The sequence below is a fragment of the Bos taurus genome, chromosome 6 (genome assembly GCF_002263795.3).
Source record: "Bos taurus isolate L1 Dominette 01449 registration number 42190680 breed Hereford chromosome 6, ARS-UCD2.0, whole genome shotgun sequence".
Lineage (NCBI taxonomy): Eukaryota > Metazoa > Chordata > Mammalia > Artiodactyla > Bovidae > Bos > Bos taurus.
In genome coordinates this window covers 37723132-37795220 of record NC_037333.1, presented here as the reverse complement: position 1 = coordinate 37795220, position 72089 = coordinate 37723132, and the positions used below count along the sequence as shown (strand labels likewise).

Here is a 72089-nt window from a genome sequence, read left to right as displayed (position 1 = left end):
AAACAGAAGAAGTTATAACAGAGGGAAACGCCTTGGAAGCTACAGGCAATAGATTAAAACCCTTTGGTTACTACAGACTACATAGGAAGGGGCCTATAGATCTTGAGAAATATAAGTCGGACCAAGGAACTAGCCAAAAATGAACTGAACCCACAATACTCACAACAAAACCAAAGAAAGTCCTAGATATATTTTTACTATTTTTACGATCATTCTTTCTTTTTTTTTTAATTTAAAAAAAAAATTTAAGTCCTCTATTGTTCCTTTAATTTTCACTTTTATAACCTATTACTTTGCAAAAAAAAAAAAAGACCCTATTTTTTCTTCTTCAGCAAACTTCATATATATATATTTTATAATTTTTTGACCTTGTTTTTTTTTTTTCTTCTTTTCTTTAACATTGTATTTTTGAAATTCCAAACTCTACTCTAGATTTTTAATTTTAGCTTTTTGGAATATGTTATCAATTTTGTACCTATAGTTTTTTTTATAATTTCTGTGACTTTTTTTTTTCTCTCTGTTTCTTTCTCTTCTTCTTTTATATAACATTGTATATCTGAAATTCCAAACTCTACTCTAGATTTTTAATTTATGCTTTTTGGTATTTGATATCAATTTTGTACCTGTATTTTCTTTATAATTTTTGCGACATTGTTTTTGTTTGTTTGTTTTCTCTCTTTATTTTTCTTCTTCTTTTCTTTTAACATTGTATTTTTGAAATTCCAAACTCTACTCTAGATTTTTAATTTTTGCTTTTTGGTATTAGTTATCAATTTTGTACCTGTATTTTCTTTATAATTTTCGCAACCTTGTTTGTTTTTGTTTGTTCATTTTTTCTCTTTCTTTTCCTTCTTCTTTTCTTTAACATCGTATTTTTGAAATTCCAAACTCTACTCTAGATTTTTAATTTTTGCTTTTATGTATTTGTTACCAATTTTGTACCTTTAAGAACCCAATCTTCAGGACCCATTTTTCACTAGGGAGTGAGATTACTGGCTTGACTGCTCTCTCTCCCTTTGGACTCTCCTTTTTCTCCACCAGGTCGCCTGTGTCTCCTCCCTAACCCCTCTCTACTCTACCCAACTCTGTGAATCTCTGTGTGTTCCAGACGGTGGAGAACACTTAGGGAACTGATTACTGGCTGGATCTGTCTCCCTCCTTTTCATTCCCCCCTTTTATACTTCTGGCCACCTCTGTCACCTTCCTCCTTCTTCTCTTTTCTGTATAACTCCGTGAACATCTCTGAGTGGTCCAGTTGTGGAGTACACATAAGGAAGTGACTACTGGCTAGCCCACTCTCTCCACTATTGATTCCACCTCATCTCATTTGGGTCACTTCTAACTCCCTCCTCCCTCTTCTCTTCTCCATGTAACGCTGTGAACCTCTCTGAGTGACCCTCACAGTAGAGAAACTTTTCATCTTTAACGTAGATGTTTTATCAATGGTGCTGTATAGAAGGAGAAGTTTTGAAACTACTGTAAAAATAAGGCCGATAACTGGAAGCAGGAGGCTTAAGTCCAAACCCTGACTCCAGGGAACTCCTGACTCCAAGGAACATTAGTTGACAGGAGCTCATCAAATGCCTCCATACCTACACTGAAACCAAGCACCACACAAGGGCCAACAAGTTCCAGGGCAAGACATACCAAGAAAATTCTCCAGCAACAAAGGAACACAGCCCTGAGCTTCAAGATACAGGCTGCCCAAAGTCACCCCAAAACCACAGACATCTCATAACTCATTACTGGACATTTCATTGCACTCCAGAGAGAAGAAATACAGCTCCACGCACCAGAACACCGACACAAGCTTCCCTAACCAGGAAACCTTGACAAGCCACCTGTACAAACCCACACACAGCGAGGAAATGCCACAATAAAGAGAACTCCACAAACTCCCAGAATACAGAAAGGACACCCCAAAATCAGCAATTTAAACAAGATGAAGAGACAGAGGAATACCCAGCAGATAAAGGAACAGGATAAATGCCGACCAAACCAAACAAAAGAGGAAGAGATAGGGAATCTACCTGATAAAGAATTCCGAATAATGATAGCGAAATTGATCCAAAATCTTGAAATTAAAATGGAATCACAGATAAATAGCCTGGAGACAAGGATTGAGAAGATGCAAGAAAGGTTTAACAAGGACCTAGAAGAAATAAAAAAGAGTCAATATATAATGAATAATGCAATAAATGAAATTAAAAACACTCTGGAGGCAACAAATAGTAGAATAACAGAGGCAGAAGATAGGATTAGTGAATTAGAAGATAGAATGGTAGAAATAGATGAATCAGAGAGGATAAAAGAAAAATGAATTAAAAGAAATGAGGACAATCTCAGAGACCTCCAGGACAATATTAAACGCTACAACATTCGAATCATAGGGGTTCCAGAAGAAGACAAAAAGAAAGACCATGAGAAAATACTTGAGGAGATAATAGTTGAAAACTTCCCTAAAATGGGGAAGGAAATAATCACCCAAGTCCAAGAAACCCAGAGAGTCCCAAACAGGATAAACCCAAGGCAAAACACCCCAAGACACATATTAATCAAATTAACAAAGATCCAACACAAAGAACAAATATTAAAAGCAGCAAGGGAAAAACAACAAATAACACACAAGGGAATTCCCATAAGGATAACAGCTGATCTTTCAATAGAAACTCTTCAAGCCAGGAGGGAATGGCAAGACATACTTAAAATGATGAAAGAAAATAACCTACAGCACAGATTATTGTACCCAGCAAGGATCTCATTCAAGTATGAAGGAGAAATCAAAAGCTTTTCAGACAAGCAAAAGCTGAGAGAATTCTGCACCACCAAACCAGCTCTCCAACAAATACTAAAGGATATTCTCTAGACAGGAAACACAAAAACGGTGTATAAATTTGAACCCAAAACAATAAAGTAAATGGCAACGGGATCATACTTATCAGTAATTACCTTAAACGTAAATGGGTTGAATGCCCCAACCAAAAGACAAAGACTAGCTGAATGGATACAAAAACAAGACCCCTACATATGTTGTCTACAAGAAACCCACCTCAAAACAGGGGACACATAGAGACTGAAAGTGAAGGGCTGGAAAAAGATTTTCCATGCAAATAGGGACCAAAAGAAAGCAGGAGTAGCAATACTCATATCAGATAAAATAGACTTTAAAACAAAGGCTGTGAAAAGAGACAAAGAAGGTCACTACATAATGATCAAAGGATCAATCCAAGAAGAAGATATAACAATTGTAAATATATATGCACCCAACACGGGAGCATCGCAGTATGTAAGACAAATGCTAACAAGTATGAAAGGAGAAATTAACAATAACACAATAATAGTGGGAGACTTTAATACCCTACTCACACCTATGGATAGATCAACTAAACACAAAATTAACAAGGAAACACAAACTTTAAACGATACAATAGACCAGTTAGACCTAATTGATATCTATAGGACATTTCATCCCCAAACAATGAATTTCACCTTTTTCTCAAGCACACATGGAACCTTCTCCAGGATAGATCACATCCTGGGCCATAAAGCTAGCCTTGGTAAATTCAAAAAAACAGAAATCATTCCAAGCATCTTTTCTGACCACAATGCACTAAGATTAGATCTCAATTACAGGAGAAAAAATATTAAAAATTCCAACATATGGAGGCTGAACAACATGCTGCTGAATAACCAACAAATCACAGAAGAAATCAAAAAAGAAATCAAGATTTGCATAGAAACAAATGAAAATTAAAACACAACAACCCACAACTGCTTTTACTGTGGGACACGGTAAAAGCAGTCCTAAGGGGAAAGTTCATAGCAATACAAGCACACCTCAAGAAACAAGAAAAAAGTCAAATAAATAACCTAACTCTACACCTAAAGCAACTAGAAAAGGAAGAAATGAAGAACCCCAGGGTTAGTAGAAGGAAAGAAATCTTAAAAATTAGAGCAGAAATAAATGCAAAAGAAACAAAAGAGACCATAGCAAAAATCAACAAAGCCAAAAGCTGGCTCTTTGAAAGGATAAATAAAATTGACAAACCATTAGCCAGACTCATCAAGAAACAAAGGGAGAAAAATCAAATCAATAAAATTAGAAATGAAAATGGAGAGATCACAACAGACAACACAGAAATACAAAGGATCATAAGAGACTACTATCAACAATTATATGCCAATAAAATGGACAACGTGGAAGAAATGGACAAATTCTTAGAAAAGTACAACTTTCCAAAACTGGACCAGGAAGAAATAGAAAATCTTAACAGACCCATCACAAACATGGAAATTGAAACTAATCAAAAATCTTCCAACAAACAAAAGCCCAGGTCCAGACGGCTTCACAGCTGAATTCTACCAAAAATTTAGAGAAGAGCTAACACCTGTCCTACTCAAACTCTTCCAGAAAATTGCAGAGGAAGGTAAACTTCCAAACTCATTCTATGAGGCCACCATCACCCTAATACCAAAGCCTGACAAAGATCCCACAAAAAAAGAAAACTACAGGCCAATATCACTGATGAACATAGATGCAAAAATCCTTAACAAAATTCTAGCAATCAGAATACAACAACACATTAAAAAGATCATACACCATGACCAAGTGGGCTTTATCCCAGGGATGCAAGGATTCTTCAATATCCGCAAATCAATCAATGTAATACACCACATTAACAAATTGAAAAATAAAAACCATATGATTATCTCAATAGATGCAGAGAAAGCCTTTGACAAAATTCAACACCCATTTATGATAAAAACTCTCCAGAAAGCAGGAATAGAAGGAACATACCTCAACATAATAAAAGCTATATATGACAAACCCACAGCAAACATTATCCTCAATGGTGAAAAATTGAAAGCATTTCCTCTAAAGTCAGGAACAAGACAAGGGTGCCCACTTTCACCATTACTATTCAACATAGTTTTGGAAGTTTTGGCCACAGCAATCAGAGCAGAAAAAGAAATAAAAGGAATCCAAATTGGAAAAGAAGAAGTAAAACTCTCACTATTTGCAGATGACATGATCCTCTACATAGAAAACCCTAAAGACTCCACCAGAAAATTACTAGAAATAATCAATGACTGTAGTAAAGTTGCAGGATATAAAATCAACACACAGAAATCCCTTGCATTCCTATACACTAACAATGAGAAAACAGAAAGAGAAATTAAGGAAACAATTCCATTCACCATTGCAACGGAAAGAATAAAATACTTAGGAATATATCTACCTAAAGAAACTAAAGACCTATATATAGAAAACTATAAAACACTGGTGAAAGAAATCAAAGAGGACACTAATAGATGGAGAAATATACCATGTTCATGGATTGGAAGAATCAATATAGTGAAAATGAGTATACTACCCAAAGCAATTTATAGATTCAATGCAATCCCTATCAAGCTACCAACGGTATTCTTCACAGAGCTAGAACAAATAATTTCACAATTTGTATGGAAATACAAAAAACCTCGAATAGCCAAAGCGATCTTGAGAAAGAAGAATGGTACTGGAGGAATCAACCTACCTGACTTCAGGCTCTACTACAAAGCCACAGTTATCAAGACAGTATGGTACTGGCACAAAGACAGAAATATAGATCAATGGAACAAAATAGAAAGCGCAGAGATAAATCCACACACATATGGACACCTTATCTTTGACAAAGGAGGCAAGAATATACAATGGATTAAAGACAATCTCTTTAACAAGTGGTGCTAGGAAATCTGGTCAACCACTTGTAAAAGAATGAAACTAGAACACTTTCTTACACCATATACAAAAATAAACTCAAAATGGATTAAAGATCTAAACGTAAGACCAGAAACGATAAAACTCCTAGAGGAGAACATAGGCAAAACACTCTCTGACATACATCACAGCAGGATCCTCTATGACCCACCTCCCAGAATATTGGAAATAAAAGCAAAAATAAACAAATGGGACCTAATTAACCTTAAAAGCTTCTGCACATCAAAGGAAACTATTAGCAAGATGAAAAGACAGCCTTCAGAATGGGAGAAAATAATAGCAAATGAAGCAACTGACAAGCAACTAATCTCAAAAATATACAGGCAACTCCTACAGCTCAACTCCAGAAAAATAAATGACCCAATCAAAAAATGGGCCAAAGAACTAAATAGACATTTCTCCAAAGAAGACATACAGATGGCTAACAAACACATGAAAAGATGCTCAACATCACTCATTATCAGAGAAATGCAAATCAAAACCACTATGAGGTACCATTTCACACCAGTCAGAATGGCTGCGATCCAAAAGTCTACAAATAATAAATGCTGGAGAGGGTGTGGAGAAAAGGGAACCCTTTTACACTGTTGGTGGGAATGCAAACTAGTACGGCTACTATGGAGAACAGTGTGGAGATTCCTTAAAAAACTGGAAATAGAACTGCCTTATGATCCAGCAATCCCACTGCTGGGCATACACACTGAGGAAACCAGAAGGGAAAGAGACACGTGTACCCCAATGTTCATCGCAGCACTGTTTATAATAGCCAGGACATGGAAGCAACCTAGATGTCCATCAGCAGATGAATGGATAAGAAAGCCGTGGTACATTTACACAATGGAGTATTACTCAGCCATTAAAAAGAATACATTTGAATCAGTTCTAATGAGGTGGATGAAACTGGAGCCTATTATACAGAGTGAAGTAAGCCAGAAGGAAAAACACCAATACAGTATACTAACGCATATATATGGAATTTAGAAAGATGGTAACAATAACCCGGTGTATGAGACAGCAAAAGAGACACTGATGTATAGAACAGTCTTATGGACTCTGTGGGAGAGGGAGAGGGTGGGAAGATTTGGGAGAATGACATTGAAACATGTAAAATATCATGTAAGAAACGAGTTGCCAGTCCAGGTTCGATGCACGATACTGGATGCTTGGGGCTAGTGCACTGAGACGATCCAGAGGGATGGTATGGGGAGGGAGGAGGGAGGAGGGTTCAGGATGGGGAACACATGTATACCTGTGGCGGATTCATTTTGATATTTGGCAAAAATAATACAATTATGTAAAGTTTTAAAATAAAAGAAAATTTTTAAAAAAAGTTAGAATACATTTTTCAATTAAGTCAAATGAAAGGCTCATCATGATGTAGTTCTCTATAAAAAATTTTAGGAGAGAAATTATTGGACCAATTTATTGTGGACTATTTCATACAGATGAAGGAACAGATATAAAATACATGTTAATATATAAAATATAATTATAAAAATTATCAGGGTATCTACAATCCTGTTTAAGAGTTAGAATGCTGCCAACAGCTTTTAGGCTGACTCTGTGCTCTTCCCCAATACAACTGCTATAGAAATCCTAATTCCTATAATACCCCTCCAAAAATAACTATCTCAACCTTATCCTTTTAAATCTCTTTCACAAAAGTGTACATCCCCAATCATATATTGTTACCTTTGCTCTGTTTGAACTGTAAATGGAACCATTCTGTTTGTACTCTTCATTGTCTTGCCTGCCTTGCTAAACACTGTGTTTGTGAATTTCATCAGATTCATGTCTGTAGACATGAACTTTGCTGTCTGTCCACCCTTAGCTGCTTGTTATGTGGGCTTCAACATAAGGCACCTCACAATGCAGCTTGCATCACCAAAGCCAGCAATACTCAGCATCTGCTAACATGGAAGTCAGAATTTTATGTTCACAAGAGTGACATCCTATCACTTTTGCCATATTCTATTGAAGCAGGTCCTGCTCACACTCCAGGGAAGGGAACTTTGGGGGCCACCATAGAATCTGCACCATATTCATCTTGAAGTAAATAATCCTAAATCGCTTTCTGAAGTTGTATCAATTTATATTCCTACCTACCATAACTAAAAGTGTCTGGCCTTTAATATTCTCATCAATAATTACTGTCACACATTTTTTATTGTCAACTCTTAGATTTAAAATATAAAATATGTCATCTAGTTTTGTTTTTAATTTGCATTTCTCTGATTACCAGTGAGTTTTACACATATTTAAGAGTTGTTCTTGTTTCCTGTTTTGTGAAATTACACATTCAGTCTCTTGCTTTTTGTTTTCTCTCTCTTTTTTTTTTTTTAGTACAAAGTGAACATATTTATTTAGGTGGAGAAAAGAAATCAAAACAAATTATAAATTTAAAAAAGAAATCTCAACAAACTGTAAATTAAAAAAAGAAATCACAACAAACTATAAACCTTACAAAAGCTACAAAACTAACATATTTTGATTGATTAATTGGCTACACCTCTAATAACACTTCCCCTACAACTGACTACCTGTTTGTTCAGCCTATCCTTTACTGTGGTTCTTGATCTTTTTCTTTTAATGTTGTCTTACCTTTACTCATTCTTCCCCAGCTAGGGCCCTGACCTTGGTGTGGCAGATATGCCTTGATGGGAAGTATAACCACTCCTTGGAGGTCAAATATTCTTTGATGGAGTCCCTGTTCTTCAGCTTTCTCTCCCCTCCCATTACAAGAGATACAATCCTTTTCAAAGTTTCCCAAAGAGGTCCTCAGTCTTTCACATTTGACTTTTAATTGCCTGTTACTCATTTTCTGTCTTTCATTATCTTTTTCTAGAACTTCAATGAACATAGAAATAGCCATCCAATCCCACTGTCTTTTTACTAATGATTTCCATCACAGTTTGCTGCTGCTGCTGCTGCTGCTAAGTCACTTCAGTCGTGTCCGACTCTGTGCAACCCCATAGACGGCAGCCCACCAGGCTCCCCCATCCCTGGGATTCTCCAGGCAAGAACACTGGAGTGGGTTGCCATTTCCATCACAGTTTACAAAAGGCTAAAACTTCACACTAGTTAGGACACTGCCTTCTAGAAAATATCCTGGATCACCAGCAATGAAAGTTTTCATGACTGGACCATAACTTCTGCCAGGGGCTTGCTGTGTTCTTCTTGCCACCAAGTGATGGGATCCTCACTGCCCAATGGGCAGTGAATGAAACAACTGCAAAGCTCCATCTTATTGTCAGTTTTTTGGTCCACTCCTGGTACTAAACGCTAAAGTTTACATTCTTCCAGAAGCTGATTCTGAGATAGAGTTTAGCATTCAGGATGTTTATTAGGAAGTGTTCTTGGGATTAACAACTATGGAAGAGAGGGAGAGGGAACAGAGCAGGGAGATGGTTTGCAGTACAAGCTAGAGAACATCAGTAGACTCCATGAGGAGCTCTGAGGCTAACACGACCCATTAAAATTGTCCCATTGGACCAAAACAACTGGCCTTCTACTCCTTAATCAGATTTTGTATGTGAGCTGTCCCAGGATAAGTGTGTGGCCTTGGGCTACGTGGCTGTAGCTGAAGTTACTTCCAGCAGCTGGGGCAATAAGGTATGGGTGGCACAAGGCTTTGAGATATCTGATAAAACCGGACTTTCATCTGATAAGCTTGATCAAAAACTAAACATAAAGCAGACAAAAAACAGATATTAAGAAAGAAAATGGGGTGAAACTAGAGACAAAACATTCCAAAACTAGAATATCATGAACAAATCTAGGCCAATATATTTGAAAACTATCACATACCAAAAATGATTCAAGAAGAAACAGAAATACTAAATAAACCTCTATTTTTAAGAAGGTAAGTTAATAGTTTAATATCTATGCCCCCTCCCCTCAATTATTATGCTTAGACAAGGTAGTTTTATATCAGTGAAGTAATTCTAAAGTTTAAAGAAACTCAAGGAGAAAGATTTCCCTGGAGTCCAGTGGTTAAAACTCCAGACTTCCAATACTGGGAGCATGGGTTTGATTCCTGTTTGGGTGCAGCCAAAACAAAACAAAAAAAACCCCACTTCAAAGATGAGAAAAGAGAGAACATTCTCCAGCACATTTTTAAATTTTGAAATAATGTTTCATATGATCCTAACTAAGCAAATATTAATTATATATACCTAACAATAGAATATTATCTATTACATATTATGCTTATATTGATATATATTAATATGTAATTTGTTTATATATAACCTATACTGTGTATAATTGTATTACACACATATATGTATACATACTCATGACATGAATTACAAAAACCAAATATCCATAAATTAACAATACTTGTCTAAGAGTGGTAAAATGGTGGGTAACTCATTTTGTGCTCATGCTTTTTGGTATATTATTAATTTCTAAATGAATGGGTACTATTTCAATCAGAGAAATTTATTATTTTGGTGAAATTAAGATACATATATATATCTACTCACTACAGACCCTTAACAGATTCAAAGTCTCATGAATATTTTGCTAAAAGCATTTGTTTTTCACACAGATAATCAAATGGACACATTAACTATTTAGATCTAGATTTGCTAAGTTGTGCTGTCTACAATAGGAAAGCAAAATTCCTTCAGCATATTATCTCTTCCTTCTAACTAAAGCAGGAATTGGAACACCTAGTTCTAGCTCTAGTCCTGGTGCCCTGACTTCAGTTCTGGTACTAACTAGCTGTGTTATTTTAGAGACATCACTAGTTTTCAGTTTTCACATCTATAAAAGGAAAAAATTAGATTATAGGGTCCCAACGTTCTTTCCAGCTCTAATATCCTGTTATTATCTAAATGCCTTCACTGGGCACACCGACTGCCCTTATAGAAGGTCTAAACACAAATCTTCCATTTGAACAGAGATACTGTGTCTCCTATAAGTCAGAGCTGACATGTATATATACTTAATCATTCAATGTCATCTTCTAATTCCAGGAAAAACAGTTTCCCTGAATATGAATTATAAAGCCCAAATATGCACAAGGTAACAATGGTTATCTATGAGTGGTTAAAAATTTTTAACTCCCTACACAAAATGCAAGGCTCCACCATAAATACAGTATGAACTATAAGAACATATAATACCTTTTCTCAAAAAATATTGCAGCTTAGTAAATACTGACAAGTATGCAAATACCCATAATGAAAATTATAGAACAATAGAGAACAAAAAAATACACAGCATTCCTTTGACATTTGAGGTTTGGAGTTCAATTTTAACTATTCAAAAGCAAAGCTGAAATCCTGTGTGCTATAGTTTGCCAAGATATTTTTATTGGGGAATTATCCAGAACACAGATATGGAACCTCTTTCACAAAATTACCTAAGCCAAACTAGCATTCTGGAAGCTTGTTTTAACAGATGTCAGTTGCCAGTATAATACAGCACATGTTACATGTTCAATAAATTTTATGGTCAAATTAAATAAAATATATTCCTTTTCATGTATTTTAATTACTCCCTATGTAACAATGGATTTATATTTTTGAATTATATTTTAACATCAGGGTGAATTGCCCCATGCTTTTTCTGGAATATAATATGAAGCTGCTGGTTTCACAGCTGATATCTTTGGGAAATAACAAAATTCACTGTGTATTCATTTACAAATGTTACATAGATATAATGGCTGATGTTTATTAAGTGATTATTATGTTCCAAACATGGTAATAGTAAATGTAAAAGCACAAGTTCTGAGTCAAACTTCCTTGGCTTCAATCCCGTTCAACCTATTTGTAACTACATGTTATTTGCTTTTCCAATACTTGGGTCATGTGAAATATGTGAATTAAAATAGTGCCAATTTCACAGAGTTGCAATGAGAATTAAATAATTAAATATAGGTAGAGTTTAAAACCGGAGAAGGCAACGGCAACCCACTCCAGTACTCCTGCCTGGAAAATCCCATGGACGGAGGAGCCTGGTAGGCTGCAGTCCATGGGGTCGCTAAGAGTCGGGCAGGACTGAGCTATTTCACTTTCACTTTTCACTTTCATGCATTGGAGAAGGAAATGGCAACCCACTCCAGTGTTCTTGCCTGGAGAATCCCAGGGACAGAGGAGCCTGTTGGGCTGCCGTCTATGGGGTCGCACAGAGTCGGACACGACCGAAGCGACTTAGCAGCAGCAGCAGCAGAGTTTAAAACAGTGCTCGGTCTGTAGTTTCTGCTCAATAATGGTAGTTATCACTATTAGTATTACTATCATTATCCACATGAGAGATTTACTATTACAATACCCATATACAGATAAGAAACTTAGACACAGAAAGGTAATCATAGGGAGAGTCAATGATGAAACTGAGGTTCAATGTGTATGTGTGTGTGTGTATGTGCACATGTGTGTGCACACTCAGAGGTTTCAATACAGATAGTTTAATTCCAGGAGATGTAATCTTAATTATACAACCAACAAATATTTATTAAGTACCCCAACATGCTCCAGGCTTTGGTCTAGGTACTGTGTATACAATGAGAAACAAAACCAGCAGGATCTCTGCTCTAACGGTACTTACATTCTACCAGGAAACAAGACAGAAGGAGTAAACAAAAAAATACATAAGCAAGATAATTTTAAGTAGTCATACTTAATCTCAAACATGATACCAAAATAGGGTAAGAAGATAGTAAACAAGGTCATTGGGATGGAGGACAGGGAAGACTTCTTTACAGAGATGACATTTGGGCTGAGATCTGAGTGACATGAGATGATCTGGAGGAAAAACTTTTCAGGCAAAAGAAAGGGCATGTACAAAGGCTTTCAGGAGTGAACCAATTTGGACAGATCAGGAAGCAAAAAGAATGTAAGTGAAATTGGACAATAATGAACAAAGGGGAAAGCAGTATCAGAGGAAGTGATGAGTGACTGGGTCAGAAATGATTGGATAGGTGGTTGGATGCGTGAAAAAAAAAAAAAGAAAGAACCCAGACCAATATAGTTATTTATTTCTTGAATAGCAATTAAATGTGTACTATAGGTCTGACATGGTTCTAAGCACTGGAGACACAAGAGTTAACAAATTAAAAATTTTTTAAACAGACATAATTCCTTTTCCTGATGGAACTCTGTATTAGTGAAGAGCAGATAATAAACTCGTTAAATAAAGGATGTTAGAAAATAAAGCACAAAAGAAGGATGGTGAGGTAAGAGGTGCACTTTTAAGTAGGGTAATCAGGAAAGGACTCTCTGATAAGGCAATTGCTCACAAAGCTGTGAAGGTAATAAAAGAGACTCATGCAGGGCAGAAGAGGATCTAAGGCCAGAGAAGAGTAAGTGCAAAGGCCCTGGAGTGGGAATATGCCTGGTGTATTTGAGAAGCTACAAAGATGCCCGTAGGACCAGGGCCAATGAGGCAGGTAAGAGAAACAATGGATGATTAGATCCTATAAGGGCCAGGAAGGTAAATATCTTAAGGACTTTGGCTATTACTCTGAATAAAAAGAGAAGTCATCTAAGGGTTTTGAACAAAGAAATCCATATTGAGATATCCCTGAAGCAAAGCAAGGGTACAAACAGGCAGACCTGTTAGGACTTTATTGTGTTAATCTAAAAGGAAAGGCCAAATTGAAATCTTGACTGTGTTGTTGTCCAGTGGGCAGCATAGATACTTGTCCAGTGGGCAAGAGGGCACATCTCTGCAACAATCCAGTGACATAAGCTAGGGCAAAAGCAACATCCTCTGGCAGGATCAGTCTTTACCCACGTCCACTTCCTCCTACAGTGTGGTCTCCTGTTTCTCTGCTTCCCCAGGCTCTGATCTGTAGCTCCTCTCCAGCTTCAGATCACAGCACCTTCCAGTGACCTCCAAGTAATTAAATCTGGCTGCCACTCAAGATCCCACCTCGCAGATGATGAACTAAGCAACACTCCATCAATGCTTTCGAGGACTAAACCTGCACACATTCTGGTTTCCCCTCTGCCCAGCTGGCCTTGAGTCAGCATAACAATAGGAAGAAAATCTCTTAACTTCCAAACAACACATCTAAAACTAGATTTTAGAACAAAGCCTGGATATCATCTCAGAGCTGACTGAACAATAAGAAAATTTCTCCAGATGATAATCTTAGCTTCTGCCTCCCTCCCCTCCACCCGCACCCACCCCCCATATTACCTGGAAGCACAGCCAGGGTCTACTATGGCAGCCTGCCCATCTGCTCAGCAGAACTGCCTGAACAGAAAATAAATCCTCTGCTCATATGGTTGACAAGCTGGATGACTAATTGCAAAGAAGACCAGTAATTTATTGGAACAGAAATTGAGGTCATTTAGGCAGGATTTAAATACCTTTTTCCTAGCCAATTTTTCAAATTGACTTAAAGAAATGTTGCTCTCTAACAAGTTGGAAGTGTGTCAATGCCCTAATGTGACTTCACTTCATTCTTTTAGTCAGCTCTCTGCTCTCCCTCCATTTCTCCATACATTAATTCATATTTATGCTACATATTACACAGCATTTTTGTACTTATATTAACATCTCTTCATAATATCCTATTGAAAGGGAAAATAACTCAATCAAAAAGACCAAAATTCAAAGTTAAAGGGGACAAAGTCCCAGTTCTCATGGAATAGCCATGCCCTTGGGTCAATCACCTCTCTGCCCTGGACTGCACTATCTGTAGAACTGGGTAACATCAGTTCTGCACTTTCCAGGATTGTTATGAGGTCAAGTGAGATACAAAGATCACATTCATGTGGATATAAAAATTATAAACCCCTATAAGAGTTAGTTATTACGTTGTTATTGTTCAGTCACTAAGTTTGTCCAACTCTCTGCCATCCCATGGACTGCAGCATGCCAGGCTTCCGTGTCCTTCACTGTCTCCCTGAGTTTGCTCAAAATCCTCTTCATTGTGTCCATGATACCATCCAACCATTTCATCTTATCTCACCCCCTTCTTCTCCCACCCTCAATCTTTCTCAGCATCAGGGTCTTTTCTGATAAGTTGGCTCTTTGAATCAGGTGGCCAAAGCACTGGAGCTTTAGCATCAGTCCTTCCAATGAATAGTTAGGGTTGATTTCCTTTAGGATTGACTGGTTTGATCACCTTGCTGTCTTAAGGATTCTCAAGAGTTTTCTCCAGCACCACAGTTCAAAAGCATTAATTTTTCAGCACTCAGCCTTCTTTATGGTCCAACTTCTCATAACCATACATGACTACTGGAAAAACCATAGCCTTGACTATATGGACCTTTGTCAGCAAAGTGATATCTCTGTTTTTTAATATGCTGTTTAGGTTGGTCATAGCTTTCCTTCCAAGGAGCAAGAGTCTTTTTTAATTTCATGACTGCAGTCACCATACACAGTGTTTTTGGAGTGCAAGAAAAGAAAATCTGTCACTGTTTCCACTTTTTCTCCATCTATTTGACATGAAGTGATGGGACTGGATGCCATGATCTTGGTTTTTTGAATGTTGAGTTTTAAGTCAGCTTTTTCACTCTCCTCTTTCACCCTCATCAAGAGGCTCTTTAGTTCCTCTTCACTTTCTGCTATTCGAGTGGTGCCATCTGCATATCTGAGGTTGATATTTCTCCTGGTAAACTTGATGCCAGTTTGTGATTCATCCAGCCTGGCATTTCACATGACATACTGTGCATAGAAGTTAAATAAGCAGGGTGACAATACACAGTTATTATATTACAGAAGAGGACAAATATATATTTACTTATCCAAGGATTACAAACAGGAAGTCATTGCATAAAATCAACTAAACACTTGAAATATTTCTCTTTATTCTGGGGTAAATACTTCTTAAATCCCTAGTCTGCTCTCCTCCTTCTTTGCTCTTCTGTTGCGAGGAGGGGAAGAAAACCTTTCTGAGCTTAAATTTCTCATCTGTAATAGGCAAAGAGACACAGTAATTATTAATTCCAACACTAGGATAAGTGATAAATACAAAGAAAAAGGAAAGATGCTTGGTGGTCAGCGATGTTTTCCCTGATGATATGACTTTTAACGAAGTTGTGAAAGAAATGCTGACTGGTTGCAGAGGAGGTGTGGGAGAAGCAGGAAACAGCTTGGTACCCACCCACCCACAGGCTAAGAGAACCTAGGCAGGTCTAGTACTCTCCTGGAAAGAACAGGCTGGAGAGGCAGAAGGGGCTGGATTACGCAGGGGCTCATAGACTGTGTTAAGGATTTGAAACTTTATCCCAACGTCAATGGGAGGTCTGCATATACTACCAGAGGAATTTTCCCGAGGCATGGCTGATCCTGTCCCTCTTCTGAGTAGGCACTTCCTGTGATTATACCCTCAGAACAAATTCCAAACCCCTTATCCATGTGGTCAAGTTCCTTCATGATCAGGAACTGATCTATACTTTCAGACGTTTCGCCCAATCTTCTCCACATGTCTCTTATGCTAGTCAAATGTAGACGTTCTGGGGCCTCAGACACTACCCCACAAAGTCTTTCTTTGGTTCTTAACCATTTCCCCTGCATGAGATACCCTCCTATCTCTTTCTGTTCTTCTGCCTCTGGCAAGGACTTGCTCTTATTTTGTTACCTTGTTCTAAGTCCACCATCTCCAAGAAGCCTTCCAAAATCCTCCCAAACAAATAAGGTCTCTTAGAGCTCCAAACTTGCCCACAACCCCAGTACCTCTCCTGGTATGCTTATGAAGCACTGCCTCCTGTTCTAGTTATTTGGATATTTTTCTTCTCTCCTGCGCTGGATTCATAAGCAATCTGGGCGTATGGGCCATGCCCCAATCATCTCTGTGTTCCATATGCCTCATCCATAGCAGAGGTGAATGAATGTTAAATGAAGGCACACTAAATAAAAGCAAAAAAGTAAACTTATTGCTAAGTCCAAAGTACTGCACTTTAGCTCTTAATATGATAGTCATTACCATTATCTCTATAAAAGTAAAATAGCAATTGAGGAATCATTCTTTATTTACAGCTAATTTTCAAAATATAATGTATCTAATAAGAGTTCCACATATTTTTGCTATCACACAAAATATCACTTACAATATGTTAGGGATCTATCAAGCCCTTCTACAAACTAAGAAATTTTCTCTGGAAAACAGAGGGTGTTTTCAACAGTTCTTGGTGAGTTATTTAAGGAAATCTAAAGTACAAACAATCAAAGTTAAATCACATAAAATCTACCCATAAGCATTTGTTTTTCTCCCTGCAGTTGAGATATCTAATCAGTTACCATTAGTTTTTTTTTCTTTCTTTTTTGAACTTTCAGAGAGGTTAATCTTTCAAATCTTAATGTGTACACGCATTAAAGGCTTATCTCTGGTTAAAACAAATCATTTCTTTTTCTTGGTTTCATGTATTGTTTGGAACAGAGAGGACTTAAGTAATTACCTAATTTGAGCCACATTTTATGAGACTCTAGCCTTTCCAGAGACTTCAGCATCAACAGCATGTGGACATTTTTACTGGGGGAAAGACCCTGCAGGTCTTTTGTGAAGATAAAACATTCTCTGTTTAATTACTTGTAAGTGGCATGTAGGATCTTTTTTAAGATAAAGAATAAGCTTAAAATTCTAGCCAAAAAAAAAAGTATCTTATTAAGTCTGAAGGTATATGCAGAATTTGGTAAAATAACAGTACCAAAGAAATCCAAGTTTATACAGGGACAATATAGTGACACAGGGTGTTCCCCTGTCTTCATGCCTGTGATGAGTCCTCCCAATCAGGCAAGAGTAGAGTTGCTTATAAGAAATTAAGGATCAGGAAGGGGGGCAGTGTATGATACAGCACAGAGTGGGAGGGGGTGAGCAGAAAAAAATAATGTGCCCATAGCACTGACAAAAGTTATCAACCTGATCCTCAAGTCTTAACGCCAGCCAACCCATCATGTTCAACACCACCAACGACATACATGCCAAGGATAAAGTGCCAAAAAGCCAATTGTTTAATTATTTGGTGGAAGCAGGAGAAACTTATTTTAATTAAATTATATGAAGAAATGTATTTACCACCACAGCCAAAGCAGCCATCGCCAGGGAGAAATGGAGCTGAGGCAGGAAACATTTCTCATTTTTGTGTAATTCTTGTTCTCTTTCCACCTTTTAAACTTGTTTGGAAGGTAAAAATTGGGAAACTTCTAAGGATGTATATTTAAGGGTTTGAAATTTAGATAATAACATAGGACTCTGATCCCAATAAACGGCATTAAGTGTGCCTTTTTAGTTTTAGAATTTTGAAGTCTCTAGACTTTAAGTCATCACTATTATATATGAATCTGAGAAGACAGATCATGATAAACATACACATATATGTATACACAATTAAACACACACAGCTTATTGTCTATCTTGACAAGAGGGGAAATATTATATTTTGCTTATTTATTCAACATGTTTGCCCCTTTTTAGGTTAGTACCTCTGGCAGCTCCGCAACTGCTGCCCCTTTATCCAACCCTGCTTCTACCCCCTGCTGACCTTCCCACTCAAGATAGCAGAGCTTCTTCTGTAGGGCTATGTCCTCTGGGGTCAGGCTTGGTGATGCATCAGCATTGTATGGGTTCTTCAGACAGTGGCCAGTCAAGCACATTGGGGGAGTGGTCAAACTGACCACACCAACAAGTGATGGGGTGACCTCAACCCTGAAGATGTTGTGCAGGGAAAGCTTGCATTCTGACTAGTCAGAAAGGTCTTGGCTTGAATCACAAATATCCCATGCTGTGTGTGCAATCCTGAGAAAGTACATGATCACTCAGAGCCTCAGATGTTGATAAGCCAACTAACCAAACCTAGCCCTAGCCCTAATCACAGGAAGGGATGTAGCTGGGTTTTGCCTTGAGATAGCAAATGTGTCCATGGGTCTGATCTGGAGTTCTGGCACCTGTGCTATTGGTAAATAGCAAATCGAACTCCATAAACAATCTTTTTCTGGATGACGATTTTGCTTTCACATTATTTTCTCTAGTCTCTTTTCATTTTAGCCTTAACAACTGGCATGTCAACATACATAAAACAGTTAAAAACGTAATGGTTTCAGAAAAGTTTGCTTCCCCACCCGGTGAAATAAGTATGTCATGAAATTGTGGGGGATTAAGTGAAATGACATGTAATTCTCCTAAATGCTGCATGATGTGTCCCAAGTTCTGAAGATGACTTAAATAAAAACAAAAAAAAACATGGTTAAAGATAATATAAGGGCAAAATAATATAGTAAAGACATCATTTAAAAAGATCACTATTTGCATACATAAGCAACAGTATTTTCTATTTCATTTATTTATTCAAGAAATCTTTGTTGATTTCTTGCTATGACCACATATGCACAAGGCAGTTTGGCTGCCAAGATAAACAGGACATGAAGTTTACCTTCTGGAGAAGAAGACATGGAAAGCAATGATTATAATGCATATATAATGACCAATCAGTCATGGAGATAGATTCAGAGTGCTGTACCACACAGAATAAAAGGTCTCAGCTGGAGGGAGTGGAGTGAGGAGCAATTTCCATCAAGAGGAAACATCTGGGTGAAGACTTGAACCATGGGTAGAACAAAATAAGAAAGTGTACTTGACAAGCACTGCTTGTAACTGCTTTGTATTGATAATTAAAAGAAAGCAGAATGATTTCATGAACTTCATCTAAAAATCAGCATCGCAACTTTATAGTCCAACACAGTCTATATTCAAACATATTTTAACAATAGTAATAATTAAAATTTTATTGAACTTTTATTATGTATTTAGCACCATATAATGCCTCATATGTATCGCCTCACCTTACCCTCACATTAATACTATGAAGTAAGCAATATTGCTATTTTCATTCTATAGATGGGAAAGCAAAGTTGTAAAGAGGCTATGTAATCTCCTAAAATCATGCAACTAATTAGTAGAACCAGGATTCAAACCTCATCTGACAGCAAAATGCAGTCTCTCCTATGAACAAATGTACACATAAAAATATACAGAGATGACATGTGTGTTTTTAAAGCATTCCATTGCAGCTGAAGAGTTGTTTTTCAAAACCCTGAACATAGGTGCTTAAAAGCAGCCTGTAGATTATTCTCGGGCAGAACATATTTGATATTGATCAAATTATTAATTTAAGGTATTACTGTTAGAATCCTCTCTGGTTTCATCCCAGGCTTTTCCTTAACTACCCAACACCGGAATACAACTGGCTCCAGCATTCCGGACAGACCTGCAGAGGTTATAGAAAGGCTAAAATGTAGGAGCATCAACTTACTTCCTTAATTACTGAACAAAGTACAAGTGGTCACTGTGGGAAAATAAAATGCCTCCCTTTATTAACTAGACAAATACAATAGAAAAGTTATGGTTTCTAAGCAGTGTTTATCTTGCAGTAACTCCTGAGCAAATTTATTCCTACTAGATTGGAATGGATAATTGCACTTGAGGTAAGATGATAATATTAAAAAAAGACAAATTAAAAATACTAGTAATTAAATATTGCCTATAAAATGGAGCTAAGGCAAATTAGACATGGTAAACAATAAAAGGAACTAATACTAAGTTGTCCAACTACAGCAGAGATTTTCCTTTGTGTGATTCTCAGTTGTAGAATGTATTGTTTTCGTTTAACAAGCTTGGTCTACATGACCAGCATTACTATAATTTTACCTTCTCTACGTGTGCATTATTAAACACAAGGCCCTGACTGATCATTGTCTTAACTTTGTTTATATCCTACTTATTGTTTCTTGGCAATTTCACCAATTGGGAGTTGTGGTTAGGGGTATGACAAAGGATTACTTCAGCTATAGCCAATTTTTATGAGACCCCTTTTATTGTGCATATCCCATCACCACTCATATACATGCACTCCATGTTTGAGAAATCACAAAAACGGAAGAGATAATTAATTTAGAGCTTTCAAATGGAATAATTCCAGTTAAGAGCAATCTTTCTTCTGTTTTCTCTTTCAATTCTTGTTGACATTTATGTTCCATACTAAAATTTAGAGGCAGATGCATGTGACATCACAAAGCCAGTCTGTTTTTGTTCTTTCTCATGCATGCTTCTTGCAGTTCGGAGGATGCAAGTAGAATCAACAGCAATCAAAAATTAACCCACTCTGGCCCACAGACATTTGCACTGCAGAGGTTAAGCATAGTTCAAATGCCTGTTTTCATGTAGATGTTAGCCATACAAAAGCCACATTTTAAATACTTACATTAAATATGTTTTTTAATATAGGAAAGGAAGCACTTCAGTAGGTCCTTGATCTAGATATATAATGAGATTTCAGAAAGCAGAAATAATAATGCTACTGAGGGATAAGAAAAATGAATCTAGTTGTGAATACATGATTATATGTATAAACCCACATGCATACATGCACACATATACATACTCAGATGCTTTGGGAGGTGTTATTATTTTTGATAAGCTTGTATCTGTGCACTTCCTTTTCCTTCAAAGACATAACAGAAATCTCTGCTCTTTTTCTTAAAAGGAGTAAAGGCCATTTAACCAATCTGCTAGAGAATCTCTTGCTAATGAACAAGAATCAGGCAGAATGTTAAAATAGTACATATTTGCTTTCAGTACATTTTAGCCCCAAATGGATTAAACAGTGGTGTCAGCAAGTGAAGGAAAGATAAGGGACAGGCTAAGAATACATCATGTGGAAAAAATTGCATTAGACCAAGGGAACAATATTCCTCAAATACTGCTGAGGCTGAGATATTAAGAAATAAAATTTAAACAAGGAAAGGGAAAAGATGAGCCTAGGTCTTTCTGAAATACCACTCTGGCATTGTCAAATTTAAATGTGCTTTTAAATATGAGAAATATAGGAGTGTATCTACTGAAAAGACATATGTGTGTGTATATATATATACACACACATATATATATTACATACATATAATTGATATCCACGGGGCCCTTTTTTCAGGAAAGATAAAAAGTGTGTTTGTACAAGAGAAAATAATTATATCCTCAGTCTTCTACAGGTTAAATTATATTCATGTAGTGTCCATCAAGCAGAATAGCAGAGGTACATTATGAGAGAATTGCTGGAATTAACCTTCCTTTGCTCCTTTGGTTTTTAAGAGGCCAAGATCAAAGACCAGGTCCCATCAAATCCATTAAAATAAAAACAGAAGTTGTTGGGGGCTGGGGAGGAACTCCAAGGAAAATTACCTCTTCCTTTGTAGTACAAAGCACTGCTGCAAAGAACTTCACTTTATTTAGATCTTTTTTAATACATTACCTGTAATTCAAGTGAGAAGCACAGTGGTTTGATTTGTGGGAGGAAATTCTATATGGAGGAAAATAAAAAGGAAAGAACTAGAGTTTTAAATAAGCTTTTCTGAGCTTACCGATAAACCTGCTCATTGTACACGCACCACTTCCAAATGTGGGACCAACTTGAGACCCGGTTGTCTTTGCTGAGACCTATCGTTGTGCTTATTTATTCCTGTGCATTATCCTGTAATGGCCCCACAGAGATGATCTTCTTTCAGCACCATCTGCTACTAGGAAAAACAAGAACATACACTACACCTGTTACAAGCTTCCCTGCATTCAAAGTCTTTTCTCTAGGCAAAATGATAAATTATGTAAGCAATAAACGGGAATCACCAACTGATAGGGAGAGAAAGGTCCTGATTCTGGCACATTTTAATCAAGTTCCTAACTGGGAAAGTAAATCATTTGGCCCCCTAAAATAATCTATAGGGTATGTTAGTGCTTAACACAAAAAATGTAGCTGGTTGATTATCCAAAGACTGCCTTGGACTTTGTGTTATGCTCATGTAATTCCTTCCAGAAATAGTGTCTGGCATCAATATTTGTGATCAACAGACTAAGAAATCACAAAACTTGCTTGACATCAGCATTTGTAAAATATATCTAAATTAATGCAAAGAATATTTATTGAGTCCCTAGTGGGCTCTAGCCACTGAGGAAGACCACCAAGGCAGAAAGCACATGCTCTCTGTCACACTCGGCTTCCCAGCCCTTGAGTCATCCAGCCCTTTGTATTCATCAGTTTCTCCCTGCTGAGGATAACCCAGAGGCAATGCTGACTTCAAGCCAACTTTCTAAGAGCTCCTCAGAGACAAATTTTTTCTAAACACCCCCGTAGGCTACTCCTGCACATGTAGCTTCACAAAAACTACACTGATGAAAAACTTCCTGTTCTAGGAAAAAACAATTATCTCATATTAAACATGCTCTGATTTTTTTAAGCTCACTGTTTTACCACAGGCTATTCTCTTTACTTATATATGCATTACACAAAGGTATTTACTGACATCAATTACTGCTTCAATATAATATTACATGTTTATAAAAAATACAAAAGACTTTAATATTTCATATTAGAAGCAACTAAAATTTTTTTTTGTATTTTTTTTAATTTTATTTTATTTTTAAACTTTACATAATTGTATTAGTTTTGCCAAATATCAAAATGAATCCGCCACAGGCATACATGTGTTCCCCATCCTGAACCCTCCTCCCTCCTCCCTCCCCACACCATCCCTCTGGGTCGTCCCAGTGCACCAGCCCCAAGCATCCAGTATCGCGCATCGAACCTGGACTGGCAACTCGTTTCTTACATGATATTCTACATGTTTCAATGTCACTCTCCCAAATCTTCCCACCCTCTCCCTCTCCCACAGAGTCCATAAGACTGTTCTATACATCAGTGTCTCTTTTGCTGTCTCGTACACCAGGTTATTGTTACCATCTTTCTAAATTCCATATATATGCGTTAGTATACTGTATTTCTGTTTTTCCTTCTGGCTTACTTCACTCTGTATAATAGGCTCCAGTTTCATCCACCTCATTAGAACTGATTCAAATGTATTCTTTTTAATGGCTGAGTAATACTCCATTGTGTATATGTACCACAGCTTTCTTATCCATTCATCTGCTGATGGACATCTAGGTTGCTTCCATGTCCTGGATATTATAAACAGTGCTGCGATGAACATTGGGGTACACGTGTCTCTTTCCCTTCTGGTTTCCTCAGTGTGTATGCCCAGCAGTGGGATTGCTGGATCATAAGGCAGTTCTATTTCCAGTTTTTTAAGGAATCTCCACACTGTTCTCCATAGTGGCTGTACTAGTTTGCATTCCCACCAACAGTGTAAAAGGGTTCTCTTTTCTCCACACCCTCTCCAGCACTTATTATTTGTAGACTTTTGGATCGCAGCCATTCTGACTGGTGTGAAATGGTATCTCATAGTGGTTTTGATTTGCATTTCTCTGATAATGAGTGATGTTGAGCATCTTTTCATGTGTTTGTTAGCCATCTGTATGTCTTCTTTGGAGAAATGTCTATTTAGTTCTTTGGCCCATTTTTTGATTGGGTCATTTATTTTTCTGGAGTTGAGCTGTAGGAGTTGCTTGTATATTTTTGAGATTAGTTGTTTGTCAGTTGCTTCATTTGCTATTATTTTCTCCCATTCTGAAGGCTGTCTTTTCACCTTGCTAATAGTTTCCTTTGATGTGCAGAAGCTTTTAAGGTTAATTAGGTCCCATTTGTTTATTTTTGCTTTTATTTCCAATATTCTGGGAGGTGGGTCATAGAGGATCCTGCTGTGATGTATGTCAGAGATTGTTTTGCCTATGTTCTCCTCTAGGAGTTTTATAGTTTCTGGTCTTACGTTTAGATCTTTAATCCATTTTGAGTTTATTTTTGTGTATGGTGTTAGAAAGTGGTCTAGTTTCATTCTTTTACACGTGGTTGACCAGATTTCCCAGCACCACTTGTTAAAGAGATTGTCTTTAATCCATTGTATATTCTTGCTTCCTTTGTCAAAGATAAGGTGTCCATATGTGCGTGGATTTATCTCTGGGCTTTCTATTTTATTCCATTGATCTATATATCTGTCTTTGTGCCAGTACCATACTGTCTTGATAACTGTGGCTTTGTAGTAGAGCCTGAAGTCAGGTAGGTTGATTCCTCCAGTTCCATTCTTCTTTCTCAAGATCGCTTTGGCTATTCGAGGTTTTTTGTTTTTCCATACAAATTGTGAAATTATTTGTTCCAGCTCTGTGAAGAATACTGTTGGTAGCTTGATAGGGATTGCGTTGAATCTATAGATTGCTTTGGGTAGTATACTCATTTTCACTATATTGATTCTTCCAATCCATGAACATGGTATATTTCTCCATCTATTAGTGTCCTCTTTGATTTCTTTCACCAGTGTTTTATAGTTTTTTATATATAGGTCTTTAGTTTCTTTAGGTAGATATATTCCTAAGTATTTTATTCTTTCCGTTGCAATGGTGAATGGAATTGTTTCCTTAATTTCTCTCTCTGTTTTCTCATTATTAGTGTATAGGAATGCAAGGGATTTCTGTGTGTTGATTTTATATCCTGCAACATTACTATAGTCATTGATTATTTCTAGTAATTTTCTGGTGGAGTCTTTAGGGTTTTCTATGTAGAGGATCATGTCATCTGCAAACAGTGAGAGTTTTACTTCTTCTTTTCCAATTTGGATTCCTTTTATTTCTTTTTCTGCTCTGATTGCTGTGGCCAAAACTTCCAAAACTATGTTGAATAGTAATGGTGAAAGTGGGCACCCTTGTCTTGTTCCTGACTTTAGAGGAAATGCTTTCAATTTTTCACCATTGAGGATAATGTTTGCTGTGGGTTTGTCATATATAGCTTTTATTATGTTGAGGTATGTTCCTTCTATTCCTGCTTTCTGGAGAGTTTTTATCATAAATGGATGTTGAATTTTGTCAAAGGCTTTCTCTGCATCTATTGAGATAATCATATGGTTTTTATTTTTCAATTTGTTAATGTGGTGTATTACATTGATTGATTTGCGGATATTGAAGAATCCTTGCATCCCTTGGATAAAGCCCACTTGATCATGGTGTATGATCTTTTTAATGTGTTGTTGGATTCTGATTGCTAGAATTTTGTTAAGGATTTTTGCATCTATGTTCATCAGTGATATTGGCCTGTAGTTTTCTTTTTTTGTGGCATCTTTGTCAGGTTTTGGTATTAGGGTGATGGTGGCCTCATAGAATGAGTTTGGAAGTTTACCTTCCTCTGCAATTTTTTGGAAGAGTTTGAGCAGGATAGGTGTCAGCTCTTCTCTAAATTTTTGGTAGAATTCAGCTGTGAAGCCATCTGGACCGGGGCTTTTGTTTGCTGGAAGATTTTTGATTACAGTTTCAATTTCCATGCTTGTGATGGGTCTGTTAAGATTTTCTATTTCTTCCTGATCTAGTTTTGGAAAGTTGTACTTTTCTAAGAATTTGTCCATTTCTTCCACGTTGTCCATTTTATTGGCATATAATTGTTGATAGTAGTCTCTTATGATCCTTTGTATTTCTGTGTTGTCTGTTGTGATCTCTCCATTTTCGTTTCTAATTTTGTTGATTTGATTTTTCTCCCTTTGTTTCTTGATGAGTCTGGCTAATGGTTTGTCAATTTTATTTATCCTTTCAAAGAACCAGCTTTTGGTTTTGTTGATTTTTGCTATGGTCTCTTTTGTTTCTTTTGCATTTATTTCTGCTCTAATTTTTAAGATTTCTTTCCTTCTACTAACCCTGGGGTTCTTCATTTCTTCCTTTTCTAGTTGCTTTAGGTGTAGAGTTAGGTTATTTATTTGACTTTTTTCTTGTTTCTTGAGGTGTGCCTGTATTGCTATGAACTTTCCCCTTAGGACTGCTTTTACCGTGTCCCACAGGTTTTGGGTTGTTGTGTTTTCATTTTCATTTGTTTCTATGCAAATTAAAATTTTTTTAAAATCTACTATTCCAGGCACTGTTAGAGACCTCTCATAGGGTTCCTCAAGGGTCCCCAATCTTACTGAGGCAACATCAATCACCTGAAGAAGTTAGATAATAACTGTAATCTCAGATCATATGTTACTGACCGTGAATGCTACCTGAATAGAAACAAAGTCGAAAGCAAAGTGGGCTGGACTAATCAGGGCAGGCAGAAAAGATGGGATTTGACCTGGGCTTTAGAAAGGACAAGATCTCAAAAGAAGAGAGAAAAAGGAAAGACAGTAGAGAGAAAGGTGATCTCAGCTACTGGGGACAATGGCATAGATAAATCAGTAAAGATCTAACAGCAGGGATTAGAAAACTCACCCACCCTAGAGAGTTTGGGTCAGCAATTCTACGAGTGCATGTATGGGTACACATATAGGTACTCTTATGTATTATAACTTATGGTATGTCTGACCTTATGTATATGCATTACATGTGCGATTGAGAGACAAAGAAAAAGACACTGTTGATTCATTCATAATGTTGTAGCCACGTGTTCCGGGAAACAAACTCACTCAGAAGGACAATGCAGATACTGCAGTGCAGTTTATTACACCGGCGGGCCCAAGGCAGAGTCTCCTCTTAGCCAAGGACCCCGACCAGCATTTGTGAAAATCTTTTATACCCCATGTGTACATGTCCAAACCCACCACCCCAAATTCCTTGAGACTTACATAAACCAAGGAAAATACAATCCCAATAAGCCCATCATTCACGTGCTATGTGCTCATGTGCTCAAACAGTCAATTAGCCAATAATCAATAAACCTGAGGTTACACTCTGATAGATACAGAAAATTTTATGGCCTGTCTGGAGGAAGGGGTGATTAGTGTATGTTTCTCTTAGGCGATGAGTAACCTAGATATGATCTTCAAGGTTCCCCTGTCTGGAGGGGGTCTTATCCTTCTGTTGCTGTTTTCATAGGCACTAAACACAGAGTTCAGAGTCCATTGGAAAGGTGTCCGAGCATGATCAGCATGAACAGGCCTAAGATGGAGTCCAGGCCCTTATGAATTCCTTCTTCAATAACACACCCTTATGGAATTGCTTAATGGAATAATACCATATCAAATAGTCACACCATGCTTATATACATTATAGAGAAATACCACTAAAACTTATCCCATAATTAGAATTATATCTTAGAAAATGCTTATCATTTATCACCCTTTTGAGTAGATGGCCTTAGGAACAAATGAATATCTTGTCTATTAATTAAATGTGTTAATCTTCCACATTCTTATTTTAATAGGAGAACTTTGGAGAGGAGACTGTAGAATGCCCCCATATACTGATAAATCTAAATTAATTGCCACCTCACAGAAAGCAGATCCAGGCATAGCTAAGGACAGCCCAATAAAGATATTTGCAGAAACCACAGCAGCAGTCAGAAAGTGTACAAATTAGACTACGTTAAGAAGTGAACAGATAATATGAAAAATGCCATAAAACTGTAACATAAGCCAATGGGACATTCACACTTTTATGTATAATGCATTCAGCTATGTCACTGTATCCAAGGACAGATATTTTTGGAGGTATGGAAATGCAAAGGTCCAGAGAAGGGCAACAAGATTATTGAAGGCCTGAGAATGTGGCAGGAATATCCTCACAGTATGAGATGACATTGGCTTTGCCCATAAGACAGGGACAAAACTACATACTCCAGACCTCACAAATTCACACTAATGATGAAGAGATACCAGGACAAAGACTGAAATTATCCCAGAGGGAAACCTGACATAGAAAAACCAGATGCATGTGCTGTACACATACATTTGCGTCAGTCCAATTTTATTTCTCTACTCACTATGGATCCCAGAGCCTTTGAAACCCTCAGTAGAGGTCCCAAAATGTCTGCTCTAGAAGAAAAATGGAAAGGTCATAGGGAAGTCAAAACAAAAAAATGTTAAGGCCATGCTCATGAATTTGCTTTCTGGCGTTTCCTGATTGAAAAAGGAAAAGGTACAAATAACCCAAAGCCTGTTTTAACTGAGCTAATGCTCAACATCTTAAAAGCACAGGGTAATGAAAAAGACTCTGGACCCACATGGCTGATCATTTGGACCTGATCATTTTCCTGCCATTTTTACCCTCTGCTGAGCACCGAGAGCCTCGGGCTCTCCCTACCTGGGTGACATCAGCTGGGCTGGCTGAGCTCTGCTCCACTCAACTGTCTGAGAAGGATTTCTCCAGTGAGAACCAGAGTTTCACTGACCTGGATAGAAACTCACCACCTTTCATGTTCCCCTTTCTCCTGAGGGGCCTGCTAGGAAGACTGAAACAAATGCTGGGACTGGATGAAGAGAGTTTCAGGGACTGGCCTTAACTCAACTTTTCACCAGCTTGCCTGTGCCTCTTCTAATCTCGTTTGGCCTTTTATTCTTATGTTAATATTTGTGAAAACAGACATTGAGACTCTACTATGTGCAGACATTTTATATAAGCACCAAAATGATAATAAGATATTATCTTATTTTATTATTGAGGACCAAAGACATTATAGACAGCCCACAGTAATAAATGTGGAAGTACAAAAACCGAACTTAAACACTATCCAGTTGAACTCAAAGCTCTTTCTACTATACAATGTTGCCTCTGAGCATAGGCCATGCTTACAGGGTTTGTCAGCCAACAATTACAGTACCTGAACTAGTTCGGATCTCACACAGAGGACACTTCTGATAGGATAATTTGAAAAAGATTTATTTAACAAAGTGGCTTGTTTACAAAGGGTGGGTGTATGGTAACCACAAAGAACAATGCAGAACCTGGAGCTCATCATGGCAACTGAGCTATTAGCACCCCTACGCCCCAGAAGACCAGGAGAGGGTATAACCACCAGAATCTTCAGAAGGAGGAAGTCATGTAAGGTTAGCTCTGGGGTTAATTCCCTCATGAGGAAGATATCCAGCATTGCACTGGTTTAAAAAATGTTGGGGCGGGGGGCGGTGAGGGGAAAGGGACAAAATCATAAAAGACATTCCTCACCTTCTTCCTGGTTTTCCTAAAACCATCCAACTCATCAAGATCACTGGATATGCTGGTTTCCAAGCTCACTGAAGAGCAATACAGTTGTCCATAGAACACAGGATCTATTCAATTTAGCAAGTGTTTTTATGGCATATTAAGGATGGACTTCAGTCCAAGACCACCATGATCTACATTACGACCAGGTTACAACAACACGGGATAAAGCAATAAACAGTAAAGGAAGAAATGCACAGCGAGTGTAGATGCTGCCCAATAATTGCTCCTATTTACATTCATGCTCAGCCTCCACTCCATGGTGGGTGGTCCAGCCCAGGAAATCACAGTGTGAGTATACATGAAAATGATGATCCTAAGCAAGGAAGAAAATAGCCCTGGGGCTGACACTCGGAAATGTCAAGATAGATTCAAATTGTTAACCTTTTTACTTGTGCATTTTAAAGAAAGTGCTTTTGTTAGGCCATTAAATGCTATCTACCTGCCTCCCTGAAAATACATTCTAAAAATTCATTATGTCTCCACTAAAAAAGCTTCTTCTATTGTGATCCCAAGTTTGCAGCCCTTTTCCAAGTGCCTCTTGATCCTCCCTTTTAGGAATGACAAAGACAGCATAGTTGGCCATCTTTTGCATCTTATCTTATTCTTTTGTTTGATTCTCCATGCACCAAGAATTCCATCAAATGCCTACCAGACAACAACAATCACACTGAGCTTTAAAAAATTCTTATATTACACCTTGATTTATATTTACAACCCTGGTGGCTTGTAAAGACAGTAAAGAAACTGCCTTCAATGAGGGGAGACCCAGGTTCGATCCCTGGGTTGGGAAGATCCCCTAGAGAAGGGAATGGCTACCCAGTCCAGTATTCTTGCCTGGAGAATTCCATGGCCTATGGAGCCTGGTGGGCTACAGTCCATGGGGGTCACAAAAAGTTGGACAGAATTGAGTGACTACCACTTTCACTTTCTATATTTATAACAAACCTTATGAAGTCAGTCTAGAGAATATTAGCACCCCCCCTTTTACAGATAGGGCCCTCAAAAGAGTCAACTTCTTATCTAGAGTGACATGGCATACAACAGCCCACTGTGGACTCCAAAGCTCTATGCGACCCACTGGCCCTCCATTTCTAGCCCATCTCACACCACTCACCTCTCACTGAGCTTCAGTCACAAAGGCCTTCCTTCTGCTCCTCAAACACATGAATTCCTTCTGTCCAGCTGTTCCATTTTCCTAGGACATTCTTCTTCATATCTTCATGCGGCTGACTCCTTGCCTCTTGGGGCTCAATCCAAAGGCCACCTCCTCAGAGAAGCCTCTACAGTCACACAGTCCAAAGAGGCTTCATTTGATCCATCATAATTACATCATTTGGCTTGTGTTCCTTCACAGCACTCATCATTATCTGATATTATCTTCTGCATTTACTTTTTTCTTGTTTATGTTTTCTCTTGTCCCCTAGAATAAAACCTCCATAAAGAGGAGACCCTTCTCTATCTAGCTTACCCCTATATTCCAGTACCAAGAGAATATACTCAGTACAACCTCTAATTGCATATTTGAGTTATTTTAAAAATATACCCGTTTACCTGAAGCTCTGTGGGAGAAGAAACAATGTCTATTTTGTTAACTATTAACACTATGCAACACAGATTATAGATGTAGCAAATGTTTTGTGGAAGGAAGGATGGAAGGAAGGGAAAGAGGGAATGAATGGAGAGTGAAGTGAAATAAAAGTAGCTAAGTCATGTTCGACTCTTTGTGACATCATGGACTGTAGCCCACCAGGCTCTACTGTCCATGGAATTTCCAGGCAAGAATACTGGAGTTTGCCATTCCCTTCTCCAGGGGATCTTCACATCCCAAGGATGGAACCTGGGTCTCCCACATTCAGGCAGATTCTTTACCATCTGAGCCACCAGGGAATCATATGAATGGAGGGAGGAGCTTCATGTCATTTGCCTTAATATGAGCCAGGCACTCTGCTAAGCCATTTGTATCTTGTCTCACTTGGGCCTCAATTACCTAAAAGTAGGTGTGTTGTCTCTAGTTATGCAAATGAAAAAAACTGAGGCAAGGAGAGATCACATAATATGAACAGTTCTGACAAAATGCATATGTAGAATGTGTCATACTCCAGGTCATGCCCTTTCCAACCACATCACACTAGATCTGAGCACACTTAAAACTTTGTATTCCCAAGTAGAAAAAGAGAGGAGAGGAAGCTACAAGAATATGATTTTGGTTCAATATAATAAAGAATCTTCTTTTGGTAGGAGCTATTCTGGGCTAGAAGAAGCTGCCTCAGGGGGAAAAAAAAAAATAGGCCACCAGGACTAGTGGTAAGCTGGTGGGGATCCCAACCTATATAAGGAAGACTTGTCAAATGGGAAGATGGGCAGATCAGAAATTGGTTTTGGTTACATATGAAGGGAACAAGCAAATATTATACATAAACAAACTGGGGGTAATAGATATCCCATGTTTTTCACCATCAGAAAAAGGAGTTACAAATGTGAAAAGTGGTAAAGCTGGAAGGAATCCCATGGTTCCAGCACACATGGCACATGGATCTTTCAAAATACCATTCTCCACTAAAAGGAACAAGTTCTTTGTACTATTCTTGTCATATTTCTGGAAGTGTAGAATATTTCTAACTAAAGAGTAAAGAAAAAAGGTAACAAGTTTCATTCCTAGTGGGTATGCAAGCATGGGGGTAGTCAAGTGTCTCTCAAACTTTAAATTGCATACAGATCATCTGGGGATCTTGCTAAAATGCAGATTCTGATTCAAGAGGTCTGAAGTCTGAGATTCTGAATTTCTAACTAGCTCCCATGTAGAGTTGATGCTCTGATCCACAGATCAAACTCTAAATATCAAGAGGCAAAACAATCACATGATTATTAATAATAACTAATTGCCATTTAATATTGTCAGGCATTGTAATAGGTGTTGAATGTATATAATCTCTAGTACTTATCCACAAATGGAAGGCAAAAGAAATGCAAATTATTTTCCCAAGCCAGGGAAATTATAGTAGAAGTATGCACTGGGCATTGGTGTTAGAGAGATTTTGGTTATAATTACAAATAACTAATCATTCAGCATATAGCCCTGACAAGTTATTTAATCTTTCTGTGCTTCATTTTTCTCCTATTGGATTTCTATGAGAAATAAATATGATAATGCGGGGCCTAAAGTATATAGCAACTGTTACCAAGTGGAGCTAAAGGCTGTGTCCTTCCCACCACGTTGTACAACAAATACTGATTCCAGTAGATAATCCTTGAGATTCCTCCCTTCCAACTAGGAGGTTCTGTCATCATAGAATGAAATTGTTTTTGGTAGGATTTACATCCAAAGGGAGAGACCCAAAGAAAAATTATGTACCTAGATGGATCGAGGACAAGAAAAAGACATTTTAGATGAAAGAAAGAGCATCAGCCAAGACACACTGCCCAGAATCAGGTGGACAGGTGATTTGGGTGGTGACAAGACCAGCCTGGTCAGAGCAAAAAGATCATGTAGCCTAAAAGGAGTTGCTAGAGTGTTTCAAAAGCAAGTCTGGGGAGTTCTGCTTGCTTTCTTCCGTAGGTGGCCCAGACAGACTTGTTGCAAGACAAATCTCTGCTTATTGAACAAATCCTCTTAAACTGTCTGAACATCAACAGTCTGCAGCTTTGAAATCCAGATTACAAACTGCAGCACTCATTGGGCATATCTTTGATGACTGAATTAATCAGCAAGCACAGTTTCCTTGTACAAACAATACGGTGTTGCTAACTTAAGGACACATCACAAACCAGGAAAAGGCCGGTTGATTAAACATACCTGGCCCATTTAAGTTGCTCAGCTCCTGGTGTCTTCACAGGTTTTAATTACCCTCTTTGCCAATTCACAATGGAATCCTTTCTCTTTAGAGGCATCCACATTTATTTGTGCACCCCTCAGAACGGAATGACTTATTATCTGCTCTGATGGATATGTACATCCCTTATTTACTACTCTTTGGGTAAAACACTTCCCATCCTACTTCTATCTGTTCAAGATAATTTAATTTCCACATGCCACTTTTTCACTTTGGACAATCTTACTATAACATACTCAGATTTACATCTCTGTATCTACAGTCTTTCATGAACTCCTCCCCACCTGCTCTCCTTGTATGTAAATTGGCTGGATGTGGAGAGAAAAATCACTCTGGTTCATCCTTTAGTGAATATATCCCAAGAACACTTGCTCCTAGACTATTTCTGTTTGCCAACCAGCAGCCAGCCAGCAACCCACCCACCCACCTGATGGTTGAGGAAAGATGACAGAAGGGAGAGGAAAAGAAACTGTGGAGGGAAGAGAGAGAATCTTATGACCAATATCCTGGCCCTATTCCAACCTGGATAATTAGTCTGCCTCTATTTTGAACACTTTTTCCATTTGCAGCATGTATGTGCATGTATGCACATGCGTATGTATTGGGGGAAAGGGTATGTTGAGTAGGGGAGGGGAACTCCATGAAAATTTTTTTCTCTGTTTCTTCTCAGCCTTGGTTCATTAGAAATAACCTGAAAATTAAAAACATAATCCTGGGGAGAGAAGTAAATGTCTCAGTATTCTACCTCAAAAGGGCTCAGAGATAGATAACCATACAGAATTTCTAAAGGTCTCAGGAAGCTTTTGAAAACTCAGAAAGCAGCCTTTAAGAGCACAGGAAAGGGGCATTAAAATAAACAACCCCTTTGATAGGGAACAATGCAAGAAGGCAAAGAAGCAGCCTTGTCCCCTATTGAAGGCTTCTGACTGAGTCATCCATGCTTTGTCCTTGGCCTGTCCCTGATCTGTTCGTCAAAAAAAACCATCTCTCCAGGTGACATCCGGGGCACAGATGGGACTTGGGAGGATGGAAACATGAATTCTTGTAGCACAGCCAGCTCCCTCTCCCAGACAGATTGGGCTTTAGCCATTTGATAAAGATTGAAGATACCATTTGAGAAGAAGGGGAGAATTAAGTCTAAGACACAAGTAAGCATTTTAAAACAATTCTCTAAACCCAGTGCTTTTGGTAGGCATTCTCTGCCTACATCTAATGGCAGAAAAGCACCAAAAAGTACCCTCAAGGGCTATGAAAAGATGCGTAAGTAGTCCTTTATAGGTAAATAAAAATACAAGCAAAATTGGTAGTCCATGTATATCTCTATTTGCTGCCTTTGCACTTCTGCTCTCCATACTGTGTGGTACATCTCTGGGAGCACAAGAGGTACCAATAGTTCTGTTGAAGGGTCATCCTGGTTCCATGTCTGGCTATCTAATGATCCTCTTCCCCTTTTACAGGTGAAGGGATAAAATCCTGAGAGTGAATGAGGTTTCTCTTTCCCTCAGGATTCCTGTTTTCCTGTGATCCACCAACTTTTGAAAGAGGGATTTCATTACCTCTCAGGAAGAAAAAAATACAAATAAAAGCCAGGAAGGCAAATGAGTCTCTGGGTGGATTTTTTTTTTTGAATTCAGAACTTAGAAAATAGTTTAGAAACCTAAAGTTATCTAAGTGTGTTAGTCATTCAGTTGTGTCAACTCTTTGCAACTACATGGACTGTGGCCCACCAGGATCCTCTATCCATGGAATTCTCCAGGCAAGAATACTGGAGTGGGTGGGTAGCCATTCCCTTCTCCAGGGGATCTTCCCACCCAGGGCTCCTGCATTACAGGCAGATTCTTTACCATCTGAGCCACCAGGGAAGCCCAAAGTTATCTAAGGTAGACTTTAAAGGAAGAAAATGGGGTTTGAACTTTAAAAAGCTAATGGACTAGGAAATTTAGAGAAGAAAGTTTATAACAAGTTTATAACCTCAGAAAAGAATAAATTACATTGTGTGATTCTTTTTCCCCCTCAATAAAAAGACATTAAATTACAAAAAGCTAGTGGAGGGAAGAAAAGTAGGAGGAATAAGACTTGATTGTAGGTAGTGATTACCTGATGAATTCCTCTGCTCACCTCTAGCCAAGGCCCAAGGAAAGCAGATAAAACCCCTTGTAGGTTCAGGTGTTTGCTGAGCAGAGGCAATCTATATGTCCCTTCCAAATGAAGCCCCCTTCCTAAATCCTCACAAACTCCAATAACAAGGATCTATTCATCAATCCAAAGTAGAGTTGAGAAGCTATGTTTAGGAAAAGAAAATTTAAGCGGTTCCTGCTTCCCTGATGCAAAAGCCTCTAAGACCCCAAAACACTGTAGGACAGAAACATCGAAACAACACAATTAGACATGTTCCCTATTTATAAATGTGTATAATCTCCCCCAGCATGCTGTCCATTTAGTAATGCTGCTAAATCACAAAACACACAGAGAAATTGAACAACCCAGGTATAGGAGAGGAGACAGGAAATGAACTATAGTAAGGAACTACCATCTTGAATAACCAGGTAATGGAATCAGTGACACTTTAAAAAACAAGTGAAGGTTTAAGTAAATTAAGAATCCAATTAGATAAATCAATGATAGCCACAACTGAGTACATTTTGCCTATAATCTCACACCAGGGCTTCCCTGGTGGCTCAGATGATAAATAATCTGCCTGCAATGTGGGTGACCTGGGTTCGATCCCTGGGTTGGGAAGAGCCCCTGGAGGAGGACATGGCAAGCCACTCCAGTATTCTTGCCTGGAGAATCCCCATGGACAGGAGCCTGGCAGGCCACAGTCCATGGGGTGGCAAAGAGTCAGCCACAACTGAGCGACTAAGCACAGGACAGCACTTCACATCTTTAGAACATCAAATATATTCAAAAGGTGTGTCTCAGTTGCCCTGCTATGATATTAAGGGGTATTTTCACTCCACCAGGGGAGAGATTTGTTGTTGTTTGCCACTGTTTAGTTGCTAAATCGTGTCCAACTTCTTTTGTGATCTCATGTAATATGGTCCATCTGGTTCTTCTGTTCATGGGATGTCCCAGGCAAGAATACTGGACTGGGTTGCCATTTCCTTCTCCAGAGGATCTTTCTGATACAGGATTGAACTCACATCTCCTTCTTGGCAGGCAGATTCTTTACCACTGAGCCACCTGGGAAGCCTTTGAAGAGATTAAATTGTATCAAATAAAATAGTCTGAAACATTTCTACTTATTTTCATGAATGACTTGTTATTTTGAGAAATATTTATCTATTCAAATATTTCCATTTCTTCTTAGAAAGTTTTTCATTTTAGGAAATATCCATGTGTTAAATAAACTTTTTTAAACTTTAATAATTGAAGGACAATTGCTTTACAATGTTGTGTTAGTTTCTGCCATACAGCAACATGATCTAAGCATCTATCGTAAGCTAAACACTATGTTAGGGTAAAGAATATTGGTGCCAGTGTTCAGAACTATGCTTGTTACATAGGAAATACTTGTATTTATTGAATAAATGATTAAAGATAGATAAGATGCATCCTTGAGAAACCTGAGAGTTGCTATGTTTCCCATGACCCCAAGAAGGATACAGAAGTGACTGAGAATTGGTCAGTTGACCTAGGGAGGTGGCTAAGAAGGATACAAAATGGTCTGCAAGAACCTGGAGTCCAGAAATATAGGGAGCTATAGAACATTTCATGCAAAGATGAGCTCAATAAAGGACAGAAATGGTATGGACCTAACAGAAGCAGAAGATACTAAGAAGAGATGGCAAGAATACACAGAAGAATTGTACAAAAAAGATCTTCACGACCTAGATAATCACAATTGTGTGATCACTGAACTAGAGCCAGACATCCTGGAATGTGAAGTCAAGTGGGCCTTAGAAAGCATCACTACTAACAAAGCTAGTGAAGGTGATGGAATTCCAGTTGAACTATTCCAAATCCTGAAAGATGATGCTGTGAAAGTGCTGCACTCAATATGCCAGCAAATTCGGAAAACTCAGCAGTGGCCACAGGACTGGAAAAGGTCCGTTTTCATTCCAATCCCAAAGAAAGGCAATGCCAAAGAATGCTCAAACTACCGCACAATTGCACTCATCTCACATGCTAGTAAAGTAATGCTCAAAATTCTCCAAGCCAGGCTTCAGCAATATGTGAACCGTGAACTTCCTGATGTTCAAGCTGGTTTTAGAAAAAGCAGAGGAACCAGAGATCAAATTGCCAACATCTGCTGGATCATAGAAAAAGCAAGAGAGTTCCAGAAAAACATCTATTTCTGCTTTATTGACTATGCCAAAGCCTTTGACTGTGTGGATCACAATAAACTGTGGAAAATTCTGAAAGAGATGGGAATACCAGACCACCTGATCTGCCTCTTGAGAAATTTATATGCAGGTCAGGAAGCAACAGTTAGAACTGGACATGGAACAACAGACTGGTTCCAAATAGGAAAAGGAGTTCGTCAAGGCTGTATATTGTCACCCTGTTTATTTAACTTATATGCAGAGTACATCATGAGAAACGCTGGACTGGAAGAAACAAACTGGAATCAAGATTGCTGGGAGAAATATCAATAACCTCAGATATGCAGATGATACCACCCTTATGGCAGAAAGTGAAGAGGAACTCAAAGGCCTCTTGATGAAAGTGAAAGTGGAGAGTGAAAAAGTTGGCTTAAAACTCAACATTCAGAAAACGAAGATCATGGCATCCGGTCCCACCACTTCATGGGAAATAGATGGGGAAACAGTGGAAACAATGTCAGACTTTATTTTTCTGGGCTCCAAAATCACTGCAGATGGTGACTGCAGCCATGAAATTAAAAGATGCTTACTCCTTGGAAGGAAAGTTATGACCAACCTAGATAGCATATTCAAAAGCAGAGACATTACTTTGCCAACAAAGGCTCATCTAGTCAAGGCTATGGTTTTTCCTGTGGTCATGTATGGATGTGAGAGTTGGACTCTGAAGAAGGCTGAGCACCGAAGAATTGATGCTTTTGAACTGTGGTGTTGGAGAAGACTCTTGAGAGTCCCTTAGACTGCAAGGAGATCCAACCAGTCCATTCTGAAGGAGATCAGCCCTGGGTGTTCTTTGGAAGAAATGATGCTAAAGCTGAAACTCCAGTACTTTGGCCACCTCATGCAAAGAGTTGACTCATTGGAAAAGACTCTGACTCTGGGAGGGATTGGGGGCAGGAGGAGAAGGGGAGGACAGAGGATGAGATGGCTGGATGGCATCACTGACTCAATGGATGTGAGTCTCAGTGAACTCCGGGAGTTGGTGATGGACAGGGAGGCCTGGTGTGCTGTGATTCATGGGGTCACAAAGACTCGGACATGACCAAGTGACTGATCTGATCTGATAGAAAATCCCTTGGATGGAGGAGCCTGGTAGGCTGCAGTCCATGGGGTTGCTAGGAGTCGGACACAACTGAGCGACTTCACTTTCACTTTTCACTTGCATATATTGGAGAAGGCAATGGCACCCCACTCCAGTACTCTTGCCTGGAAAATCCCATGGATGGAGGAGCCTGGTGGGCTGCAGTCCATGGTGTCACTAAGAGTCGGACACGACTGAGCGACTTCTCTTTGACTTTTCACTTTCATGCATTGGAGAAGGAAATGGCAACCCACTCCAGAGTTCTTACCTGGAGAATTCCAGGGATGGGGGAGTCTGGTGGGCTGCCGTCTATGGGGTTGCACAGTCGGACACAACTGAAGCGACTTAGCAGTAAGGCCTAGAAAGAGACTGACAAGGAACAAACATATAAATACAGGAGAGTCAGATCAAATACATAAATGAGAAAGACGAAGGATGAGGAGTAAAGGCTGCCTCCCACCAACATCTGGACCACAAATGAGCCTGCAAGAACTGAGACATCCCTGAAGAAAACAGGAAAGTAAATGAGGTGGAGAAATCTTGAACTAAGTAGATTTTATCTGAAGAGGCTAAGGGAAATGTGCTTGAGTTTACCAAGATTTGGTAAGACTGAATTTTCTGCTCTAAGGGGAAACAGAGAAGCTGAAAAGATATACTTAGTTCAGTTATTAGAGAAACAGAAATTTTCTCATTTGCACATTTGAACATAGAATCACCCACTACACAGGAATGAAAGATCTAGGAATTTCTCGGTATACAAAATTGGAAAGGAACAAAATATACTTCCAGCCCCAGGATGTATGGCTTCAGGAAAAAATCATACTTTCCACTCTACCAAGGAATCTGTTTAAAAGACTGGTCTCAGTCAGAGGATTTTTTAAATGTGTTACTCACATTTTCAAATCTTAAAAAAATAAGAGTGTGTTTTTCTGGTAAGTAAATCTCATAATGCCTTGAATTAAACTGCTTTCCCAATTTTCAGCATCATTTAAGTTCCCTACCTCAATAGACCAATGTGGATCCGAAAGTTTTCACTCAACTCAATAGGTATGTATGTATTTAACAGCCGACATCTGTGACCACCAACTTGATGTGCTGGATGTTTTACATATGCTATCTAGTCTCATGCTTCCCCAGTTGTGGTCTTCAAACCTGCAGCATCCCCTAAGAGCTACTGGAAAGGCAGACTCCCCACACATACTCTGACCTACCAGATCAGAATCCACATTTTCACCAGACTTCCTGGTGAGTTGTGTGGACTTTCAAGTTTGAGAAGCACTGCTCTACTTGACTCTGAGAATTATATCAGTATTTATAAGATCACTTATAACCACAATGTTTTATGTAAAGTATAATGCATCCAAGGTCAACATGGTATATTTTTTAATGTATTTTGCATTTGTCACAACTCTTTCCATTGAAAGTAACAACTCAAACCTGCTTAAATTTAAAAGAGAAATGTATTTGAAGTTTCAGATAACTAAGAAAAGAATTAGCATTCAGCCAGGAGAGAGAACCTGGAGTGGGATCAGAGATAAAACGGCCACCACACTCACTCATCTTTGCTATTGTGTTGATGTGTCTACTTCATTGTCTCTCACAAGGAACCACTACAAATCAAAGAACATAGCTACCGATAGATCTCAGCACCAACCCCCCACCCATCTGTAGGTTTTTGACATCCAACAGGATATAAATCCTTTTCCCAAACTCTAGCCCCCCCAAAAAAAACTATGAAAATTCTCCTTTGGCTCACCTCAACTATCCATCCTGGGATCATCACCTGTGCTGAAAAGTCAATGTAGCACCGGGAAATTGAGGGGGAGGGTGGGGGCGGGGAATTTCCATAAAAAGATGGCAGCTTTTATTCAAACCCCATAGTTAATGTAGAGTAAAGCACATTTCTTGGGTGAATTAGGAGGATAGTGCTACTAGAAAGAGAAGGAAAAAGTAGCGGTGGGCAAGCAATCCAACAGTGTCTATCACATGTGCCACACTCACGTTATATTCCTCCCTGTGCCCCCCACTCTTTCTCTATTGAATATATAACTGCAAGTACACGAACATTAGGCAAGTTCAAGGCAAGGCCAAGGATTAGACAGAAAATCACAATACAATAAAACAAAAATAAAAGATAACAAGCGTGTGAAGGCAAAAACACATCATGATACCCTTGACAGAAAGAAACAGCAATGGGCTGCAATGCCACAGTCTTATTACTAAACAAGATAATGGGCATCAGTTTTGTATGCTTCCTTTAACCAATGGAATTAGCAAATAAATCTGGTTTTACTAACATTTCTTTCTCAAGTTAAAATTTTAGTTATTAAACTACAGCTGCACAAGTTTCTTCACTAACCCCAGTCTGGAATGACAGGACTTCTTGTACAAATGCCTCCAGGATATTGCACTTGCTATTCTCCCTATCAGGAATGATATCCCTCCAAAGCTCACGCCCTCTCTCCATTCCAGCTTCGGCTTGAAAGTACCTCCTTAGAGAGATCTTCTTTGACCATCTTATCTAAGCAGGTGCAGCTATTACGTGCACACACACCATACTCTACCTCCTTTGATCTGCTTTAGAACTTATCACTATCTGACATATTTATTTGTTTTCTTATATGTGTCTTGTCTGCTTCCTACTAGAGTGCTAGCACTATAAGGGCAGGAACTTTTACTATCATCTTCCCCCCGCCCCGTATTCCCCATACCTAGAACATCCCCAGCACCTAGTCATTGCCTAGTAACTTTTGCATAATGAAAAAAGAAAGATGATAGAAACTGTGAAACCATAACTGGAAGAGTGGTCAGCACAAACTTTCCAAGGATGGCTGAGGGAGCAGGCGTAAGGAATAAGATGGGAAGCAGACATTAAAATCAAAGAGGAAATGAGAGTCTGTCTGGGAGGTTAGCATATAAAGGTGATAATCCCCAGGAAAACAGAAAACAGTAGCCCCAAATGGAAACCTGGGACTGGTGGACCCCTGATTCTGGACTCTACAGCTGTGTACCATGCTTCTCTTGTGAAACTTTTAGTGCAAATAGAGAAGGTGTTCACTGATTACCATCTACAGCTACACAGATAAAAGATGCAAGAGGAAATATTTACTCTTGCTCAGAAGTGCATTGCTACTATATTAAAAGAAAGATCTATGCTCACCCCTTTCCTAAAGTCAATGATAAACTCTGAAAGTCATGACCAGAAAGAGCACTGAAGAGAGTTGAAAAACCCGGATTAAACTCAAGTTCTTCACCCCACTTTTCATGACTCCAGGACAGCTGGTTAAAGATCTGGTTACCCCAGTTTCTTCATCACCTCCAAAAGATAAGTAGCCTCAGATAAGGCTACTCAGGTCCACAGAGATGGTGTAATTTGCTCCAGATTACACATCAGGAGATTTATTTGAATGTTTATCTCTCTGACTCTAAAATTCATACTCTCATGTTGTTAAGTGCTCATCACCTGAGAGAAAGTATACAAACAGACCACCGATAGATAGTATACTGAATGACAAGTCCCACAACAACCAGTTCCAGAAATTAAACCACAACCTCTGTAGCAATCTGCCCACAACAATTAGCATTTGATCAATAACTGACAGCTTCCCTAAGTTTTGGCCCAGCTTTCAACTTAGGACCAATCAGAATAAGCCGATTATGCTCCACCAATCAATAATATAGGTTGCCCTGCATGTAAACAGCTCACCTCCGGCCTCCTCATGACAGGAGCCTCCAATCAGGGCACAGATGAAACCTTCCTCTGTTTCACTATAAAACTTCCCCACTCCTCTGCTTGCCTTTTAATTCTGCCAAATGCAAGCAATGGTGCTGACTCCTTCCCTATAGCGAGCTCTGAATAAATAAGTTTTGCTTGTTCTCATCTGTGTACTCTTCACTTAAGTATGAAGGACATTATCCCCCAACACCTAGCAGAATGCTAGGCACACAATAGGTGCTCAATAAGTGTACAGTGGAATTAAACTGAGCTGAATCTATAATAGAACAGTAACAACAGATAATAATAACTACCTTACATTGTTACTATAAGCATTAAATTAGATAATCTAAGTAAAAATATTTTGAAACTGTAATGTGCTATGGAATCATAAGGTATTATTAAGTTAAAAATAAGGTATAATCAGAACCACATAAGAGAGTAGTAGTATAATGCTATTTATTCTGATGCTTAATAATGAGAAACTCTTAGAATTATTTTCAGCTTTGTTATTACATGAATTCAATAGCCAAACAGGAAGAACTCTTTCTGGATTCTTTCAAAACAGAGTCTTAACCAGTCAAGGTCTTACTGGGAGAAATTTTGGAATTCCCAATCCATCTCTCCCTTCTTCAATCAGACTCTAACCATACCTTCTCAATTCCACTCCTCTGGCTAAAAATCACATATCTTTAAACATGTCTGCCTATGCCAGCACAGGAAATATAAAAGAGAGCAGATAGTTAGGATTCCACTTTGGTGTCCTCTGCCCAGCTACATTTTTCCTAAGCTTTTGAGTTCCCTTGCTCTGATACAGCTCCTCTCCTCATTTCCTGCCTCACCTGAACTCAAATAGCTCCCTGCCTGTAGCCTGTCTAACCCTAGACTTTCTGCCTGCTTCTGCCAACCTGGATATTCTACTTCTTACCTGCTGAAACTCACCAGAGTGCCTGACCTAGTCTCCAGACTCTAGACTCTAAAGGACTGGGACTGTTTTGTCAATGTGGATCACATCCTTAAGCAAAGCAGAGGATTGAGACTAAGTTTCAGGCTGCCCAGAGAGAGCCTTCCCTGGTAGTATTTTCTGGGTGAAGTCACCACAGACTAGAATTTGTTCCTAAGTTTTGCATGTAAGAAACTCAACAATCATCCTCTCAAGAAATAATCATTCATTTAAGAATAGCTTATACCAAGCATACTCACAAGAAAGTAATGTATAAATTAGAATAGTTGCCATTTCTTTATAGAACAAGACACTGAGCTAAGAGCTTTGTGGACATGATCTCCTTCTGCCTTTATAGCAGTCAGAAGACATGAATGCACTTTAGCCCCATACATGAGAAAAACGACTTAGGTTCATGGAGATTATATAACTTGTCCAAAGTTAGACGTCTGATGAGTTTTGAATGCCCATCTCTCTGATTCCAACATCCATGTTATCTGGTATTATTCTGTATGTCTTCATTTTCACTAAGAATAGCACTGTTAGTCAACTGGATCTTGAAATAGTTTGAAAAGTGAATTTGACCCCTGAGGGAATGCTGCACAGAAAGCCAAAATGCAATTTAGAGGTGACTTGACAAGCCTGGAGACTAAGCAAGGGGAGTAAGTCGGGTGATGTAAACTGTGAGTTACCTGAGGACAAGGAATTCAATTTTTATCTAGCATCTTGTTTTGGTACACTGATGCTCAATAAATACTGGTTGGCTAAATAAATGATGGGATTCATCATAACACTTTAATGCACTCCTTCCTACTACAGTAATATGTCCTGGGAAGTGGGGAGCAGACACTGATGATTATTCTCGTCAGTTTCCTTCAGGAAGCTAATGGCATACATGGAAATTAGGATGATTTAAAGAGGATTTAATAAAAGCACTATTTACAAATGTGTGGACATGATGTAGGAAAAGGGCATGATCTTGGGGTTGTTGCAACCCAATAATCCTACATACAAGAGAGAGAGATCACTAGCATCCAAAAAATGAGCTTGTACAAAGGACAATTTTAGAGGAGCTATGACCTCTGGTCAAGGATACAACTGCTTCTGGTTGATCTCTTAAGAAGGGTCTCTGGTGGTAGCAGCCCAAGATGATCTATTAACAAACAACATGAGAGAAAAGCTATGGAAGAAAAGCTATGATCAACCTAGACAGCATATTAAAAAGCAGAGACACTACTTTGCCAACAAAGGTCCATCTAGTCAAAGCTATGGTTTTTACAGTAGTCATGTATGGATGTGAGAGTTGGACTATAAAGAAAGCTGAGCGCCGAAGAACTGATGTTTTTGAACTGTGGTGTTGAAAAAGACTCTTGAGAGTCCCTTGGCCTGTAAGGAGATCCAAGCAGTCCATCCTAAAGGAAATCATTCCTGAATATTCATTGGAAGGACTGATGTTGAAACTCCAATACTTTGGCCACCTGATGTGAAGAACTGACTCACTGGAAAAGACCCTGATGCTGGGAAAGATTGAAGGCAGGAGGAGAAGGGGACGACAGAGGATGAGATGGTTGGATGGCATCACCAACTCTATGGACATGAGTTTGAGCAAGCTCTGGGAGTTCATGACAGACAGGGAAGCCTGGTGTGCTGCAGTCCATGGGGTCGCAAAGAGTCAGACATGATTGACTGACTGAACTGAACTGAACTTGAGAGAAAAATAGATCCTCTATCAGGTTAATCCATAGGAGTCAGATTCCTATTTTATACAATTATATTTAATCTTGAATGGATATACCCTCCAAGCAATCAGATAGGAGTAAAGCCAGGCAAGGTCATTTTTTCCCCTTGGAAATAGTATTGAATCCATATACACAAATGTTGTACAAAAACTTTTTGATTGGTCTTTCCTTGATGACTTTTGCTCTTCCATCCTCATACTCTGGCATCCTACTAGTTAAGCTATGATTGGGTTTTGGTAGCCTGGGTGTCACTTCTCTTTTGAGTAAATTTCATAACTTTTTTCATCAGTTATGTGGACTTCATTACAAAGTTCTAGCAATGACTTCCTATGACTGCCTACCATCAAGTCATCCAGCGATAGATATTCTGTTATCTACTACTACTAAAATAACAACTAACATGTGTGGAACAGTTACTATGTACCAGGCACTGTGGAATACTTTGTTTATTCCTGTCTTTATTTTTCATCTCATTTTATAAATCAGGAAACTGACACTTGGAGAGGCTATGTTTCTTGGCCAAGGATACCCAGTTAACAAGAGTCACAGCCATTATTTTGGCCTTGGTGGTCTAATTTCAGAACTTGCATTACTGTAAAACAGTATATTAATGGTTAAGGATGTATTCTCTGACTGCCTGAATTCTAAACCCAGCACTGCTATTTAGCAGCTATGTGAGTCTGTGGAGTTAATCTATACGCCTTGGTTTCCACAGCCATGAAATGGGAATAGTAATAATACATTTTATGAGTCTTAAGTAAATCAATGCACAGTGCTTAACACAACATCTGACACAAAATAGCAACTTGGTCACTGTTAGTTCTTATTATTCACCACAGGAGCAATATGGTGGCTCTGCTCAGATAGATAATGAGATGGCATCTCCTTGGAGCTAAAGTGAAATGAAGAAAGCACTGGATTGTGTGACTTAGGCAAGTCATTTACCACCTCTGACCTTAATTTTTTACATCACTAAAATGGAAATAAAAATCTATACCTACCTCACAGTGTCTTATGAGCACTGTATAATTGCTTCACAAAGCACTATATAAATATGTCATTTGATTTGTTACTCATTCAACTATCTTAAGGCTTCCCTGGTGACTCAGCTGGTAAAGAATCTGCCTGCAATGCAGGATACCTAGGTTCCATCCATGGGTAGGGAAGATTCCCTGGAGAAGTGAAAGGCTACTCACTCCAATATTCTGGCCTGGAGAATTCAATGGACTGTATAGTCCATGGGGTCACAAAGAGTCAGACACAAGTAAGGGACTTTCACTTTCACTTTCAACTATCTCAAGATAACGGAGAAATAGCCAGAAGCAATGTCACCACTGCACACAGTATGTTAGAATTACTTTTATTTGTCTCTTTTGGAACAGTTGTTCAAACTTTTTGAGGAGCTCTTTTTTTTTTTTTTAATTGAAGGATAATTACTTTACAATGTTGTGTTGGTTTCTATCATACAACTTGCAGAGCTCTTTAAACTAAACTGAGCTGCATTCCACTGCTGGGCTCAAGATATATTCCAGAAATAATGGGAAGATCTTAACATACCATGAATCTTTCATCTTGTGGTTGGAATGCCCCTTTCAAAGTCAAAGTTCAAAGAGTCACAATTCCCACTGCAGATACTTTAAGGTATGACTAATTTAGTCACTGAGTATATTAAACACTTTCTATAGGTCAGACACTTTCTTGTCACTGGAGATGAAATAGTAAATCAAAAAGTTAACATCTTTACAGACTTACATTGAGTCACGAAGATAGACATGAAGACACAGCATTATAATACAATGTTCCCAGAGGGAAAATTGTGCCTGAAGGAGTAAGATTTCTAGGTGTGGTGACACATGAGCTGAGTCTTAAAGAAGGGCATGCAGAAGAGGGCTAAGAGAAAGAACAGGCAACTCTTTTAGATATCTATACTGAGATGGCACATTATAGTCTATTGCGGGAAGATTAAGCCCCTTCTACAACCACTAGACCATTCAGGTATGACCTAAATCAAATCCCTTATGATTATACAGTGGAAGTGAGAAATAGATTTAAGGGGCTAGATGTGATAGATAGAGTGCCTGATGAACTATGGATGGAGGTTCGTGACACTGTACAGGAGACAGGGATCAAGACCATCCCCATGGAAAGAAATGCAAAAAAGCAAAATGGCTGTCTGAGGAGGCCTTACAAATAGCTGTGAAAAGAAAAGAAGTGAAAAGCAAAGGAGAAAAGAAAAGATATAAGCATCTGAATGCAGAGTTCCAAAGAATAGCAAGGAGAAATAAGAAAGCCTTCCTCAATGATCAATGCAAAGAAATAGAGGAAAAAAACAAAATGAGAAAGACTAGAGATCTCTTCAAGAAAATTAGAGATACCCAGGGAACATTTCATGGAAAGATGGGCTTGATAAAGGACAGAAATGGTATGGACCTAACAGAAGCAGAAGATATTAAGAAGAGGTGGCAAGAATACACAGAAGAACTGTACGAAAAAGATCTTCACGAACCAGATAATCACGATGGTGTGATCACTCACCTAGAGCCAAACATCCTGGAATGTGAAGTCAAGTGGGCCTTAGAAAGCATCACTACGAACAAAGCTAGTGGAGGTGATGGAATTCCAGTTGAGCTATTTCAAATCCTGAAAGATGATGCTGTGAAAGTGCTGCACTCAATATGCCAGCAAATTTGGAAACCTCAGCAGTGGGCACAGGACTGGAAAAGGTCAGTGTTCATTCCAATCCCAAAGAAAGGCAATGCCAAAGAATGCTCAAACTACCAGACAAATTGCACTCATCTCACATGCTAGTAGGAGAAGGCAATGGCACCCCACTCCAGTACTCTTGCCTGGAAAATCCCATGGATGGAGGAGCCTGATAGACTGCAGTCCATGGGGTCTCTAAGAGTCAGGCACAACTGAGCAACTTCACTTTCACTTTTTACTTTCATGCATTGGAGGAGGAAATGGCAACCCACTCCAGTATTCTTGCCTGGAGAAACCCAGGGATAGAGAAGCCTAGTGGGCTGCCGTCTATGGGGTCTCACAGAGTTGGACACGACTGAAGCGCCTTAGCAGCAGCAGCAGTACACACCAGTAAAGTAATGCTCAAAATTCTCCAAGCCAGGCTTCAGCAATATGTGAACCGTGAACTTCCAGATGTTCAAGTTGGTTTTAGAAAAGGCAGAGGAACCAGAGATCAAATTGCCAACATCCGCTGGATCATGGAAAAAGCAAGAAAGTTCCAGAAAAACATCTATTTCTGCTTTATTGACTATGCCAAAGCCATTGACTGTGTGGATCACAATAAACTGTGAAAAATTCTGAAAGAGATGGGAATACCAGACCACCTGACCTGCCTCTTGAGAAACCTGTATGCAGGTCAGGAAGCAACAGTTAGAACTGGACATGGAACAACAGACTGGTTCCAAATAGGAAAAGGAGTACATCAAGGCTGTATATTATCACCCTGCTTATTTAACTTATATACAGAGTACATCATGAAAAATGCTGGACTGGAAGAAACACAAGCTGGAATCAAGATTGCCGGGAGAAATATCAATAACCTCAGATATGCAGATGACACTACCCTTATGGCAGAAAGTGAAGAGGAACTCAAAAGCCTCTTGATGAAAGTGAAAGAGGAGAGTGAAAAAGTTGGCTTAAAGCTCAACATTCAGAAAACAAAGATCATGGCATCTGGTCCCATCACTTCATGGGAAATAGATGGGGAAACAGTAGAAACAGTGTCAGACTTTATTTGGGGGAGCTCCAAAATCACTGCAAATGGTAATTACAGCCATGAAATTAAAAGATGCTTACTCCTTGGAAGGAAAGTTAAGACCAATCTAGATAGCATATTCAAAAGCAGAAACATTACTTTGCCAACAAAGGTCAGTCTAGTCAAGGCTATGGTTTTTCCAGTGGTCATGTATGGATGTTTTGGACTATAAAGAAAGCTGATCGCCGAAGAATTGATGCTTTTGAACTGTGATGTTGGAGGAGACTCTTGAGAGTCCCTTGGACTTCAAGGAGATCCAACCAGTCCATTCAAAGATCAGTCCTGGGTGTTCATGGGAAGGACTGATGCTAAAGCTGAAACTCCAATACTTTGGCCACCTCATGTGAAGAGTTGACTCATTGGAAAAGACCCTGATGCTGGGAGGGATTGGGGGCAGGAGGAGAAGGGGACGACAGAGGATGAGATAGTTGGATGGCATCACCGACTCGATGGACATGAGTTTGGGTAAACTTTGGGAGTTGGTGATGGACAGGGAAGCCTGGCGTGCTGCAATTCATGGGGTCGCAAAGAGTTGGACACGACTGAGCGACTGAACTGAACTGAACTGAACTGCCTCATGTCTCATTAGTCTGGCCTTTCTGATGGGGAGAAGGGCAGAGAGAAAGATGAATTAAAGCTGAAAAGCCAAAGAAAAACTTCCTACTTAACCAACTCAAGCCCATACAAGGAGCACAAACCAGGTGTCCGCAGCCTACCATTTGAAGATAGTGTGTCTGTGCCTGTGTGCGTATGTGTGTATGTATAAGAGAGAAAGAGATCTGTGTTTGATATTGTCTTTGGATAGCTTAGTGTCTTCTTGGATGAGTCAAAACAATTTTCAGTCTTTCAGACTTTCACCCCCAATGCCACACTCCAACTTGGCATCAGGGTATTTGAAGAGGGTAAATGGAGTGGTGCTTACATGATCTAATCACATTTTTTCCAAATTTTTCTTAAAATTAAAAAAAAAATCTCTTATGACTTTAATAGACATTAAATAAATCAAGGTGCACCTTGCAATAAGATCTATTTGTGAAAAAAAAATAAAGAACTCTTTAAAAGTCTTTAAAGCCTATTGCTCCAGTGGTCAGGTAGGTGCTACTAAATTTTAAAGATGAAATTTCAGGATGAAAATATCTCTGCAGAAACAAGCGCCCCTTCTCAGATTATCTTGGTCTCTCCATCTCTGGGGAGAGTTCACTCAGGAAGAGCCTTTATCTGAAGGCTAACAATGAAACAAGAGATACAGGCATCCAACAAATTTAGTGACCTTCACCAAGCTGGGTTCAGGACAGGCCCCTGGATGCAAAGATAAACTGGACATAACCCTATGTGAAGGACTATGAAGGGGATCACAGTCTGGAATCCTGAATAATCTGAGATTTCAGTCCCACCTCTCCTCCTAAAAATGGTCCTGGATTCTCCATCCCTAGTAAAATCCCAGGCAAGGATTCCTAATGCTAACTAGATGACAATTAAAAAGTGTCAAAGCTGAGATCACAGAAGAGTCATTTAAATCTACTAACCCCATCTTATACTGAATATGCAGGCTTCAGCAGCACACTGCAGACTTTTTATGATGAAGGACTTTTTTTGCAAAGTCTCTCCATTTGGTAGGTGTCTTCCATGGCACTTTCCACCAGGCCCCCTCAACCATCTCAAAGTCTCAGACAGTTGGTCTCCCCAGTTCCTTCTGGCCTTGTATAATCAGTGCTTCTCCACAGGATACTGCATTCATTTCTCTAGTATTAGTACTGACTTTGAAATCATCCTGCCTTTTAAAACTCAGCTTTCTTGTCCATCTCTGGCGTTGTCTATACAATATAAAATGAAATAATTATGTGGCAGTTCTTCATTTGTTTGATTTTTGTGGATAGCAAAATCAGATCCTTTGATCCAAGAAACCAACTCTGCAGCATCAGCTATCCCACTTGACCTTATGATTGAAATTTATTAAATAACCACCGAATCTTCACTACATAATGGGACTGATTATATGAGTGAGCAATTTCACTTGAGACAAAGGATTTTATTACATAGCATTTACATTTTTTAAATTCAGCACTTTGAAGACTATTATTCACATTTGGAAAATTATTATTTCCCTGACACATGATAAATTTTCAAGTATACTTGTGAAAAAATGAACAAATTAAAAAAATGGAAGGAAAGTTTGTAATTTTAAATTCTAATGTTCAAAATCACTGTTAAAATGGGCACATAGCTCCAAAAAACTTGAAGCACAATAATAATAGTTAAATTGGTATTTTAAAATATGTTAATTTTATTTAACCCTTATTGGCTTCCTAGAAGCAATATATAATAAAATACAAATCCATAATTCAGTAAATAGACCAAGGAATGAATGATCCAGATTGAGCTGATCAAAAACTCCTATTTTTCTAAACACCAGAAACAAGAAAATCAGTACCTTTATTGGCCTTTGAGAATTCCACAGATATTTATTTTTCCCCTCCAGGTAGATTTAATGAAAACAGAGATCTTATTGTCCTGCTTTTTGCTTACCTCCCAATATAGTAGGTGCTCATGAGTACCCGCATGGTTTGGTGTTCATCATATTGACATCTATAATTTATAAATACCTCTCCAGCTACACCTACACCTCCCAAACTTGCTCCTTGACTGAATAAATGTAGCACCTATCATATTCTGAGGCCCTAAGCAAGTGTCAGAGCAATGCAATGGCTCCTACCTTCAAAGGGCTTACTATCTATGGCAATGGTTTTCATATATTAGTGTGCATCTAACTCAGCTTTAAGGAGGGCACTGGGAATCTGCATTTCTCATACAGTTCCAGGTGGTATAGACGTTCTTTTGGGGACCATACTTTAAGAACCACTGGCCATACATTTCTTTGAAAATTTAAAAATAGAACTACCATATGATCCTGAGGTAGTTCTGGGCTTATATACAAAAGAAATGAAATCAGGATTCAAAAAAATCTGTTCCCATGGTTTTTTTTGCAGCATTATTCAAAATAGCCAAGATATGGAAACAACCTCAACATCCATCAACCAATAAAAGGATAAAGATGTGGTGTGCATATGCATGCACACACACATATGTATATGTGTGTATACACACACAAACACGCATACACACACACACACACAAATGGAATATTATTCAGCCATGAGAAAGACAGGCATCCTATTATTTGCTACAATACGGATGAAACTTGAGGACATGCTATGTGAAATGTCAGGCAAAGAAAGACAAATACTATATGACAACAATCATATGTGGATCTAAAAATACCTAACTCACAGAAACAGACTGGAATGATGGTTACCCTGGAGCTGCGGGGTCGGGGGGGAAGGGAGATGTCAGTCATAGTATAAACTTTAAGTTACAGGAAGATCAAGTTCTGGGGATAGAGTGTAGGGCATAGTGACTATAGCCCAAATACTATATAACATATTTGAACACTGCTGAGAGTAGATCTTAAATTCCTCACCACTAAAAAAGAAATGGTAACTATGTGACATGATTACAGGTGTTAGGTAATGCTACAGTGATATCCATTCTGCAATATATGTGTGTATCCTAGTGGATTCCTAGAGATTCCTTAAAGAAATTGGCAATCCAGATGAGCAAGGCAAGCACCCAGCTGGAAAGTTACCATGTGTCCCTTATACTACTTCTCAAGAAAGAGCTTACCACATACTCAGCCTCCAAATAAGTGTGATTAAGATCTTAATAATCTTCTGCCTGCAAAAACTTAAGTAAGTCAGTAATTCTGGCCCTTTAAAAATATTTTAAATAAATAAACATTTTAATGAAGATATAAGATCTGAAAAATAACTGAAAAAATCTATCTTATATATGGGTTGTTTTCTGTTCATTTATAAATAAGCTTGCCAAATTGTACTGAATATGTTTTATAATGCTTTTTACAATGTAAGACTTTTCTCTGAAAATATGTCCTAACAATCCAATGTGCTGTTTATTTCCCTCCTTAAAAATCCTAAAAATTTGCACTGCTTGTTTAAATTTCAATCTTTTCAATTTATTAATGATACCAAAATGAAATACTTGACTGACTTCTCCTTGTAAATAACTCAAATAATATAGACAATGTGAAGCCCTCTCTGAGTTCCTATTCCCCACATCTGCCCCTCCCTGACTTGAAGGCAAGGATACTCAGTTTGTTTTCAGGTAAATCCCTTTTCAGTTGTTGGTGGTGGTCGTCATATTTTCTAATCAATTTCATATCATTTACTCACAGAAATTTATAATTTTTCTTTTATTTCTAATATAAATATATGTTAATAACAAATGTATTCTTCTGCAACTGGCCTTTGCCCTTTAATACGTTATGGTATTCTTATGAAGTCATTGTATGTAGATATATCTCACTATTTATAATTTCTGCACAGTTCAGTTCATTTCAGTCCTCAGTCATGTCTGACCCTTTACTACCCCATGGAGTGCAGCACACCAGGCTTCCCTGTCCATCACCAACTCCCAGAGCTTGAGCAAACTCATGTCCATCGAGTCGGTGATGCCATCCAACCATCTTATCCTCTGTCGTCCACTTCTCCTCCTGCCTTCAATCTTTCCCAGCATCAGGGTATTTTCAAATGAGTCAGTTCTTCACATCAGGTGGCCAGAGTATTGGAGTTTCAGCTTCAGCATCAGTCCTTCCAATGAACATTCAGGACTGATTTCCTTTAGGATTGACTGGTTTGATCTTGCAGTCCAAAGGACTCTCAAGAGTCTTCTCCAATACCACAGTTCAAAAGCATCAATTCTTCAGCATTCAGCCTTCAACTCTCACATCCATACATGACTACTGGAAAACCTTATCTTTGACTAGATGGACCTTTGTCAGCAAAGTAATGTCTCTGTTTTATAATATGCTGTCTAGGTTGGTCATAGCTTTTCTTCCAAGAAGCAAGCATCTTTTAATTTCATGGCTGCAGTTTCCATCTGCAGTGATTTTGGAGCCCAAGAAAATAAAGGCTGTCACTGTTTCCACTATTTCCCCATCTATTTGCCATGAAGTGATGGGACCAGATGCCGTGATCTTTGTGTTTTTTTTTGAACGTTGAGTTTTAAGCCAACTTTTTCACTCTCCTCTTTCACTTTCATTAAGAGTCTCTTTAGTTCCTCTTTGCTTTCTGCCATAAGGGTGGTATCATCTGCATATATGGCTATTCTCCATAATACAGAAATTCATTATTTATCATTTCTACTCATTTTTAATAGACAGACTATTTCTAATTTTTATGAATATTTTTTAACATGCCCCATTTTGAAGAGATTCAAGCATGATATTGCTGGGTCTTAAGAGTATCTATTAATACATTTTAAAATGTAATTAGACATTGCCAAAGAGTTCTCCCAAAAAGCTACATCAATTTGCACTCTCAAAAGCACTGTTTAAATACAAACTTATCCCCACATTCTCACCCACGCTGGATATTATCAAACTCTTCACATTTTACAATATGACAGACATCCAAAACCAGTTTTTACATGAACTTAAAAAACTATTCTTCATTCCCAATGAATCTTCTGAATATAGACTTCTTTTAAAACCCTACCTGCTATATACACAAACTGATTTCATTTGAATTTAACTGATCTCATTTTCCATTTTCTCTCTGCTAAATAATAGAGATGCCAGTCCTCTGAGTTTGGATGAGTTACCAATGCCCTCAATAAAAAGACATGAGTTCCAAATGAAAGTGAAAGTGTTTGTCACTCTGTCCTGTCAGACTCTTTGCAACCCCATGGACTGTAACTCCTCTGTCCATGAATTTTCCAGGCAAGAACACTGGAATGCCTCAAATACATCAAAATATTAATGGTAGTTGCTTCCTGGTGATAGGCAATATTTTCCTTATTTATTTTCTTTCCTGTCTTTCCAAATTTTCTCCAATAACTAATATTTGTTGGGGTACTAACTATTTGGCAGGCACTATTCTAAGCATTTTCTGTGCTTTATCTCATTTTATCCTCAAAAGAAGCATATGAAGGAAATATTACTATTATCTCTGTTTTATACATAAGGCTTAAAAAGGTAAACTAATTTTCTCCAAACTCCACAGCTATGATGGATTTGAACACAGGCCATCTGATTTCAAATCTTAACCACTGTACCATAATTCTGGCTATAAACATCTAAAAATCAACTGAAAGCATCTATATTTACTAACCAGAAATCAATAGCATTATGACCTGTGAGCTTATTCCTCCCTTTGCAAGCTTTCTCAAAGGTAATCTTACCTTCCTAGCCACACCAAACCTCTTCTCCCCAGCCTTATCTCTGTCCAAAGACTTAAAGATACAAGCTTCAAAAACCTAGAGGTTTTATGGTCTTTTAATCTCCCTATAATTCATTTTTATCAGCTTTCCTTTGTCTCCTGTGAAGACATCTTGTTCTGTAAAGCACACACTGCAATTTAATTGTTGGCTCCTCTGTGTGATATTCTTAGCCAGCTTCTGCTCCTTTTTTGAAGCTCCTCAATCTAGCTGATAATCTATATTTCTTAATATCAATGGGAATAGCTGTAATACCCAGCACTGACATACAGTTCCCTCAGCAAAGCCTCTGTGTTTAGGATTCCAACTCTTTAGCAGTGGTGGCAGCGACTGAGAATCACCATCAAAGAACACCAACAGATTGCATTACAATCTGTCAATCCTTCTCTAGAGAAAGGAATTGGCAACTCATTATATTAAAGAATTGCAATCAAGCATCTGGAATATGGCAAAGCACATCAATTTTATGTGAATTAATGAGTTTCAGCAATTTATTACCCTGAACTTCTTGATATAATCTTATCCACAACATCTCTAATGCAAATGTACATTTTGTGTGAATCACAATTGTTATTCAAGCCACACCTTTGTGAATACTCCATTTCAGAGGTTTAGCTTTGGAGACTTACATATACACTTATGCCAAAAACAGAAATTATGTACTTTTACATTTTTAATTAACAAAATACATGCCCTCTTCATTTGCCTCATGCCAGCAGGAAATTAAGACAGCTTCTTAATAAAACATTTGTATCAAGCCATGTCGTGTTAAGCAATAACCTCATTGTTTTCCCCACACAGAGTCAACAGTTAGATAAAGTAGACAGGCTACAAAAGGCCTGAGGTCTTCCCATAAAAATTAGTTTATTGAACACTCACAGTGTGCCCAGCACTATGCCTCCATTTTACATGCATTTTTTCCATTAAATCTTCCCAGCTGTCCTGTGATATAAGTGTTGTTATTATCACCATGTAACAAAGAAAGAAAGTAAGGCTCCAAGATGAAGCAATCTGCACACAGTCATATAGCGAATAAGTAGAAGAACTGGGATTATCTACCAGTTAGCTTTGCTGCATAACAAACTACTCCAAAACTTAGTGACTCAAAATAACAATCATTCATTTAGTTCATAGAATATAGGTCAGAGATTTGGACTGAGCTCAAGAGATTTCAGCTGGGCCTCACTGATGTGTCTACAGCTGGCTGCTGGGTCAGCTGTTGGATCAGCTGGGAGCTGGTAGAGGACCTGGGTTCTCATTCGTGCAGTTCCCATTATCCAAAGGCTAGTTCAGGCTCATTCACCTGGCAGCCCCAGAGATCTACAAACTGCAAGAAAAGGCAAGTCCAAAAGTGCATAACCTTTTCAATCCTCTGCTTACATTCCATTTCCTACTCTCCATTGATTAAACCCAGGCTCAAAACCGGCCCAGTTCAAGTTCAGAGGAGAGAAACAAAGACTGTGACTGTACCTCTAGAGAGATCACTTTTATGGTCTACCACAATTTCAACCCACATTTTGCTGATGCCAAAATCCACTCTGTGTGCCACTCCTGGATTTGTCTGGCCTCAGATCTAGTCCTAACCTCTCATCTGCTCTGCTCTGTATAACATGCACACTGATTCTTACAGGCTGTTTCCAGACACCTGTGAAAGTCAGTACCAGGTAATGGAAAGAGATTAGAAGGTAAGAAAAAAGAAAAGCAGGGTAGACATCATCCTCCCTCTCTGGCTCAGGCTGCATGTCCAGCAGGGAGGCCCCTCTACACAGGTCTGCCATGGTTTCAGACGCCGCCTCCTCCACATGGCCCTTCTTCCCAGGAAGGATTTCCTATCCTTTGACTTCCTAGCCCCTCCAAAACCTATGTAACCAAGTCTTGGCATTAAATTCCCTCTGTTCTAAATATTTAATGATTTCTGTTGTTCTGGTTGAACATGCATGCTACACACACACACCCCTGATTTTTGAATCTCCTAGCAGCAACCACTATGTAGTTTCCCTCCTACAGTGCCAAGTACTATGAAAGCAACCATATTCATTCACTCAGAAAACATTCATTGAGAAACTACTAGGACCGAACACTGGGTCAAAGACTGTTTGCAAAGTTGAATAATATCTTACGAGACTAACCCAAAGGAGATAGAGCTATGTATAAATAATAACCATATAGTCAAGTTCTTTAATGAAAATGTAAATAGACTTTATTAGAAAAGCAGTCAGATGTGATGGGTCTGTGCACAAGTTCTGGGGTCAGATCACCTAGATCAGAATCTAGGACACGTTTACTATCAGAATCTGGGGCACTTTTACAACCAATAAAGCAAGTTATTTATACTCGGCTTCTTCCTTGATCCAAAGAGGCATAATAGGATCAATTTCAGAGGGATACTGTAAAGACCAAAAGCAATAATACCTTCTTGGAGCTTATGCCTGTGCATGTCTGGTCCATAAGTGTTCAAAAGGTGTTAGGTATGAACTTTATGGAAACACAATATGAAAAAATATCCATTTGTTTTGGGAATTGGGGAAGTCCGGAAAAGAACACGCCTTTTAGAGGACTAAAGAATAAGTGATAACTAGGTGAAATACTTCTCCCAAAGAAGTTTCTTCAAACCCCATCTATAAGTGATTCATCCTCCTTCTGACCACCCACGGCATTTTGTTTTCATACTCTCGAAACAGTGAGATCTCAATTTTTGTCTTGTTACACATGCTTTATCTGCCCGATGAAACTGAAAACTCCTTGAAGGCAAACACAAGCCTCTCCACCCTTGTCCACCCATAAAGCTCAGCACACTGCTTGCCACATAGCAGGTGTGCCAATTATTAAGCTGTTGTTTCTCAGCTCCAAAACCACCCTGCTATACTTACTCCATGATGCTGGGATTGGAATTACAACCAAACTTCTGCTCTGGGGTACACTAGAGGGACAATGCAAGACTGAAGGAGGGAGGTGGCAATTGCTCATTATTTCCTTCCTGTTAATATCCTGTCTGTTCCCTATTCCTAGGTGAACAGCACATTACAAATGCTTCTTCACCTCAGGCAATGCCTTCCTGGAGTGGCAGCTGAAACCACTTTGGGGTTCTCCCTCCCACTGGTAGAACCAGCCTTATCCTGCCACCTCTGTGACACCAGTACCATTACTGGTACCCTGCCACTGAGGTCAGAGTTTCAAACCCATTTCAAAATCCTCCTCTAATTTTTCCTTCTAACCAACTTTGTTGACCTTTAATTCATATAAAACAAAATGTTACCATGTTAATTATACAGTTTTACAAACTGTGGAAAACTCTTAAAGAGATGGGAATACCAGATCACCTTACTTGCCTCCTGAGAAATCTGTATGAGGCCAAGAAGAAACATTTACAACCAGACATGGAACAACAGACTGGTTCCAAATTGGGAAAGGAGCATGTCAAGGCTGTATATTGTTACCCTGCTTATTTAACTATATGCAGAGTACAACCCGTGAAATGCCAGGCTGGATGAAGCATAAGCTGGAATCAAGCTTGCCAGGAGAAACATCAATAATCTCATTTACGCAGATGATATCACCCTTATGGCAGAAAGTGAAGAGAAACTAAAGAGCCCCTTGAGGAGAGTGAAGAAGTTGGCTTAAAGCTCAACTCTCAGAAAACTAAGATATGGCATCCGGTCCCATCACTTCATGGCAAATAGATGGGGAAACAACGGAAATAGTGACAACCTTTATTTTCTTGGGCTCCAAAATCACTGCAGATGGTGAATGCAGTCATAAAATTAAAAGATGCTTGCTCTTTGGAAGAAAAGCTATGACCAACCTAGACAGCATATTAAAAAGCAGAGACATTACTTTGCCAACAAAGATTTGTATAGTCAAGGCTATGGTTTTTCCAGTAGTCATGTATGGATGTGAGTGTTGGACCATAAGAAGGCTGAGCGCCAAAGAATTGATGCTTTTGAACTGTGGTGTTGAAGAAGACTCTTGAGAGTACCTTGGACTGCAATATCAAACCAGTCAATCCTAAGGGAAATCAGTCCTGAATATTCATTGAAAGGACTGATGCTGAAGCTGAAGCTCCAATACTCTGGCCACCTGATGCGAAGAACTGACTCATTTGAAAAGACCCTGATGCTGGGAAAGATTGAGGGCAGGAGGAAAAGGGGATGACAGAGGATAAGATGGTTGGATGGCATCACTGACTCAATGGATATGAGTCTGAAAAAGCTCTGGGAGTTTGTGATAAACAGGAAAGCCTGGCGTGCTGCAGTCCACTGGGTCAAAAAGAGTCACCACAATGCAGTAAGATTAGATCTCAATTATGGGAGAAAAACTATTAAAACTTCCAACATATGGAGGCTGAAAAACACGCTGCTGAATAACCAACAAATCACAGAAGAAATGAAAATTAAACACAACAACCCAAAACCTGTGGGACACTGTAAAAGCAGTGCTAAGGGGAAAGATCATAGCAATATAAGCATACCTCAGAAAACAAGAAAAAAGTCAAATAAATAACCTAACTCTACACCTAAAGTTGGAGAAGGCAACGGCACCCTACTCCAGTACTCTTGCCTGGAAAATCCCATGGATGGAGGAGCCTGGTAGGCTCAAGTCCATGGGGTCGCTAAGAGTTGGATACGACTGAGCGACTTCACTTTCACTTTTCACTTTCATGCATTGGAGAAGGAAATGGCAACCCACTCCAGTGTTCTTGCCTGGAGAATCCCAGGGACAGGGGAGCCTGGTGGGCTGCCATCTATGGGGTCACACAAAGTCGGACACAACTGAAGTGACTTAGCAGTAGCAGCAGCAACCTAAAGCAACTAGAAAGGGAAGAAATTAAGAACCCCAGGGTTAGTAGAAGGAAAGAAATCATAAAACTTAGGGCAGAAATAAATGCAAAAGAAACAAAAGAGACCATAGCAAAAATCAACAAAGCCAAAAGCTGGTTCTTTGAAAGGATAAATAAAATTGACAAACCATTAGCCAGACTCATTAAGAAACAAAGGGAGAAAAATCAAATCAATTAAAATAAGAAATGAAAATGGAGAGATCACAACAGACAATACAGAAATACAAAGGATCATAAGAGACTACTATCAGCAATTATATGCCAATAAAATAGACAACTTGGAAGAAATGAACAAATTCTTAGAAAAGTACAACTTTCCAAAACTTAACCAGGATGAAATAGAAAATCTTAACAGACCCATCACAAGCATGGAAATTGAAACTGTAATCAGAAATCTTCCAGCAAACAAAAGCCCAGGTCCAGTTGGCTTCACAGCTGAATTCTACCAAAAATTTAGAGAAGAGCTAACACCTATCCTACTCACTCTTCCAGAAAATTGCAGAGGAAGGTAAACTTCCAAACTCATTCTATGAGGCCACCATCACCCTAATACCAAAACCTGACAAAGACGCCACAAAAAAAGAAAACTACAAGCTAATATCACTGATGAACATAGATGCAAAAATCCTTAACAAAATTCTAGCAATCAGAATCCAAAAACACATTTAAAAGATCATACATCATGACCAAGTGGGCTTTATCCCAGGGATGCAAGGATTCTTCAATATCTGCAAATCAATCAGTGTAATACACCACATTAACAAGTTGAAAAATAAAAGCCATATGATCATCTCAATAGATGCAGAGAAAGCCTTTGACAAAATTCAACATCCATTTATGATAAAAACTCTCCAGAAAGCAGGAATAGAAGGAACATACCTCAACATAATAAAAGCTATATATGACAAACCCACAGCAAACATTATCCTCAATGGTGAAAAATTGAAAGCATTTCCCCTAAAGTCAGGAACAAGACAAGGGTGCCACTCTCACAACTACTATTCAACATAGTTTTGGAAGTTTTGGCCACAGCAATCAGAGCAGAAAAAGAAATAAAAGGAATCCAAAAAGAAGAAGTAAAACTCTCACTGTTTGCAGATGACATGATCCTCTACATAGAAAACCCTAAAGACTACACCAGAAAATTACTAGAACTAATCAATGAATATAGTAAAGTTGCAGGATATAAAGTCAACACACAGAAATCCCTTGCATTCCTATACACTAATAATGAGAAAATAGAAAGAGAAATTAAGGAAACAATTCCATTCACCATTGCAACGGAAAGAATAAAATACTTAGGAATATATCTACCTAAAGAAACTAAAGACTTATATATAGAAAACTATAAAACACTGGTGAAAGAAATCAAAGAGGACACTAATGGATGGAGAAATATACCATGTTCATGGATTGGAAGAATCAATATAGTGAAAATGAGTATACTACCCAAAGCAATCTATAGATTCAATGCAATCCCTATCAAGCTACCAACGGTATTCTTCACAGAGCTAGAACAAATGATTTCACAATTTGTATGGAAATACAAAAAACCTTGAATAGCCAAAGCAATCTTGAGAAAGAAGAATGGAACTGGAGGAATCAACCTGCCTGACTTCAGTCTCTATTACAAAGGCCACAGTCATTAAGACAGCATGGTACTGGCACAAAGACAGAAATATAGATCAATGGAGCAAAATAGAAAGCCCAGAGATAAATCCACGCACCTATGGACACCTTATCTTTGACAAAGGAGGCAAGAATATACAATGGAGAAAATACAATCTCTTTAACAAGTGGTCCTGGGAAAACTGGTCAACCACTTGTAAAAGAATGCAACTAGAACACTTTCTAACACCATACACAAAAATAAACTCAAAATGGATTAAAGATCTAAACATAAGACCAGAAACTATAAAACTCCTAGAGGAGAACATAGGCAAAACACTCTCTGACATACATCACAGCGGGATCCTCTATGACCTACCTTCCAGGATATTGGAAATAAAAGCAAAAATAAACAAATGGGACCTAACTAAAATTAAAAGCTTCTGCACAACAAAGGAAACTATAAGCAAGGTGAAAAGACAGCCTTCTGAATGGGAGAAAATAATAGCAAATGAAGCAATTGACAAACAACTAATCTCAAAAATATACAAGCAACTCCTGCAGCTCAATTCCAGAAAAATAAACGACCCAATCAAAAAATGGACCAAAGAACTAAACAGACATTTCTCCAAAGAAGACATACAGATGGCTAACAAACACATGAAAAGATGCTCAACATCACTCATTATCAGAGAAATGCAAATCAAAACCACTATGAGGTACCATTTCATGCCAGTCAGAATGGCTGCAATCCAAAAGTCTACAAGCAATAAATGCTGGAGAGAGTGTGGAGAAAAGGGAACCCTCTTACACGGTTGGTGGGAATGCAAACTAGTACAGCCACTATGGAGAACAGTGTGGAGATTCCTTTAAAAACTGGAAATAGAACTGCCTTACGACCCAGCAATCCCACTGCTGGGCATACACACCGAGGAAACCAGAATTAAAAGAGACACGTGTACCCCAATGTTCATCGCAGCACTGTTTATAATAGCCAGGACATGGAAGCAACTTAGATGTCCATCAGCAGATGAATGGGTAAGAAAGCTGTGGTACATATACACAATGGAGCATTACTCAGCCACTAAAAAAAATACATTTGAATCAGTTCTAATGAGGTGGATGAAACTGGAGCCTATTATACAGAGTGAAGTAAGCCAGAAAGAAAAACACCAATACAGTATACTAACGCATGGAATTTAGAAAGATGGTAACGATAACCCTGTATGCGAGACAGCAAAAGAGACACAGATATATAGAACAGTCTTTTGGACTCTGTGGGAGAGGGAGAGGGTGGGATGATTGGGCAGAATGACATTGAAACATATATAATATCATATAAGAAACAAATTGCCAGTCCAATTTCGATGCAAGATACAGGATGCTTGGGGCTGGTGCACTGGGATGACCCAGAGGGCTGATACGGGGAGGGAGGTGAGAGGGGGGTTCAGGATGGGGAACACGTGTACACCCATGGCAGATTCATGTTGATGTATGGCAAAACCAATACAATATTGTAAAGTAATTAGCCTCTAATTAAAATAAATAAATTTAAATTAAAAAAACAAAGAGTCAGACACAACTGAGTGACTGAAATGAACCGATGAGTTTGATATATATGAATATAATTATTTCAATTAAAATACAAATAATTTCTATCACTCCAAAAGGCACTTTTGTGCTCCTCTGCAATCAGTATCTCTCCCCATACAGTCTCAGAAAACATGATGTGTTTTCTATTTCCTATTTTTTGCTTTTACTAGGATTTCATAACACTGATATCATGCAGTATGCACACTCTGTGTATGGCGTTATTTATTCAGCATAATTTCAAGATTAATCTGTAGTTATGAGAATCAGTAACTTTCTTATTTTTATTGCTGATAACTATTTCTCAGTATATTTGTACCACAGTTTATGTATCTACTCACCTGTTGTTGGACAGGTAGATTTTTCCAGTGTTGGGAAACTACTATGCCACTTGTACTATTGACTTGTACTATTTGATGTACAAGTCACGAATGGAGATATGCTTTCACTTCTCTCAGATAAATATCTAGTAGTGGGATTGGTGAGTCGAATAGCTTTATAAGATGTCAAACTGTTTTTAAAAGAGCTTGTACCACGTTATATTCCCATCAGCAGTGTCTGCAAGTTCCAGTTCCTCCACATTCTCATCAGCACTTGCTGTGGTCAGTCTTTTAATTTTAGTCATTCCATTGGGTGTGCAAGGGTATTTGATTGTGGTTTAATTTGCATTTCCTAAAGACTAAGGACTTTCAGCATATCTTCATTGTTCATTAACTAGTCACATATCTTCTTCTGTAAAGTGTCTGTTCATGTACTTTGTCACCTTATTAGTTGGATAATTTGTCTTCTATTCAGTCTTTCATATATTATGGGTGCATGTTCTTTATCAGGTTTATATGTTGGAATATTTTCTCCCAGTCTGTGGCTTCCCATTTTATTTCCTCTGAGTATCTTACAGAGAACAAATATCAATTTTTGATGAATTCCAAATTGTCAATATTTTCCTTTCTGATTCAACTATTGTGGCCTGAGTAATCTTTTCCTGCCCAAGATCATAAAGAATTATTTCTATGTCTTGTTCTAGAAGTTTTAAAATTTCAGCTTTTATATTTATATATATATTCATCCAATAATAGAGCTTAAAACATGAGAAACAAATATTGACAGAACTGAAGATAGAAATTAATTTTGATCAAATATTTTAATACCCCTCTCAATAACTATCTTCATCAGATTGAGATCCCATAGCTGAGTATTATAAACTAGATGGCTACAGAACACTGACTATTTTCTCACGGTTCAGGGAGCTGGAAGTCTGAGATTAATGTGTCAGCAAGGTCAGAATCTAGTGAGAGCTATCTTCCTAATTTGCAGATGGCTGCCTCTGGCTGTGTTCTTATGTGGCAGAGAGAGAAAGTTCTCTAGTGTCTCTTGTTAAAAGGATGCTAATTTCATCTTGAGGGCTCCACTCTCATGATGCTGTCTAAACCTAATTACTTCCCAAAGCCTCATTTCCATATACCATCACACTGGGGTTTAGGGAGGACACAACTCAATCCACAGAAACAATCAGCAGAATGACTAAACAGAAAACCAGTAAAGCACAGAAGATGTGAGCAATGTATTTAACAAGCTTGATTTAATTGACACTTGTGGAATACTTAAAGAGACTTCCCTGGTGGTCCACTGGCTAAAAGTCCACACTCCCAATGCAGGGGAACTGGGTTCAATCCCTAGAGGGGAAATGAAGATCCCACATACTGCAAGGTAATGCTCAAAATCCTTCAAGCCAGGCTTCAACAGTACGTACACAAGCTGGATTTGGAAAACACAAGAGGAACCAGACATCAAATTGTCAACATCCACTAGATCATAGAAAAGGCAAGGGAATTTCAGAAAAACATCTGTTTCATTAACTCCTTTGATTGTGTAGACCACAACAAACTGTGAAAAATTCTTAAAGAGTTGGTAATTCCAGACCACCTTAACTGCCTCTTGAGGAAACCTGTATACACATCAAGAAGCAGTTAGAACTAGACATGGATCAATGGATTGGTTTCAAATTGGGAAAGGAATACATCAAGGCTGTATTTTGGCACCCTGCTTATTTAACTTATATGCAGAGTACATCATGTGAAATGCTGGGCTGGATGAAGCTCAAGCAGAAATCAAGATTTCTGGGAGAAATATCAATAATCTCAGATATGCAGATAATACCACCTTAATGTCAGAAAAACAGAGGAACTAAAGAGCCTCTTGATGAAGGTGAAAGAGGAGAGTGAAAAAACTGGCTTAAAACTCAACATTCAAAAAACTAAGATCATGGCATCCAGTACCATCACTTCAAGGCAAATAGATGGGGAAACAATGGAAATAGTGACAGTCTTTACTTTCTTTTGCTCCAAAATCACTGCAGATGGTGACTGCAGCCATGAAATTAAAAGATGCTTGCTCCTTGGAAGAAAAGCTATGACCAATCTAGATAGCATATTAAAAAGCAAAGACATTACTTTGCCAACAAAATCCATAAAAAGTTGTGGTTTTTCCAGTAGTCATGTATGGATGTGAGAGTTGGACCATTAAGAAGGCTGAGCACTGAAAAATTGATGCTTTGAACTATGGTGTTGGAGAAGACTCTTGAGAGTCCCTTGGACTGCAAGGAGATCAAACCAGTCAATCCTGAAGGAAATCAACCCTGAATATACATTGGCAGGACTGATGCTAAAGCTGAAGCTCCAATAGTTTGGCCACCTGAGGTGAAGAATTGACTCATTGGAAAAGACCCTGATGCTGGGAAAGACTGAAGGCAGGAGGAGAAGAGACTGACAGAAGATGAGATGGTTGGATGGCAACACTGACTCAATGGACATGAGTTTGTGCAAACTCCGCAAGATAGTGAAGGACTAGAATACCTGGCAAGCTGCAGACCATGCGGTGGCAAAGAGTCAAACACAACACAGCAACTGAACAACAACGAAAGAACACCCCACACAACAGAAAAATAAACATTTTTCTCCTGATGCACACAGAACAGTTACCTGCACATCATATTCTGGGTCATTAAAATGTTTTCAATGAATTTAAAAGTATGTTCTCTGACCACAGTGGAATTTTGTAAGAACTCAAGAACAAACACATTTCTAGAAAATGTCTAAATATTTGAAATGTAAACAACTGAATAGTCCATGGATCAAAGATGATTTCAAAAGAGGGATTAGAAAGGGTTTGAACTGAATGGAATAAAAATGAGAACACATTAAAGTTTAGGGGATGCAACTAAATATGTAGGAAGAGATACAGAGCATTAAATGCCTATCTTGATAAAAGGGAAAATGTCTCAAATTATTTTTTAAAAAAGCTTTGCACATTAACAAACTAGAAAAATAGGAACAAATTAAAGTCATAGTAGAAGAAAAAATATAGTAATAAGGACAAGAGTAGAAATCAATGAAATACTAAAAACAAGTGATAATTAGTGACACCAAAACCTTGCTCTTTGAGATAGAACAAATATATGCCAAAAAACTCAAATTACATGAAATACACAAATCCCTTGAAAGATATAAATTAATAACATTCACATAAGAAGAAATAGATAAAATGAATAGCCATATATCTATTAAATAAAATGAATTTATAATTAAAGTCCTACTCAGAAGGAAAAATGCAGATCTAGATGACTTTCTTGATGAATTCTACCAAACATTTAAGGAACAAATTATACCAACTTACACATTCTTCCAGAAAACTAAGAAGAAGAGAATACTTCCTAAATCAATAAGACCATCATTGCCCTGATAACAAGAAGGACACTGCAAGAAAACAACTTATGGATAATCTGTAATGAACACAGACATGGGTTCGATCCCTGGGTCGGGAAGATCCCCTGGAGAAGGAAATGGCAACCCACTCCAGTACTCTTGCTTGGAGAATCCCATGGAGGGAGAAGCCTGGTGGGCTACAGTCCATGGGGTCCCAAAGAGTCAGACACGACTGAGAGACTTCACTCACTCACTCAATGAACACAGATGAATACATTCTGAACAAACTTTATCAAATCAAACCTTTATACATTACTAGTGTGAATTTAAAATGTGGGATCCACTTTGGAAAACAGTTTGTAGTTCTCCAAAATGTTAAACACAGAGTTACCACATGTCACAACAATTCTACTCCCAGGTATCTATCCAAAAGAAATAAAACAAAGCATGTGTCCACACAAAAATGTGTACATAGATGTTTACAACATCATTAATCGTAAAAACCAAAAATGGAAACCCAAATTCTCATTACTTGTCTAGATAAACAAATGTGGTATACGTACACAATAGACTATTTGGAAATAAAAAGGAGTATATTACTGATACACACTACAAAACAGGTGAGCCTTAAAAAATATAAAAAGTGCAAGGAGTCATACACACAAAAAAAAACACAGATTATGTGATTTCATATATAAAGTGTTCAGAGTAGGCAAATCTATAAGACATAATTAGATTAGTGATGCTCTAATAGTGGATGGGAAGGTTCCCTAGCAGAGACCAATGGAACCAGGGTTTCCTTGGAGGATCATGAGAAACGTTCTAAAATTAGATTATGATAATTGTTGTACCAATCTGTACCACAATTAAAACCATTAAATTTTATACTTTAAATAAGGATATTCCAGTATCCTTGCCTGGAAAATCCCATGGACAGAGGAGCTACAGTCCACGGGGTCACAAGAGTCAGACACGACTTAGCGACTAAACCATCACCACCACCACCAAGGCTATTGAGTAAATTAAAAACTGAAACCCAACAATATATGAAAAAGATAATATAACATTTTGTTGTTTAGTCACTTAAGTTGTGTCCAACTCTTTTGTGACCCCATGGACTGTAGCCCACTGGGCTCCTCTGTCCATAGGATTTCCCAGGCAAGAATACTGGAGTGGGTTGCTATTTCCTTCTCCAGGGGATCTTCCAGACCCAAGGATCGAACCTGTGTCTCCTGCATTGGCAGGTGGATTCTTTACCACTGAGCCACCAGGGAAACCCAGTATACATCATTCAGGTCAGATCAGATCAGTCGCTCAGTCATGTCCAACTCTTTGCGACCCCATGAATCACAGCACGCCAGGCCTTCCTGTCCATCACCAACTCCCGGAGTTCATTCAGACTCACATCCATCGAGTCAGTGATGCCATCCAGCCATCTCATCCTCTGTCGTCCCCTTCTCCTCCTGCCCCCAATCCCTCCCAGCATCAGAGTCTTTTCCAATGAGTCAACTCTTCTCATGAGGTGGCCAAAGTACTGGAGTTTCAGCTTCAGCATCATTCCCTCCAAAGAAATCCCAGGGCTGATCTCCTTCAGAATGGACTGGTTGGATCTCCTTGCAGTCCAAGGGACTCTCAAGAGTCTTCTCCAACACCACAGTTCAAAAGCATCAATTCTTCGGTGCTCAGCCTTCTTCACAGCCCAACTCTCACATCCATACATGACCACAGGAAAAACCATAGCCTTGACTAGACGAACCTTTGTTGGCAAAATAATGTCTCTGCTTTTGAATATGCTACATCATTAGATATACAGATATATATATTTTATATACAAAAAACATAAGTGAGAATTACCCAAGGAATGCAAGACTTGTTAACAAACTAAACATATAAACAAACTAAAAGGTAAAAGTCACACTATCATTCTAGCAAAAAAAACACCTGACCAAATTCAATATCCATTCCTAATAAAGCCTATCAAAAAACTAGGAATGAAAGGGAGCTTCCTCAACCTGATAAAGAACATCCACAAAAACCCTCAAACTAACATCATACCTAATGGGGTATGATTGAATACTTCCTCTGTAAGATCAGTAACAAAGCAAGGTGTCTGATCTCCCCACTTCTATTTAACCTTTCACTCAAATTTCCAGCCAGTGAAATAAAGCAGTATTTTAAAATTTAAAACATGTAGAATAGAAAGAAAAAATTAAAATGCTTTTATTTGCAAGCAACATAATCATTTATGTAGAGGGTCCATCCAGTAAAATCGACCAAAGGTTACCATAATAAATCAGTGAATTTAGCAAGGTTGTAGGATGTAAGACAAGTAGATTAAAACAATTGTAAAACAGTTTACAGCAACATCAAAATATGTAAAATATTTAGAGATAAATATGACAAAATGCATAAAAAGCTGTACACTAGAAATTACAAAACACTGTTTATAGAAATTTAATAAAGTATAAATAAATGGAAAGACATCATGTTCATGGAACAGAAGACTCCATTTTGTTAACATGATAATTTTTCCTAAACTGATCTGTAGGTTCAATACAATCACAATCAAAATCCAAACAGACTTCTGCTTTGTAGAAATTTGACAAGCTAATTCTAACACTCATATGAAAAGGCAAATGATCTACAATAATTAAAACAACTTTGACCAAAAAAACATAAAGGTGGATAATTTTCCAGTAGTCATGTATGGATGTGAGAGTTGGATAGTAAAAAAAAGCTGAGTGCTGAAGAATTGATGCTTTTGAACTGTGATGCTGGAGAAGACTCTTGAGAGTCCCTTGGACTTCAAGATCAAACCAGTCAATCCTAAAGGAAATCAATCCTGAATATTCATTGGAAGGACTGATGCTGAAGCTTAAGCTCCAATAGTTTGGCCACCTGATGCGAAGAACTGACTCACTGGAAAAGACCCTGATGCTGGGAAAGACTGAAGGTTGGAGGAGAAGGGGACGACAGAGGATGAGATGGTTGGATGGCATCACTGACTTGATGGATATGAGTTTGAGCCACTTCCAGGAGTTGGTAACGAACAGGGAAGTCTGGCGTGCTGCAGTCCATGGGGTCACAAAGAGTCAGACATGACTGAACAACTGAACTGAAGTGAAGAAATTAAAACTGTTCTTTGCATGACAGTGTTAAGGGAATGATAAGAAAACAACATAATGGCAGAAAATATTTTCAAACCATGTATCTGATAAAGGAATTGTATCTAGACTATATAAAGAAATACAGATGGCAAACAAGCCAATGACAGTGCAACAACATTAGTTATTATGTTCACAATGAGATACCATTAGATACCTCCTCAGTTCAGTTCAGTTCAGTCGCTCAGTCGTGTCCAACTCTTGTGACCCCATGGACTGCAGCATACCAGGCTTCCCTGTCCATCACCAACTCCCAGAGCTTGCCCAAACTCATGTCCACTGAGTCGGTGATGCCATCCAAGCATCTCATCCTCTGTTGTCCCCTTCTCCTCCTGCCTTCAATCTTTCCCAGCATCAGGGTCTTTTCAAATGAGTCAACTCTTCACACGAGGTAGCCAAAGTATTGGAGTTTCAGCTTCAGCATCAGTCCTTCCAATGAACACCCAGGACTGATCTCCTTTAGGATGGACTGGTTGGATCTCCTTGCAGTCCAAGGGACACTCAAGAGTCTTGTCCAACACCACAGTTCAAAAGCATCAAGTCTTGGGCGCTCAGCTTTCATTATAGTACAACTCTCACATCCATACATGACTACTGGAAAAACCATAGCCTTGACTAGACGGAACTTTGTTGGCAAAGTAATGTCTCTGCTTTTTAATATGCTGTCTAGGTTGGTCATAACTTTCCTTCCAAGGAGTATACATCTTTTAATTTTATGGCTGCAATCACCATCTGCAGTGATTTTGGAGCCCCAAAAAATAAAGTCAGCCACTGTTTCCACTGTTTCCCCATCTATTTGCCATGAAGTGATGGGACTGGATGACATGATCTTAGTTTTCTGAATGTTGAGCTTTAAGCCAACTTCTTTTTTAGATACCTCCTAGAGATGAGAAAATTTAAACCACTAACAGTGTCAAGCACTGGTAAGAAGGTAAAGGAACTGGACCTCTCACACAGCTGCTGGAAATGTAAAATGGCACAATCACTTTGGAAAACCATTTGGCTGTTTCTCAAAAAGTTAAATGTTTGCCTACCATATAATTTAGTCTTTACAGTCTAGATACTTACTCAAAAGGAATGAAAGCATGTATTCATTCAAAGACCTATATACAAATGCTCATAGAAATTTGTTTATAATAGCTAAAAATTGAAAACAACCCAAATGTCCATGAAAAAGTGACTGAATAAGCTATGGTAGGTTGTTATTGTTCAGTCGCTAAGTCATGTCTTACTGTTTTGTGACCCCATGGAATATAGCCCAGCAGGCTCCTCTGTCCATGGAATTTCCCAGGCAAGAATACTAGAGTGGTTTGCCATTTTCTTCTCCAAGGGATCTTCCCAACCCAATGACTGAACCCATGACTCCTGCTTTACAGGAGGATTCTTTAATCTACACATGAAATAACATTCACCAACAGAAAGGAATGGATGACTGATACATGCTACAACATGGATGACTCTCAGAATAATTATGATGAATGAAATAAAACAGAAAAAAAGGAATTCACAGTGCATTGTCTTATTTATATAAAGTCTTAGGAAATGAAAATTAATTTACAATAACAAAGCAGACCTCTGGTGCCTAAGGATGAGGCAGGGGGTAGGTGGGGGGAGTGAAAGGAACTATTAAAGGGCACAGGAAATTACTGGAGGTGATGAAGTTGTTCCTTATCTTGACTGTAAAGATGGCTTTGCGGGTATATGCATATGAGACAACATCAAATTTTACACATTAAACATGCACAGTTTTCTCTGAATCAATAATACTTCAATAAATTTGTTTAATGATTTCTGTTTCCTGACTGGACATTGATTATTAGAATGAAACAAAGAGAGAGAGGCAAGGAAGAAACTCTGAAGAATGGAATTAAACAGCATGGGAAAGGAAAGGAGCTAATGGAATGAAATGGAAAGGTCCATCTCTTATTGAAATCTCCACAAAAGGCCCTTCCA

At 38.5% G+C, this 72089-nt stretch overlaps 1 long non-coding RNA gene across 2 annotated transcripts; it reads right to left on the bottom strand.

Annotated features, from left to right (window-relative positions):
- Window positions 1-15513: 15513 nt before the first annotated feature.
- LOC132345490 (uncharacterized) lies at window positions 15514-31311 on the bottom strand. Of its 2 annotated transcripts, none has more exons than XR_009494846.1 (4): window positions 30652-31311; window positions 22079-22234; window positions 16406-16578; window positions 15514-15640 (listed from the first exon to the last, which is right to left on the bottom strand). It is a non-coding gene; the product is annotated as an uncharacterized lncRNA (long non-coding RNA). The 2 variants fall into 2 exon arrangements; XR_009494845.1 differs by having other exon boundaries at window positions 22079-22231.
- Window positions 31312-72089: the final 40778 nt, after the last annotated feature.